At 39.0% G+C, this 60,475-nt stretch overlaps 3 protein-coding genes and 1 long non-coding RNA gene across 10 annotated transcripts; 2 read left to right on the top strand and 2 right to left on the bottom strand.

Annotated features, from left to right (window-relative positions):
• Positions 1–2,314: 2,314 nt before the first annotated feature.
• On the bottom strand, positions 2,315–11,899 carry LOC122682214. The gene is made up of 3 exons (XR_006337266.1): positions 10,905–11,899; positions 9,472–9,567; positions 2,315–2,514 (listed from the first exon to the last, which is right to left on the bottom strand). It is a non-coding gene; the product is annotated as an uncharacterized LOC122682214 (long non-coding RNA).
• A 246-nt stretch (positions 11,900–12,145) lies between these two features.
• On the top strand, positions 12,146–38,570 carry RBM39 (RNA binding motif protein 39). 5 transcript variants are annotated; one of them, XM_043885052.1, is made up of 17 exons: positions 12,146–12,481; positions 13,094–13,157; positions 14,902–14,951; positions 19,305–19,499; positions 22,024–22,089; positions 22,186–22,239; positions 24,430–24,547; positions 24,873–25,025; positions 26,846–26,983; positions 28,752–28,817; positions 29,690–29,894; positions 30,427–30,504; positions 34,190–34,222; positions 36,401–36,482; positions 36,913–37,018; positions 37,446–37,524; positions 37,614–38,570. In XM_043885052.1, the coding sequence occupies exons 2-17, from the start codon at positions 13,107–13,109 to the stop codon at positions 37,712–37,714; spliced, it is 1,575 nt and encodes a 524-aa protein (XP_043740987.1). In that variant the 5' UTR covers positions 12,146–12,481; positions 13,094–13,106; the 3' UTR covers positions 37,715–38,570. The 5 variants fall into 5 exon arrangements, with proteins under 5 accessions (XP_043740987.1, XP_043740986.1, XP_043740990.1 ...); XM_043885051.1 differs by having other exon boundaries at positions 34,172–34,222; XM_043885056.1 differs by lacking the exon at positions 12,146–12,481 and adding an exon at positions 13,384–13,456 and having other exon boundaries at positions 34,172–34,222.
• Positions 38,571–40,305: 1,735 nt separating this feature from the next.
• On the bottom strand, positions 40,306–41,909 carry ROMO1 (reactive oxygen species modulator 1). 2 transcript variants are annotated; one of them, XM_043885060.1, is made up of 3 exons: positions 41,776–41,909; positions 41,456–41,684; positions 40,306–40,503 (listed from the first exon to the last, which is right to left on the bottom strand). In XM_043885060.1, exons 2-3 carry the CDS (start codon positions 41,584–41,586, stop codon positions 40,395–40,397), a joined length of 240 nt encoding a protein of 79 aa, XP_043740995.1. In that variant the 5' UTR covers positions 41,587–41,684; positions 41,776–41,909; the 3' UTR covers positions 40,306–40,394. The 2 variants fall into 2 exon arrangements, with proteins under 2 accessions (XP_043740995.1, XP_043740994.1); XM_043885059.1 differs by having other exon boundaries at positions 41,456–41,586.
• Positions 41,904–60,023, top strand: NFS1 (NFS1 cysteine desulfurase). Of its 2 annotated transcripts, XM_043885057.1 has the most exons (13): positions 41,904–42,034; positions 42,674–42,783; positions 43,473–43,589; positions 44,276–44,359; positions 48,182–48,334; positions 51,608–51,701; positions 53,009–53,143; positions 54,708–54,865; positions 55,466–55,571; positions 55,651–55,732; positions 56,387–56,470; positions 57,071–57,160; positions 59,286–60,023. In XM_043885057.1, exons 1-13 carry the CDS (start codon positions 41,938–41,940, stop codon positions 59,347–59,349), a joined length of 1,374 nt encoding a protein of 457 aa, XP_043740992.1. In that variant the 5' UTR covers positions 41,904–41,937; the 3' UTR covers positions 59,350–60,023. The 2 variants fall into 2 exon arrangements, with proteins under 2 accessions (XP_043740992.1, XP_043740993.1); XM_043885058.1 differs by lacking the exon at positions 56,387–56,470.
• The last annotated feature ends 452 nt before the right edge of the window (positions 60,024–60,475 follow it).

Raw genomic sequence — 60,475 nt, 5'->3', positions numbered from 1 at the left:
TACTAAAATTAAACTATGTGTCAGTCACTGATTTGTGTGCTTTACTTGTATTAACTCATTTAACTTATGCCACAATTTTATAAAACAGGTTCTCTATTTTTTTGACTGTGCTGGGTTTTTGTCGTTGTGTGGGCTTTTCTCTAGTTGCATTGAGCAGGGGCTACTCTCTAGTTGTGGTGTACAGGCTTCTCCATGCAGTGGCTTCTCCTGGTGCACAGCACACGCTCTAGGGTGCGAGGGCTTCAGTAATTGTAGTGTGAGGGCTCAGTAGTTGTGGTTCCCAGGCTTTAGAGCACAGGCTCAATAGCTGTGGGGCATGGGCTTAGTTGCTCAGAGGCGTGGGGGTCTTACCGGATCAGGGATCAAACTCGTGTCTCCTGCATTGGCAGGTGAATTCTTCACCACTGAACCACCAGGGAAGCCCCCAAAACAGGTTCTATTATTACCCCACAGATATTTCACTAGGAAAACAGAACTTCAGACAAGTTAAAAGTAACCCCTTCAGTGTCACAGACATTCAGTGGGTTGCTGGAGTTGGCCTGTACTGTCTTGTAAGAGCTGATTATTATTTACAAATATTCAGTTGGCAGCTTAAAATAGGCCCTAATGAAAATATTTACACTATGAACATTGGCAAACATCAGACCTCTTTTTTTTAAGAGCAAATTTATCAGCACACCATTAGTAGTCTTTGGTAGTATTCCAGGCCCTGGGGATATAACAACAAACGAAATAAACAAAAATCTCTGCTTTCATGAACTTTTAGTTTAATGGTGGGAGATAAATAATGAACAAACAAATAAATAAAATATATGGTATGTCAGATGATGACAAGGGCTATGGAGAAAATTAAGTGAAAAGGGGGTATAAGTATGCCATCCGTTTTTGCTTATTTATTTTTGGCTGAGCTGCATGGCATGCAGGATCCCAGTTCCCTGACCAGGAACTGAACCCATGCTCCCTACATTTGAAGCATGGACTCCTTAACCACTAGACCCCCAGGGAAGTCCCCATGCTCCCACTTTTTAAAAATTATTTTTATTGGAGTACAGTTGCTTTACAGTGTTGCATTAGTTTCTGCTGCACAACAAAATGAATCAGCTATATGTATACACACATACCCTCTTTTTTGGATTTCTTTTCCATTTAGGTCACCACAGAACAATGAATAACATTCCCTGGGCTACAGTGCAGATTCTATTTTATACATACAGTAGTATGTATATGTATACATATATTAATGTATGTATAAAATTGGGTTTGCCATCAATCCCAATCTCCCAATGCATCCCAACCTCAACCCCATGCTATCGTTTTAAATAGGAAGGTCAGGGAAGACCTCATTAAGAAGGTAACATCTGATTACAACCTTAAGGAAATAGGAAGGAGCAAGACATGCATCTGTTTTGGAGCAGGGTGTCCTAGGTAAAGCTTCAGCAAATGCCAAGTCTCTAAGAAGCACAGACATGCCTTGGGTATTTAAGGAATAGCAAAGAGGCCAGTTGACTGGGAACAGACAGGATAAGAGGAAATCTGCAAGGGAGAGTGTGATAAGTGTACCTAGGCATTATTTTTTAACTTAAAAAAAAAAAGACCTTGGAACACATAGCTGGATAAACCATAAACTAATAGCAAAAATAATAACTGTTTATTTTTTTTTCACATTTATTGACTATTTCCTGTGAGTTCAGTTCAGTTCAGTCGCTCAGTCGGGACTCTTTGAGACCCCATAGACTGCAGCACACCAGGCTTCCCTGTCCATCACCAACCCCCAGAGTTTACTCAAACTCAAGTCCATTGAAAAGGTGATGCCATCCAACCATCTCATTCCCTGTCATCCCCTTCTCCTCCTGCCTTCAATCTTTCCCAGCATCAGAATTCTTTTCCAATGTGTCAGTTCTTCACATCAGGTGGCCAAAGTATTGGAGTTTCAGCTTCAGGATCAGTCCTTCCAGTGACTATTCAGGACTGATTTCCTTTAGGACTGACTGGTTGGATCTCCTTACAGTCCAAGGGACTCTCAAGAGTCTTCTCTAACGCCACAGTTTAAATGCACCAATTCTTCGGCACTCAGCTTTCTTTATAGTCCAACTCTCACATCCATACATGACTACTGGAAAAAACACAGTTTTGACTAGACAGACTTCTGTCAGCAAAGTAATGTCTCTGCTTTTTAATATGCTGTCTAGGTTGGTCATAGCTTGTCTTCCAAGGAGCAAGCATCTTTTAATTTCACAGCTGCAATCACCATCTGCAGTGAGATTTTGGAGCCCAAGAAAATAAAGTCTCTCACTGTTTCCATTGTTTTCTCATCTATTGGGCATGAAGTGGTAGGACTGGATGCCATGCTCTTACTTTTCTGAATGTTGAGCTTTAAGCCAACTTTTTCACATCAAGAGGCTCTTTGGCTCTTCCTGTGAGTTAGGCCACTGTAAGCTTCACATACATTATCTTACTAAATCTTCTCTGTATTATTTTACTTAATCCTCAGATCAGTCTGTGAACCTGGGGAAACTGAAACAATTGCGAGTTTAAGTAAATTAACAGAACTGTACTATGTAGGGGAACAGATGAGAGCCCATATCTGTTCTCACTTGCTCTATACCTACCCTTCTCTATTAGAATTGCTGGGTGAATCTATTATATTCCACATGATTAATCTGAGTGAAGGTGCTTCACTGTAATTGTAGAGAAATATTATTATTAGGTATATGGGTGTGACTTGGCATATGATTATGAAAACAAAGCCTATAGACCTTAAGAATGGCACTCAGAATTAAGTGGAGGTATAATTTAAACTGAGGGTAATTGGAAAAGACATACAAAGAAGGTAGCATTTGAGTTGAACCTTGAAGAGCTTCCCTGATAGCTCAGCTGGTAAAAGAATCTGCCTGTAATGCAGGATACCCCAGTTCGATTTCTGGGTCAGGAAGATCTGCTGGAGAAGGGATAGGCTATCCAACCCAGTATTCTTGGGCTTCCCTGGTGGCTCAACTGGTAAAGAATCTTCCCACAATGCAGGAGACCTGGGTTTGATCCCTGGGTTGGGAAGATCCCCTGGAGAAGGGAAAGGCTACCCACTCCAGTATTTTAGCCTGGAGAATTACATGGACTGTGTAGTCCATAGGGCTGCAAAGAGTTGGACACAACTGAAGGACTTTCACTCACTTTCATGTATTAGTCAAGTTCATGGAGGGAGGTAGAGACCACCTGTTATCTGAAGAGAGACAATTTGATATAATGGATTATCAACCATGTAACTGAAGAAGCAAAAGAAGAAATCTAAGCTATTGTGAAGGCAGTAATTGTTAATTGTAGGAACACCTACAACGCTTAGGGCTGAGGGAGCAAAGGGAAGAGGTTGGAATGATTAAAATGTATATACTTAGAGGAAGTGCTAAACAGAACTGAAACAGACCTCTGAAGAGGAGGCCATACTTGGTGTCTGCTTGTGTCTCTGAACTCAGAGGGGTTGGGACCAAGACCTTTGTGAAGGAGTCACTGGGCAGTCAGTGCTAATGAGACTGATCGTGTAAACATTGTAAAATTACAAACCGGTTTCCAGAAGGGAGGGCGATTGGGAGTGGAGAGAAATAAATAAGGAGATTGAGAGACATACAAACTTTCAGTTGCAAAATAGACGAGTCATGGGTATGAAATATAGTGTGAGGAATATAGTCAATAATTATGTAATATCTTTGTAAGGCAACAGGTAATAACTAGACTTATCAAGGTATATATTTTGAAATGTATAGAAATGTTAAATCATTATATTGTGTAACAGTAACTAACATAGCCTTGTAGGTCAATTATACATCAAAAACAAGCAAACATGGGACTTCCTTGGTGGTCTAGTGGTTAAGACTCTGCACTCCCAAAGCAGGTGGCCCAGGTTTGATCCCTGGTCAGGGAACTTGATCCCACATGTCACAACTAAAGATCCTACATGCTGCAAGTAAGACCTGACACAGCCAAATAAATAAACAAATAAAAATATATATTAAAAAAAGAAAAAAAAAACCTAGCAAACATTTCTTTAAAATGGATAACCAGCAAGGACCTACTATATAGCACAGAGAACTCTGCTCAGTGTTTTGTGGTAGCCTGGATGGGAGGGGAGTCTGAGGGAGAATGGATACATGTATCTGTATGGCTGAGTCCCTTTGCTGTCCACCTGAAACTATCACAACATAGTTAATCAGCTATAGCCCAATACAAAATAAAAAGTGAAGAAAACAACAAAAAGCAAACAGACATAGAGAATGAGATCAGATTTGTGGCGAACAGGGGGAAGTAGTTCAGGGGAAAGGGAATGGGGTGAAGGAAGTCAAAAGGTACAAACTTCCAGTTATGAGATAAATAAATGAACTTCTCTGGTGGTCGAGTGGTGAAGAATCTGCCTGTCATTTCAGAAGATATGGGTTCAATCCCTGGTCCAGGAAAATTTCACATGCCTTGAGCTACTTAAGCCCATGTACCAAAACTATTGAACCTGTGCTCTGGAGTCTTTGAGCCACAACCACTGAAACCACATGCTGCAGCTACTGAGCCTGCATGCCTAGAGCCCATGCTCCATTACAAGAGAAGTCACTGCAATGAGAAGCCAGGGCACTGCAACTAGAGAAAGCCCACGTGCAACACTGAAGACCAAGTATAGCCAAAAATAATTTAAAAAAAGAAATTATTTCAATATCCTGAAAATAGGGAAACATGTGATGTGATCTAGAAACCAGGGATTTGGGGGACTTTTATCTCCCTGAAGCATTTTGTTATAGAGTCTGGGGGTCCTTAGATGACCCTTCCCTTTCTTTCCTTCTTTTTTAAATTGAGGTAAAATTCATATAACACAAAAGAAAATTAACAATGAGTCATGCTAAACTATACATTTTTTTGGCATTTCCTACATTCATAATGTTGTGCAACCATCTCCAGTCACTAGTTCCAGAGCAATTTCAACACTCTGAAAGGAAATCTCATACTCATTAAGTAGTTATTCCCCACTCCTCCCTCCTCCTAGCCCCTGGAAACCACTAGTCTGCTGCTTTCTGTCTCTATGAATTTATCTATTTTAAATGCTTCATATACATGGAATTATGTGACTTTTTGTGTCTGGCATTTTTTATTTAGCATAATTGGTAGCATGTGTCAGTACTTCAATCTTTTTCATGGCTGAATAATACTCTCCTGTATGGATATACCACTTTCAGTTTATATAGTTATCACTTGATGGACATTGGTGTTGAGTTCATTTTTGGCTATTATGAATAATACTGTTATGAATATTTGTGTACAGGTATTTGTTTGAAGACAGGCTTTCAATTCTCTTGGGTCTATACTTAGAAGTGAAATTGCTGGGTCATATGATAATTCTATACTTAACTTTTTGAGGAGCTGCCAAACTGTTTTCTACAACAGTTGTACCATTTTACATTCACCCAGCAATGTCTAGAAAGTCCTACTTTCTCCACATTCTTACCAAAATCTTTCTTTTACAGCAACTGCACACAAGTCATGTTCATACTGCCCATATTCCAACTCTGATGCTTCATCTCTACATTGAATTGCTGCTGCTGCTAAGTCACTTCAGTTGTGTCCGACTCTGTGCAACCCCATAGATGGCAGTCCACCGGGCTCCCCCGTCCCTGGGATTCTCCAGGCAAGAACACTGGAGTGGGTTGCCATTTTCTTCTCCAATGCATGAAAGTGAAAAGTGAAAGTGAAGTCGCTCAGTCGTGTCCGACTCTTAGTGACCCCGTGGACCGCAGCCCACCAGGCTCCTCTGTCCATGGGATTTTCCAGGCAAGAGTGCTGGAGTCGGGTACCATTGCCTTCTCTGCTATATTGAGTTAGGACTTGCTTATTTAGAGATGTTTGTGCACTTCATGTCCCTTTGGGTCTCCTCCAGAAAATGACTGTTAAGGACTTTTTTTTTCTTGCTCAAAAACAAACAGAAAAATTGAGTCTATTAGACACACCCTTTCAGAGATGTTGTCTTTCTGGGCTATTCATTTTCATTCACTCATATCATGGAATTACATGCTTTTCATTTAAAATCACTGTGGCTTGATGATTCTTTGGTTTTTCATCCATCACTTTCAAGGTGTATCTCCATCTTGTGATGCCTTGTCAGCAGAATCTTCCTCTCCATTGCTAGATTTGCTTAAATTCCAAATCTTTTGCAATACTATGTTTGATTGAATTTCTTTTTGCTTCTGTTAGCAGATGTTTTCAACAATACTCTGCCTCCTAATTTTCAATGTTTTATCCATTTCTCTGGTTGTTGAATCATAATATTTTGGAATTAAACATATTGCTTTTGTGGTCCTCTAAACTTGCTTCTGCCATTCCTTCATTTTATTTTTTTTCATTCCTTCATTTTAAAGAAAATTAATATTGCCCAATTTATATGCATTTGTGAAAACTCATATATTAGTACAATTAAGATTTTTCATTTCACTGTACGTAAAATTTATCTCACTGAAAACAAACAAACAAAAAAAACCAAAACCAAATGTGAATAACTACTAAACTCTCTGGAGAAGGAAATGGCAACCTACTCCAGTATTCTCAGCTGGAAAATTCCATGGACAGGAGAGCCTGGTGGGCTACAGTCCATGGGGTTGCAAAGAGTTGGACACGACTTAGCAACTGAGCACTGAGCACTAAACTCTAGTTAAAAAATACACAATGCTGAAGAGTTTAGAGATGGTATGCATTAATGTCTGAAATTTTGAAACACATTAAAAAATTAAGCTGGATACCTGGATGGAAAGAGGGATAGGCAAATGATTGGTAAAATATATGGTAAAACAAATATTGAAAAATGTTAAATTCAAAATAATTGTTAAGCATATGTATTATTTTCTCAGCCTGTTTGATAATTCTCATAGTAAAATTAAAAAAAAATCCTTAATTGCTCTGATGACTTACGTCAATCAGTTCTTGAAGATTTTGTGATCATTTCCATCATTGTCTGAACCCATCAATTTATTTAATCCAATTCAAGTAAGTAAACAACATTTAGAGGAATAAATGAGAATGTATAGAAAATGCTTTGTAAACTGTGTAGAACTTTATAACCATGCTATTATTAATTTTATGATGGTCAAGGGATTGAGTCTGTGTAAAATTTTAATATAAACCACTATCCCAAACATATTCCCTGGCAGTCCAGTGGTTACAATTCTGAATTCTCACTGCCAAGGGCCCAGGTTCAACCCCTGACCAGGGAACTAAGATCCTGCAAGCCACATGGTGTGGCAAAAAAAAAAATTAAATTTAAAGAAAAAAAAAGAAGAAGAGTTCTCTAACTGAACTGGAAAGTCTTAAAGGAAAGAGACTGTGTTTTTTATTTATTTGGTCCTCACAAATTGTCCACTGAGTGCCAAAAATTCAAAAGGTACTAAGCACAGAATGAAACAGTAAATGGTACATTTCACAGATAAAACTCTAAAAGAAAAGGGGACAGGGGACATCCTTGGTGGTCCAGTGGTTAAGAATCTGCCTTCCAATGCAGGGGGCCTGGGTTCTATCCCTGGTTGGGGAACTAAGATGCCACATGTGAGGGGGCAACTAAGTTCTCGCACCAGAACCCATGCACCACATCAGGAGAAGCTCATGCAGCTCAAGGAAGACTCAGGGCAGCCAAAAACAAAAGGGGAGGGGCAAAACAGGGCTATTAAGAGGTACTAACTGTTCTCTATAAAATAAATAAGCTATCAAGATATATTGTACAGCACAGTGCATATAGAGAATATTTTATAATAACTATAAATGTAGTATAACCTATAAAAGTTTTGAATCAATATATAGTGAACCTAGAACAACATACTTCAATCAAACAAACCTCTAAAGGAATGTTCTAAATTTGTTATAGCTTATTAAATTTTTGCCATTTTTATGTTTAATCTAAAATAATGTTTGTTTTTTAAATAATTTTTTGAGGGAGTCCCCTCATGGCCTAGTAGTTAGAATTCCAGGTTCAATCTCTGGTCAGGGAACTGAGATCCCACAAGCTGGGTGGTGTGGCCAAGAAATAAATAGTGTCTTGCATAATCTTTATCATCATGGGATGGACAGATGGACAAATAAGTGGCTGGTGATATACCCACGAAACAGCTCTTAAGGACGAATTTATGCAAATTCCTTTTGGATATGTCACTACAATGCTCCTGATATTATGGCCAGTAGACAGGCAAGTATTTGAAATGAATGCCAAATTCAATCTTTAAGTAGATTGATTATACAATCAAGTCCAAATGAGGGTGGAGGGGGATGATTTGATCCTCCCAAATCAGGCAAAAGTCCTAAGGCTGGCAAAATTACCTCCACTAGTATGAAATGGGATTAAGTTTCTCATTGTTACAGAGACTGAGAGGGAAAAAAGAAAGTTCATAGTGTCCCCAGTGGCTCAAGAACTGCTGGAATCTGTCAGGTAAAGTATGCAAACAGTTGCTGGTTTAGGTCAGAAACTCTGGCCAATCAGAAACCTTGGTCCTCTGAGATAATATCTGAATTCTCTTGGAATGTTAATATCAAAATTTTTTGAGATAATAAAACCTTTCTGTTATAAGCATCTTTTTACTCAGAGAAATTTCAATTTAAAGACAAATCTTTTATATTAAGATTAAGAATACTTTGTACATATGTATGTTATATGTTAGTCACTCAGTTGTGTCTGACTCTTTGTGACCCCAAGGACTATAGCCTGCAAGGCTCTTCTGTCCTGGGAATTCTCCAGGCAAGAATATTGGAGTTGGTAGCCAGTCCCTTCTTCAGGGGACCTTCCTGACCCAGAGATCTAACCAGGGTCTCCTGCATTGCAGGTGGATTCTTTACTATCTGAGCCACCAGCAAAACCCACTTTATACATTTCTGTATTTAAATTGTAATGTTTAAAGGAACTTGGGGTACTAGAAATTCAGGTAAAAAATGTGATTAAGTAACGAGATTTGTCATTTTAATTGGAAATGTATGAGACTACATTAGAATATTTTAAGAACGTTTAAAACACTATATTTGTGATTTTAATCTTTTAAGTTTAGAAGAGTTTATAACTTGTAAAAGTTTTAAAGTACTCAAAAATAACACATCAAAAAAAAAACACACCATGTTAAACTGACAAAAGCCACTAAATTTGAGGACATTTATCTAACATAAATGGGACCGACTTTTTGAAGGGAGTTTAGTCCATTCAATTTGAATTCAACTCAATATTAATAGAAAAAGTGAAAGTCATTCTAATATTCTAGTTAGATTTATAAATAAAACAAAATTTCTAAGTCAGTCTTAAGGTCTCAAGGAAACTAGATTAAAACGCACTTATTCTATACGTTGAATGTTAACTTTTAAAATGCAAGTATGAAAAATAGCATCTTCTGTCCAGAAAAGTCATACATGAACGTTAAAAAACTCACATTGGCAAAATATATTTAATTATCAGCCAAATTCTCTAAGCATAATATCTGTTACCTTCTTTATCCCAGGCCCTTAGTTAGCCTGTGGTCTCCTCTTCACAAGTTTTAAGATAGAATGATATTCTTGGTTGCGATGATTTAACCCAATTACCTTCGAGGCAAAAGAATTGAGAACATAATGATGAAAAGGGAAGGAGTACATGAGCCAGACAGAGAGAGGTTTTGCATGGTGAATAAAAAGCATATCATGTTTTTAACATTTCCTTTTAAATACATAAAAATACTTTCATTTTAGAGACTGAGTTTTTCAGTTGGAGTTTCTTGTTTGTGTGCTAAATTTCCAGGTTCACTCTGATCATTCTGGAACAGAAAACAACTTAAGAGTACATATACACCATGGAATATTACTCAGCCGTTAAAAAGAATTCATTTGAACCAGTCCTAATGAGATGGATGAAACTGGAGCCCCTTATACAGAGTGAAGTAAGCCAGAAAGATAAAGAACATTACAGCATACTAACACATATATATGGAATTTAGAAAGATGGTAACGATAACCCTATACGCAAAACAGAAAAAGAGACACAGAAATACAAAACAGACTTTTGAACTCTGTGGGAGAATGTGAGGGTGGGATATTTCAAAAGAACAGCATGTATACTATCTATGGTGAAACAGATCACCAGCCCAGGTGGGATGCATGAGACAAGTGCTCGGGCCTGGTGCACTGGGAAGACCCAGAGGAATCGGGTGGAGAGGGAGGTGGGAGGGGGGATCGGGATGGGGAATACGTGTAACTCTATGGCTGATTCATATCAATGTATGACAAAACCCACTGAAATGTTGTGAAGTAATTAGCCTCCAACTAATAAAAAAAATAAATAAATAAAAAATAAAATAAAATGAGAATAAACAACAACAACAACAACAACAAAAAAAAGAGATATTGAATACTCAAGTAACTTAGAGTTTAAAATATTTCTTTTCTCAAATAAGAAGTCTAGAGGTTAAAGTCAGATTCTGTGCAGTCATATTCCCAAACAAAATTAAGTAGGGGCCACCATCTATGTTTTAATATTTTCACAATTAACAAGTCACAACACTAGAATTAAAGGGAAAAACAAAGGCAAAGGTTAGCTTGTCTTCTCTAAAATAATTGTGTTTCAATATAATGTGATGATTTTCAACATTCAAAAAATGAAGAGTGAGTTTTCAGGAAAAGAAGTTAAGGGAGTATTACTAATTATACAAAATCTATTCATTCTCTAAAAGAAACACCTAAGTGCAAAGTTAATCTGAAATGCAAAGCCTCTTTACACCAAGATTTCCTCTAAATATTTTATTTAGAGATAATAGAAGTTAACTTTTTTGAGGATTAAATATTTGCCAGGCATTTTACATGGCAAAAGAGGCTATTACCTCATTCAATCCTTTCTATACTCCTATTAGGCCTTCATTCATCCATTCATTGATTTAATGAGTTTATACCTGCGCATCTGGCTAAGTGCTTAGAATTCACTAGCGAGCATTACTGGTCTCCCCCACTAAAAAGAAGTTTAGTAATTGCACTCTTCTTCACAGGAAGAAACGGGAGGGTAGGTTCATGTACTTGCCCAAGGTCACAGTATTGGAGCAGCTACACAAACTCATCTCAAATCTTTGCAGTCAATCATTAAGCTGTCAACAGACTTCGAGATTTTCTCTTCAAGATTTTTTTGCTTTGAATTTTTTTCTAAATTTTTCAACCATTTTTATCTTAGAATTTAAAGTCTTGTAGACAATGACCTCTCTGCTCTCCGCTTTTTCACCGCGTAGACGTGGTGACTGTACATTCTAACTGCCACGCATCTGGGAGACTTCAGGAACTAGGAGTCAAACCCCAGGGGGATTATTATTCACTCGCTAAGGCACGTCCAACTTTTTGCGAGCCCATAGAATGCAGATTTCCTTGTCCTTCACTTTGCTCAGTTTCATGTCCATTGAGTACATACCAAGGGGGATGGGGTACATTTCTGAAGAAACAATAGCAACCCCCACACAAGGTCAGATTATAAATTCGAGGGGCACAGAGCTGGACCACTGCCAAGGGATGCAGTGTTTTTTCACCTTGTCTTTGCCTTTGCCCACTACTTCCAAGGGTATTTTGAAGCTAGGCAGTCAACGCAGTGCCTGGTCCACTGGCTCCACAGGCCGAGAAATCTTTTTGTTTCACACTCTTAGCCCCCTACCCCTAAACGTCTCTTTTCATCTTCTCTCTTGGTTGCTTTTCACTCCGTCTTCACCCTTCGCAGATAATCTGTATAACAGCGTTTCTTTTTATTCTAGAGCCATATGGACGAGATTGGTTTACAGCGACCTTGACAGACACCTGGGTGGGAGGCCCGGGGGAGGGGGCAACCGTCAACTCAGAAACCTTCTGATAGCTCTAGGGCGGTGCCACGAGGAGGCGGCGACCACTGAACTCCACTCAGTGATGAGTTTTCTGAAAGATTGACGGTACGGGTACCAACTGTCTTTGCGCTAGCAACTTGCGCGGTCTCGCGAGATGTGGACGCCGATCGGGAGAAGGGACTCAAAGGCGCCTGTCTGAGTGGGGGATGGGAATATCTGTGGCGCAATCATTGCGCGAGATTGGGCCATGGTCGCTGGGGGCCGATGCTTAAATCTCGCGATATTTCCGCTGCTCCGGACTGGAATTAAGAGCTGCTTCTCGCGAGAGCCCGTGCTGAGGACTCTGTGAGGCCCCGTGTGTTTGTGTGTGTGTATGTGTGTTGGTGAATGTGAGTACGGGGAAGCTGCGGCCGCCATTTCAGAGAGCTTGCCGACACTGTCGCAGGGGTGGATCCTGAGCTGCCGAAGCCGCCGTCCTGAACTCCCGCGCGGGCTCCTCTAATCCCATTGTCTCTTTTAGATTCGCTTGGGCCTGTCCGCCCTCTGAGCCTGAAATTCGGGCTGGGTGGTACCGCGGCCTGGGCCTAGCGGCTTAACAGTAGCAACAGCGGCGGCAGCCACAGCCCCCCTCTTTTCGAATACGAGCACCGCAGGGACCCGGAAAGCCCGCACAGGTGAGGAGGCATCGCGGACCCGCGTATTTTCAGGGCTTTTTTGAGGTTTGGTTCTTTTCTGGGTTGAGGAGGCACTCCTTAGGCGATTTTAAGCGACCGGATTGGGGGCGGGGGTGGGGGGGGGAGGTTTTCTAGAAATCGTCTTTTCGACGACCGCACCCTTTTCCGGTCGAATATTTTTCAGGGTTTTCGGGTGGCGTGGGCTCTAGAGAGGTTTCGGGCAGATGGCGACCTGTCCCTTCGAGGCCCGGGCCGACCGCGACCTCCCAACATGGCGCCAGCCGAACGCTGCCATGGCACACAACCCCTCCCAGCCGAGGGAGTTTCCCTTTGCCCCTAAAATGGCAGCGCGGGTTTTTGCGCGAAAACGGCGCTGTGGCTCGAAATTCTCGGGTTCTGTTTTTTGAGGAGCTGTAGGCTTTTTAAAAAAAGAGTACTTAATTTGTCTAGCATTGGGGACATTTTAGATTTAATCCAAGCCTACTAAAGTGGTCCCGCTTTAGTCATTCTGTGGGACCTCTCTGAAGTTTTTGAATATGTCCGGTAAAAAGGAAATTTAGTACAATTTAAAATTGTTTACTCACCTAATTTTCATTCTCGCTTTTTACCTAGTCGTTTAGAGAAAATGGCAGACGATATTGATATTGAAGCAATGCTTGAGGCTCCTTACAAGAAGGTGAGAAAAAACAAGTCGGTGAGGTTTATCTATTTCTTAATTTAGCATTATTCACGAAACTACTGCTGAAATGTAAACTAACCTCCCCGGAGCCCTCTTGATTTACCTTATCAGAGATGCATTACGTGTAACTTACAAAAGTAAATATATGCTATTGATGTAATAATATTGTGCAGTAGTTTCACTTCAGCGTGATGAATAAATGCCCATCTATCTCTCTTTGTAGACTTGCCTAACGATATCTCACCTCTACTCCCATGAATTCACCTTTGATTCCAGTGTGAACTGTCAATCATAAGGTAGTAATTGAGTGACTTATCGCTGTACCGTGGTCCCCTAGGTAAAATGACTCAACTAAGAATTACCAGCTCCAGTTTGGTATAGCAAAAAGGTGAATGTAGTGGTTTGGGAAAACAGCAGGGGTCCAAGAATAACAAAGCATAACCAGTCTGTGGCAAGCAAATCTTTAAATAAGACAAGTCTTACAAGAAGAAATGGGTGAGATTTAAAATTTATCCTATACATAAGACTGGTGATAGTAAATATTAAAACAGGCAGGTGATGATCTGCTGCTCAGTTAAAAATTACTAAAATTCTTGGATCCCTGAACAGAAAAAATTTCTTAAAGCAAAAGAGGCAATATCACAACTTAGAGTCACTTGATGACTGTTTAGCTGTTCTCCATATTGTTTTATTTTTAATTCGTCCCTGCCATAATATTTCACACTAAAAACTACAAAGGAGTTATTTTGGCTAATAACGTAGATCCATTTCAGTATCACAGTAAAAGTAAAGTGTCTTTTCATTCTTTCACCACCAGTTGGTGGTGAAAATAACAGTATGCATGCGTTATCACTGATGTCACAAACTGTAAGCTTTGTAAGTTAGCACTTATACTCCTATAGCTGATGTGATCAAACTTGAAAATAAACATTTCGCTAAACCTTTTAAAAATAATACATCTGTTTTGGAGTGTATAGCTCGACCATGTGGTACCAATTTGGATGAATTCTTTAAAGCTTTGAATAGTGTACTTAGTTTGTAATACTTAGACTCTTGAAGCTCTACTTTCTATTTTAATGTTAAGATTCTGTCTTAGTTTAACATGGATGTAATTCCATGTAAACAGGTATGGAAGTAGGACTGGTGGATTATTAATTGACTTTCTTGGGTTCTTGGGAGTCAACATTACTAAAGCAGTGTGAATCCCTGTTTGCTTCAGGGCGAGATGTGTGACAGAGGTGGCATCAAGCTCTTACAGTCCCAACCCTCCAACGGAAATGGGCGAAGATCTCAGGAATGGCATCGGTCACAGGAAATCGATAGTGGCTGGCTGCTAGCATGGCCACTTGGGGCTTAGGCAGAAATAGAGCCATGGTACTGATCAAAGGGGCCATAGCACATGGAATAAAACTGAAAACAGGACTTCATTCATGTTTTATAGAAATTCTATTTAACCACTTCAACACTGTAAATCTGGATAACTTAATATCTAACTATATAAGAAAATTTACCATGTTAATATGCATTTTTACTTTTGTATCTTGATGACTTAATTTGTAAGCAACAAAGTGGTTAAACATACATCCATCTAAATTTTTTTATAGCCTTCCATGTTAAACTATAAATAAGTAATTAGTTTTAAAATTGTTTTGTATTTTCTTATTCCTATTCCCTTTACCCTTTGACAACTTGAAATGTTACCACTTCGTCCTCATGATGTTCTTCTATCAACCCTGCTTAGGATGAGAACAAGTTGAGCAGTGCTAACGGCCATGAAGAACGTAGCAAAAAGTAAGTTTCAAGAAGGGACCTGGGTTGGGGGGTAGGTGCTGTACATGATTGAGACTTTAAGTTGTACCCCTATGGTTAAAGCATCACACCTAGTTTCTCTCCTGAAGCTTTTCTTTGCCTGTTTTAGAAAAGTGGGTTCTTTTGGGAAGATACACTATTTGAGGATGTAAAACTATGGACTCTCCTTAGATTGCAGGAATGGGTGTCATTGGACACCTTCCCCTCCAAGTCCATCCATGACAATCTGGATGAGTTCTTATATTCAAGCTTGTCTAAAATTTGTTAACTTTGGCTTAATATTTATTACTTAATGTCATCAATAAAGCTGTTATGTCCACTGAAGATGGGTTAGAAAGAAGGTGATAACTGTGGGAAATGTGTTTTGCCCTAAATTACTGAAGAAGTCAGAGCTGTGAATTATTCATGCTCCTTGATGCTTTAAGATTCTTTTTGTAATAATGTTACAGCATACTTCAGTATTTCTTAATGTTCTTACATGGCTTTCATTGTCTTAAGCTTTTTAAACTCTGATAGAGTTAATAGAATGGAATTCCAGAAAATTATGCATGTTACTTGTGCAAATAACTAACCGTTAATAGGAACTCAGTGACAGATGAGTACAGAATACAGTATGAAAGAAGTCTAAATAATAGTATAAACCAAATGCACTTTATAAGATTTGATCCTGTTGAGTTTTCTTTAGCTCTAAAGTAAATGATAGCATCGCATGTTCTATATCATAAGCATTAAGATGTTTTATTAGCTTTTGTGATGTCATATTCAAATGTTTTGTTACATTCATGACCTCATAATACATTACAAAAAATGATGGTAATGAGAGTCAGTCACTTGATTTCTTTTTGGCTCTTCCAAGAGCTCAAAGTGTTTCATAATATACTACCTCAATATCTCACAAGAAGTTTGTAAGGTAGGTTAATAAAATTTCATGAAATAGTTGAGATTGTCTAGACTGGATTGTTCAGGCTTTGCTGCACCAGTATTCTTACCCCCTAGAGTATTGTAGGAATTGATCAAAATGGTAAAATTTGTAGGATATTTCCTATATTTTTTCTGCATGGTTGGGAGTCTGTTATCGCTCTTCACTAATCACTTTAATGGGTATTGAGTTGGGTTTAGTTTTGAATTGTTATAGTTTGAGGCAGTCAGCCAACCAATCATTGCATGGTTTAGTGTCCTTTGATTTTATACCTTTTACCAAAGTATGTTTCCTAATTAACAGTTCTGGTTTGCAATTTTGCAATTAAAAGGTAGGAAGGGGTATCCATATAAATTGAAATTATCCAGTCTCTAGATACCATGCCTAGTGGACCAATAAAGATCTCATCTGTAATGAAGACATTGGTAGTGCACATGCTTTCTTTGTTGTACCATTCTTCAGATGTCTTGCTACTAATACCGTCTTTACTTGTTACCTTCCTGGAACTAAAGACTACCAAACTTTTACAAGGCAATTGAGCATCAAGCTCTCAATGACTGGTGCTTAGTGGCTTTTATATAAAGTGTGAAGTCTTAAAAGACTAAACAGAAGAATGGACAATTTCTTTAATTGGCCATAGGAGTCTTTGTTTAAGGGAAGAATATTCACAAAACTTCCAACTGTCATCTGGTTTCTTTTTGAATGTACAAATTTCTGTCAGACTTCTCATGCTCAGTTGAAGCTGACTCCCTTGTTTTGCCTAAAGGGAATTAATCTTTCAAATGAATTTGAAAGTTATGTAGGAGAAAATTTTTGTTATAAATTATAAAACAGAATGACCTGTGCATTAGTCTTTAGTATGAATGAATTAAGTCTCTTAATCAGAGGAAGGTGCCACATTGCCAAATTTTTCATTCTGAAACTTCATTGTTCTTTAAAAGCCATTAGGTATTGGGATGTAGTTTTAAGATAGTAAGAAAATGCACATTCTGAGAAATTGGAGAGTTGACTGACTAGTAAATGTTTTCTTTTAAAAAACAGTATAATTCTCAGTACATACACTCAACTGATTTCAGGTAATAAGCTTAACACAAATTGTTTATCTATTAGCCTTTCTGAAAAGCTATATCCCTGAACTTGGCAAGACCTCAAAGTATGCCTTTTTAAGTACCTGAGCTTGCCTTCGTGGGAGTATCATTAGTATAACCAGTTTTGCAAAGTCTCAACCAGCATCCATTCAGTTCTTCTGGAATTACTCAAAAAGGATTAAAAGAAAAATGACACAGTTGAAATATATTGGCTACTGTGGTGTGGATTATCTATAAATTTTGGAATAAATGACTTTTCTATTTTTTTTCTTATTTTCCAGAGTACTTTGCATTTAATATTTAGATCTTCTTACATGGAAGAGGTCAAATCCAGTTATAGCAAAACACCTTTACAGCAGAGACCATATAACCAAAAAGTCCAAAGGCCCAGCCCAGTGGACCATTTACTTCAATGATGTTCAGTACAAAATTCCACTGCCACTAAAGACTTTGGAAAGTCCCTTTTAAGTTGTAACAGGATTTGACTATTAGTGTGGATTTTGATAACCCTTCTTTAGTTAACTTAATAAATGTTCTTTGAAGCTTCTTCATTTTATTGTAGAGAAGTATTCTGCTTTCTTGCACCCTTAAATTTTTGTCTGGGCTTTCATAAAGAGGATTATATTTCTGAATGTCTTAGTATGTTGCTGTCTTTTTACCTGTCTGGGGTTGCCTTCAGATGTGCGTGGGGGCTCATTTATGAAAAGTCCTAGGAAGACCTTAAGTTGAAATTAGCTCTTCAACTTTTGAGTCCTTTTCCTTTGGCACAATAAATTTTGGGCCTAAAAAGAGGTAAATTGGAAGGTTGGCTGCCTCTCTGCAATGGGCCATCTGTGAGCAGAGCAAATCTTTGTCCTTTTTGTGAGGGATGGAGTGTTAACTTTGTCCCCTACTTGATAATATTTAGGATTTTTGATAGCTATCTCACAGAATTCTTCAGTCTAAGAGATAGTTTCAGGTTTTTAGGCAACAAAGTTGGAATGTTATCTGTTGCCCTTCTGGGCATTGCTTTGATAACGTCTGTAAAAGTAATGAGTGTAGCCTAATTTTCTGTCATGTGCTACCTAGCATATACATTTCTGACAGTCAGGTGGATTATCTTGAAATTTTAGACAAAGTTTCTGCCTCCTTGGAAAGCTCTACATCTCCTTGTGATTGGAGTGTGGGTTTCAAGATTCCAGAAGGTGGGTGTCTTCATTTTCTATTTTCAATGCACTCTAAGATGACCTGCTTTACAGGTTCTCTGAGGCAGACTTCAGTTGCTCGTTGTGCTAAGCTTGCTTTGCTAAGGACTAAACAGTTAAATTTCCAAATGATGTAGTTGTCACCATGTTTAATCTTTTTGCCACTACAAAATGACCTTTAAGTGGATAAGTTTAATTTGAAATGTCTTTCAATTTATATTGGAATATCTGAAGGCACCTCTAAAATTTAGGTGATGACAGAGGTATGAAATAGATGGGTGGTATGCTGTGAGGAATACAGAAATGAACAGGAAGAGATAATGCTGACTGGCTTTTTTACCTTTCAGAGTTTGAAAATTTATAAAGATTTATAAAGGTGTTGATTCTTACTGATTGTATCCCACAGGCTTGTATAAACTGGCATAAAAATGGCATGCTCCAGTATCTGGTGTATTCACTGTAACCTTAAATTATTTGAAATGTTCACGTTAAAGTCCAGGAGTGAAAAAAATAAAGTCCAGGAGTGTCAGAGTGCATTTTACTGTGTTAGTTTGTCATTTATCGTTATATGTAACAATTTTGCCCATGAACTCCAAAATAGTGATGCTTGTATGGCCCCTTTGAAAGTATAAAATACTCATATGTGCAAATTGGGTCAAAATAGGCTTTACTTGAGAAATCAGTGGGTTAATGACAATTTTTATGGTTGATCCAGCACTAATACTTGATGAAAAAGTATTCTGTTGTTAACTTTGACTTCATATTTTGTGGATTACAGTAATACTTGGTTGGCCAGTTACGTGATTGGACTTTCTGTTTAAAAGTTCAGATTTTGATCTATACCTACCAGCAAGTCCTCTCCTTGTTAAAGCTATAGCTGACTCTCAAGAAATATCATCATAGTATCTTTCTCTCTCTCAAATGATTCATTAGCAGCTGACTGCTGATTTTCAGTAGTAGAAGGCAAAGGTGGGGTGTTGTTTACCTTACCTTGGAATTATTTTTCCATAAGTGATTATTATGTATCATTGTATGATAGTAAAAATAGCAAAATAATTTTACAAAAATGTTTCTGACCGTAAAGGGAAATATATTTTGGCAGATTCTTAAATCAGCAAGATGACAGTGACTTTTTTCTTCTCAGGAGGAAAAAAAGCAAGAGCAGAAGTCGTAGTCATGAACGAAAAAGAAGCAAAAGTAAGGAACGGAAGCGAAGTAGAGATAGAGAAAGGAAAAAGAGCAAAAGCCGTGAAAGGAAGCGAAGTAGAAGCAAAGAAAGGAGACGGAGCCGTTCAAGAAGTCGAGATCGCAGATTCAGAGGCCGCTACAGAAGTCCTTAGTATGTAACTATAATTATGATGATACTGGTTTGAGAGATTTCTCTGGGTATCCAGATAGCAATGTAACCAGAGTGATTTGAATTGTGGAATTTTATTTTTCACTATTATATAAGGATTTTGGCATCAAAAAATCCAGTAGAAAATACAGTGTGTGGACAGATAATACTGGTTTTACTAGGCATACAGAACATTTTCTGTTACTGCCATCTAAAAAGTACTTTAACTGTGTGCCATTCCAAACTAGATTAAAGCACTAAAGTGCTTTTAAAAAAAGATTGGATATTGTAGCTCCAAATATGTGAAAGCATAAAGTCTGTGAGTTATTAACAGTATTCTTTACTGAACATAAGTTATTTAAAAATTTAAAACTCAGTTGGATTCAAATTATAAATATATATATAATTAGTCACATACGTAATTAGTTAACAATCTTGTCTGGCTGTTTTCAGCTGAAATGACACACTAATTGTGAATTTTGTGTATGCTTTTTTATATTATTGGGGGGGGTGCTCATCACACATCTTAAAGGTATTTTAATAGCAAGAATGCAGTAAAAGTGCTCTTGAAGGTTAAAGCACTGTGGAAATTTGGATGTGGTTATTTGAACCAGTTGGAAATAACTATGAGTTATTTTTAAAAAGCTAAACTGTACAAATGACTTTGGAAAGAGCCTTACAACTCTTAAGCAGGGATTGAATCTAACAGTCCCTAGTGCCTTATGATGTTCTTTCTTATTAATAAATATATTGTTGTAAGCAATGGACTATTAAAATTAAGTTTTAATTGAATTTGATTGAATTCAAAGAGAGATTGAATTCAAAGAGAGTCTGGGATCAGAGCCTTGGCTTTTTCACTTGATTAAGAAGGATTCTTAAGCTTTAGTTTTCTCATCTTTTAAGAAGGAGGTGTAACTACTGATACAAGCTTTGAATGAGAAGAGGATTAAATTAAAGCACCCACAATACTTAGTGCTATTGATGAAATGTTTTGGTATTACTTGAAGCAGATAAAGTTAGTAACACTTAGAGTTCTGATTCTAGTTTTTCAATGAAAGGATTCCATTCCTTGTTCTCCAAGGTCCTCTTAGCTGATTATTTTACAAACTTTGTAACAGTTTAAAAAGGACCACAATGTTTAATTTTAAGTGCTCTTTTGGGAAAATACTTTGATTTTGTCCAGTTTATCAAAATTTACTTGATTCTTTTTTACTAGAATGAACTTAATATTGGGGAAGATTACTTTAATAATTCTGAATACTGTTATTTCTCATCAATGATGGATACTAAAAGTCAGCCTGTGATTCTGGTCTGACTTAAAATTGACTTGGTTCTTACGTTTGGTTTCAGGTGATCTTTAACTACCAAGGCAGTAATTGGAACTTTTACAATTAAAGGGGAAAGAAATAAAATAGCTTATAGACTTATCCAATAAATGTATATTCTTAATTGTCACTTTTAGTGTGATTTGCAAAGGACCTGTTTAGTACAGTTTTATTTAGGCCTTGTTGGGTGTAATAGGTACATGTAGAGTCCATGACAACAAATCTCAGTGTGAATTGAGGACCACTATATATTTTCATTTTGCTACCCATCTGGTAAAGGATAGCAGGATGAGCACTAAGAGACATCTGACCTGACCTTTTAAGTTAGTTTGGTCTTTCAAAATAAAAGGGCCATAAAATACTGGGCTTTTTTAGAGTGTTGTAAATTACAGAGTAAAGCTTTGAAAACACACTTCTAATATAATCGAGTCCTGAAAAGAAATTTTCCTGAGGGGTTGATGAACTTCCTTCACATCTTTAGTACTGTTTTGTCCCCAAGAACTGAAGTGTATGACATGCTTAAATATGCTTATATGCAGTTTCGGAGACTTAACTGTTAAGTGGAAAAATTGGAATTGAATGTAAAGAATAAGTCCCCTATTTTTAAAAAGAATCTTCTCAAGGGAATTCCCTGACAGTCCAGTAGTTAGGACTGTGCACTTTCACTGCCTATGGCCTGGGTTCAATCCCTGGACGGGGAACTATGATCCCACAAACCATGCAGCATGGCCATAAAAAGTTACTCAAAACATATGAATATTGTATATGTATGTATATATAAACATGTATATTCCTGAGGAGGGATCTGCAGAGATGCACACCAAGTTGTTAATTATACTTATTCCTGGTGTGAGGGAAGTTCAGGATAATTTTCACTACATGTGCTTCCCCCAACCCCCAAACCTCAGGAGTGTACTCATAAATATGTAATCAAAGAAAACGAGACTGAAAATTTAAGCATTTTCAGAATATTAAAAATTTTGAGGCTGTAACCTTTGGTCTTGGCACCTCTCAGTGGTCCAGGATGGATAACTGTAAGAACAGTTTGCCTGGGATAGAGTTGAAAGTCTTTTATTTCCTCTTCATAATTGAGGTGGAAAACAAACAGCCTAAACAATGTTAAACTTGCTGGAGAGCGCATGAACGCGATCTTAGCAAGACCCTAACCCTGTAACTAGTGTAATTTTGTGTTTCCTTTTTAGCTCCGGACCAAAATTTAACAGTGCCATCCGAGGAAAGATTGGGTTGCCTCATAGCATCAAATTAAGGTTTTTAAACATACTTCTGAATTGTTTAAATTGTTTTTCAAGGAACTAATGTGGTGTACTTGTTTGGGTAACTTTTGAAATTTCTTAACTTTGCAGCAGACGACGTTCTCGAAGCAAAAGTCCATTCAGAAAAGACAAGAGCCCTGTGAGGTAATCATTGTCTCCATTTCTTTTGCAATGTTAGCTTTTGTAAAGTTTTTACAATTTATGCTACTGCAAAATTTAATGACATTCACTAACTTGGATTATATTAAATCTTTATTCCGTTTGCAGTCCTATTGTTATTAATGTGAATTGCAAAGTTTTCAGTAACTTGTATCCAAGAAGAATGGAGCAAAAATGGCCACTTTAATTGTAGATATTCTATGTGCTTTTATTGCTCTTTATAGTAACTAAAAAAAATTTAATGGTAGCTATTGGAAACTTCAGACTATATTTACCTTCAGAAATAATGAGTTTTTGAAATAACTTCCTGTGGGAAAATAGTGAAAATAGTCAGGAGTTTTATCATTTGGCTCCCTTAGTTGAGAGAAGTGTTTAATCTCCAAACTCTTAACTGAATTGACTTGTGCTTTTTACTCTTCTTGGCTGTTTCTGGGAGGTATTTTTCTCTTAAATGAATATAAGACTGACCTAATCCAATCTACAATTTTGGTTCAAGGAACATTTTGTTGCATGATAGCATTGTTTTTTACTTCTGGTTTCCCTTAAAGGGTGTCTTTTAACTAAGTATCTTGTTATTTGGCATATTCTAATTCTAGGATTTAAGTGACAGCCTTAATGATTTTAAAGGGTTTCTGTAACAAATACTGAGTTTTTACTCTTTTATTACTTAGTTTTCTATTCTGAGAAGGCTCATTTTTAGTTCTCCTTCTTTGGATCTAGTTGGCTTTGTATCTCTGTTCTATAGTAATAGGTTTAAAATAACTGTGGATTTCCCAAGGGATGTACCTGAGGTTTGTAGGTGGAGTGTTTCAAAAATACTTCCTGAGAATGTCAGAACATGGTTAAGAAAGAGCGTATTTATGCTTACATTTTTTAAGGATTAAAACCTTAATCATAGTGAAATTTTATAATAGATAATTTTAGTAGTGGACATTGTTCTTTTTCTTTGACTTTCATGATGTTAAGTTTCATCTACAGTGTTCTTTTACTTTTCTCACTTATTGGGCATTTAAGTTTGCTCAGTAAATTTAGAAGTGTAAACATTTGTAAACATGAGTAAATTAAATCCCACTGTTACTTGTCTCCATACCTCCTCCTTTTTACTTTTGATTTTGCTCGTTGTTAGTGTCTCTATGCTATAAGAAGTATCAAGTATTTTTTTCAGGTATTGAATTTGTAGTCTTAGACCAATCTAATTCTAGTAAACAGTTACCCCACTATTCTTTATGACTATCTGAATTTATGAAATAAAGTTCTTAAGAGTCCAAATCAGTTCAGTTCAGCCGCTCAGCTGTGTTCAACTCTTTTTTTTGCGACCCCATGGACTGCAGCACACCAGGCTTCCCTGTACATCAGCAACTGGTGGAGCTTGCTCAAACTCATGTCCATCGAGTCGCTGGTGCCATCCAACCATCTCATCCTCTGTCATCCCCTTCTCCCGCCTTCAGTCTCTCCCAGAATCAGGGTCTTTTCCAGTGAATCAGTTGTTTGCATCAGGTGGCCAAAGTGTTGGAGCTTCAGTGTCAGTCCTTCTAATGAATATTCAGGACTGATTTCCATTAGGATTGAATCTTTGATCTTGTAGTCCAAGGGACTTTCAAGAGTCTTCTCCAACACTACAGTTCAAAAGCATCGATTCTTTTTTTTTTTTTCAAAAGCATCGATTCTTAAGCGCACAGCTTTCTTTATAGTCCAACTCACAAAGAGTCAAAATAGTTTCAGTCATTTGTGGTTTACTTTCAAGTTATTGTTTGTGATTATGAAACTGAGTTTTACTCTGGTTTCTTTTTGGGAAAACATCCTTTCTGCTAGTTTGGACCAGTTCAACATTTGTGTCTAGTCAGGGGTTATTACTTGTGAACGTCAAACTCTTGGGCTTCTGATTAGCCGTTTATTATCCTGGAGAGAATAACATTTGTAAGATTGAGAAACCAGTGGACTTTGGTCCTGATAATGTAAGATAATATCAGAAGAAACATTAGAAACTCATTATGTTGAAGGCATTTGGGTCATATTGAATTATTTTATGAGCATTTTATATATATCATAGTGAAAATGGGCTTGGGAGTAGTGACAGACTGGTTTCAGGAAAGTTTATCCTGTTTACTAAAAATATGTATTAAATGTTACTTTGAAAGAAGTTATGAAGTTAATTCTATACTCTACTCCTGTTAGGGAACCTATTGATAATCTCACTCCTGAGGAAAGAGATGCAAGGACTGTTTTCTGCATGCAGCTGGCAGCAAGAATTCGGCCAAGGGATTTGGAAGAGTTTTTCTCTACAGTTGGAAAGGTAATCTAAGCTTACCTGTGGAGCTAATTTAAGTAGAAGTTTAATAATTTAATAAGTTTAAGCCGCAGTTTAATAATTGTCAGTGTGACAAATGAGAAAAAAATCTAAACCAAATTATTTGGTGGAATTTAGTTAGGGAATTTATTTTTATTTTTGGAAATTGATGTATTTTGATAAATGAATTGAGCCTACAAATTTGCCTATTTTAAGAAATCTTCATTGCTTGTTTCATAATATTGTTTATGTGCCTCTTTTGAAATGATTATACTTATTGTGAATGGTTGCATAAACAGAACCCTGTGTTAAGTGTATGTTTTCTTTTTAGGTTCGTGATGTGAGGATGATTTCTGACAGAAATTCAAGACGTTCCAAAGGAATTGCTTATGTGGAGTTTGTTGATGTTAGCTCAGTGCCTCTAGCAATAGGATTAACTGGTCAGCGGGTTTTAGGAGTGCCGATCATAGTACAAGCATCACAGGTAACTTCCTAGTTAAGAATTTGAGCATTGATAGTGCTAGAAACCTGCTGTTGCTTAGTGTTGTAGTGCCTTGAGCCTTACAAAATCACCTCTTACTGCCTTGAGTTAGATGTTCTTAGGACAGCTTTTAAAAACCAAAAAAACCTGATTCCTTTGATATATTTGTATTCTCAAAATTCTCTTCTGTCTTAGTATAAGTTGGAAATACTTGTTTCATGCTGAAGAATTGAATTTGTTTTAGAATTTTATTGATTTGTGATGACTTACTTGGGGATAGAAGCATCTAAGAACATGTTTTCCCCTTTCTTTCAAATGGAATGTTTTTCACATTTTTTAATATATTTTCACAATTTTTATGAAAATGTCTTTTAAGATAACCCAAATTTAATTTCTCTTTGCTGATTTTTCACGATAATTGACTTGCGTTTGGAAAAATGAAATTAGGGTTAATATTGTAGTTCATTTAGATCTGGAAAAACCAGAATACATCACTACTGAGTATCTAATATGAAAATATTTTTAGGATTTATCATCAGTACTTATTTATACTAGAAAGACAAGTTACTTTCTGTGACTACCAGATAACTTAGCTTTTTAAAATGGAGAATATAGATCTTAAAGATCTTTTTTTGGCCTCATTGCATGGTTTGTGGAATCTGTGTTCCTCAGCCCTGGATTGAACCTGGGCCCTGGCGATGAAAACACCCAAATCCTAACTACTGGACCGCCAGGGAATTCCCAAGGATTTAAAGAATATTTTCTGAGCAATATGAGGTAACGGTATAGTTGCAATATGAGATAACAGTATAGTTATTCTCATTTCTTTTCAGACCCCTGAAATAAGTACTTCACATAACTTCTGAGCAATCTGGTTGCTCATCAAAAGCTTTTAATATTTTATGGTTAGGCACAGGATTTAACCAACTCTGAAGGGAAATTTCGGTTTTCACTGTTAACAAACTCAAAATTTGGTCAAATTACTACCATCTATCTAATGTTTTAGGAGTATGTAACATTGTTGAGTACCCTTTGATTATAGGTAAACAGTAGGAGCCCAGGACTTCCCTGGTGGCTCAGATGGTAAATAATTGTTAAGGTGCAGGCTGTGGGTATCATTGTTCAATTCATTTCATGTGACAGAGGACAAACCTTATAATAGTGTGTACTTTGTCCTGGCAAAGGGCTGAGAAGAATCAAGTTTATAAATGAGATTTTGAATGCATTTAATTTTAACCTCCTACGGTGCCCCAATTTGTTAAAGGAGTTTGTGTTGGAATGTAAATTGAGAACCGTTTCATTTGAGGAGGACTTGATAGGAGAAAAATGACTGCTGAACCTGAATGGTTTACTTAGTTTGATTTATATTGCATAAGTTCTTTAAGATGGGTAGCCAGTTGGTATACTGTATATTAACAGTGATCTTGAGAACACATTTTAGTGAATGAGTAAGTTTAGTTCTAGGAAGTAATCTTAAACATTTCTACATTTAGTACATCTGATACCAGGATGCTGCTTTATCAGTTTTGTATATGCTCTTAAATCTAAAAATTTTTTTTTACTGAAAAATACAGTAAAATCTAAAATTTTAATTTAAAAATTTGGCTTTGGAACCATTTTAGGTGTACCATTCAGTGTCAGTACTGACAAGCATATGAGGTGGAATCATACAGTATTTGTCCTTTTATGTATGACTTAACACTTAGCATAATTTGGTATCATTTGTCATTAAGCAAACCTAAGATGTGAGTGGGATTTACTGTGTTCAAAATGGTACTTATTCACTGTAAATTGATGGGCATTTTGTCTTATCTAACTTGTAGGCAGAGAAAAACAGAGCTGCAGCAATGGCAAACAATCTACAAAAGGGAAGTGCTGGACCTATGAGGCTTTATGTGGGCTCGTTACACTTTAACATCACTGAAGATATGCTTCGAGGGATTTTTGAGCCATTTGGAAGGGTAAGTCTCAAGTTTTTCAGTGGATCCTAAATAGGTTCTTGAAACAAATGTAGCTGCATAATTTATCTGCTTTGTGATGTTTCTAAGATATTAATGTTAAGATGGGAGGGAGTGGTTCTATTAGAATTTTTTTTAAAGTCAACCTGAATGATAAAATGTACTGTACATTGGAACAAGAGATTTTTTTCCCCGCCTTGGTTTATTTTGGGATACTTTTCTTGCTGAAAATTTAGGAGTGTGTAATTGCAGCATAGCACTATATAAGCTTCAGCTGTACAGTGCAATAATTTGACTTACATCATAAAATTAGTACTGTAATAGGTGCAGTGAACATCTATCATCTCATCCAGATAACAACATTAAAGAAATAGATAACATTTTTTCTTTTGTGATGAGAACTCTTAAGTCTTAACTTACTCTAAGCTTTACTCTTGAGCCTTAGTTTATGACATACAACTGTGTAAATAATCAGACATTGCATTTCTGGATCAGTAGGCTGTGGTGTGGTGGTGGTGGTGGATTAGTCGCTAAGTCGCGTCTGCCTCTTTGCGACCCCATAGACTGTAGCCTACCAGGCTCTTCTCTGTGCGTGGAATTTCCCAGACAGAAATACTGGAGTGGGTTGCCATTTCCTTCTCCAGGGGCTCCTCGCAACCCAGGAGTTGAACCCACCTCTCCTATTTGGCAGGCGGATTCTTTACCACTGAACTACCTGCTCTGTATTAAACTTTTTGTGTGGTCATGAATAAAAATCTCGGTTCCTGCTGTACTTTATCTGCTACTTAATCTTTATTGCTTTTGGATATACATTTCATTGTTCTCTTTTGCTATCCCACTCAACTCCTTTGTTAAATTGTTTTGAAAAAAAAATAGTGAAAATGTTAAGTCACTCAGTTGTGTCTTAACTCTTCGCAACTCCATGGACTGTAGCCTGCCAGGCTACTCTGGCCATGGGATTCTCCAGGCAAGAATACTGGAGTACGGGTAGCCATTCCCTTCTCCAGGAGATCTTCCTGACCCAGGTGGAGCCCTGGTCTCCTGCGTTGCAGGCACATTTTTTGCCACCTGAGACCAGGTAAAGCCTAAACTGGGAAATTCTAAATTATTTTAAGTGTTAATAATGAGAACGTTTGGCTGTTGATTTTTGTGGGTAGTTTCTAGTTATTGGAAATTATGCATAAGTCATAATTACATCAATCATTACAAAATAATATGTTCTTGAAACAACAGATACATAAAGAAATACATGGATGCTGTATTTTAATTTTTCATGCTTCTGTGTGGCTTGCTTTGTTGTAATATTGTGATGTAACTACAATTCCTTCCTTTGTAATAACACAGTTCCCTCATTTAAGGTGAATAGTCACTGCTTTGTAGCAGATTCACAGAGTTGTACAAACTATCAACCACATCCAGTTGTTATTTTTAATTACTCCAACATTTTGGGCAGTTTATGTCTGGCATAATTGCATATTAATGTTTGGTGTGTTTTAGCATAATGTGAAGGAAACATGTTGATTTGGTTTTTTAACATATTCTACAAATAATTTCAGATTGTGTTTTTTCTTGCAAAAGATTAAACTTACATGTTAAGTTTAAGGCCTGCTTGTATGTTCCCAGGCCTTTAGAAAGAAGTTATTCTGGGCATGAGGGATTTTTAAATGTTTTCAATTTCTTTCAGGGAGAGACATTTTAAAATTGTACTTGAAGAAATTTTTTGCCCCTCCTTTTCACTTGCATAAATAATAATCGTGGTTTTCATTTTTAGATTGAAAGTATCCAGCTCATGATGGATAGTGAAACAGGTCGATCCAAGGGATATGGATTTATTACGGTAAGCAGTTAACCATGATTAATATAATGAGTTGAACTTTTTTTTTCAATCTGTGTAGCATAGTGTAAAACTTGAGTAGTTATTCATAGTGGGGAAGGGATAAAGTTAATATTTTCAAGTGGTTTAAATTAGTTTGCTGTTAGTGGCCAATTTTTAGTAGCTGTGAAAATATCCTCCCAAATGCAAAACTTCCAAGTACTTTGCTATCTTCTTCTTTATGGACAATTTGTTTAGCCAGCTCCTCATGTAATTGAAGGCAATCACTTCTTAAGTTTAACTCGTGTGACCCAAGATGTTAGTTGCATTAAAGTCTTTTGGAATACATTTTTACTTTTTATTATGGACATAATATGGTTTGACATACCATGACCAGGATTGCCTTAAGTAGCTGACCATGGAAACCCAGTCCTTGATAGGGTATGAAGTGACAGCTGGAATAATTGTGAATGGAGGTACCCTTTTAAAAGTAAACTCTTACTTTTAGCTTAGTTCATGATGCAATCCAATTACATGATAACAATATTTCAAATTATCGTTTATCCCTAGAAAGTACTGGAAACACATTTTTAAACACTTGTCACCATTGCCACCTTTATAGACAAAATTTTAAAAGAGGTCCCAAGTTTTGTCAAGAAATTACAATTGGATCTTATGTCCAAATTCAAGTAAAATTTAAACCTATTCTGTACTGAGCAGTGTTCCATTGATTGCTTTAGTTTACATTTAGGTTACATTGATTACATTATGTAAAGCTTGCGCTTGTTACTCTTATCCTTCCAGATGTAGTTATTGAATATACTAGCGTTAATAAGTTGAGGTTTCTTTGCCTTGCATATAAGTAATTACCTTTTATCCCCATCTCAATTATATAGTTTTCTGATTCAGAATGTGCCAAGAAAGCTTTGGAACAACTTAATGGATTTGAGCTAGCGGGAAGGCCCATGAAAGTTGGTCATGTTACTGAACGTACTGATGCTTCCAGTGCTAGCTCATTTTTGGACAGTGATGAACTGGAAAGGACTGGAATTGACTTGGGAACAACTGGTCGTCTCCAGTTAATGGCAAGACTTGCAGAGGGTGAGTTTATCCTACTGTTGTGAATATGGTAATGAGAAACATAACTCTGCAAACAACTGGAAAAGCGTGGAAAATGATATTTTCTTATTTTGAGGTTGACTGTTTTCCTTGAGCAGCACACATGGTTTCATAGGCAAAATCCTTTGCCTTTAAGTTTTAGTGGAATCTACTTTATGATGGTGCTTTTTGAATGCCACAGCACATGTTACAGGATTCCTTTTGTTTTCTATAATAATTAATATCCTCATACTTTAGTTGCAGCGTTTACTCTATGTCTTCCTTGTACAGTTGGCTTTCTGTATCTGTAGGTTCAGTATCCTTTGAGTACGGAGGGCAAACTGTACCACACCTCTTCATATATGGGACTTCAGCCTTTGTGGAGTTTGACAACCAAGGGGATCCTGGAAACATTCTTACCCACCTGGCTACCAAAGGGCCACTGTAATTCTTAAAAATTGACTTTGGTATTAAGCAATCAAAAAATTTTCCCACTCTTAACAAAGCAGGGACATTAAGACCTATTCTTTTACAGGTACAGGTTTGCAGATCCCGCCAGCAGCACAGCAAGCTTTGCAAATGAGTGGCTCTTTGGCATTTGGTGCTGTGGCAGGTAGGAATTGAATCTTTTCTATTTGAAATCATTGTTTTTTTCACCTAATTCGAAAATTTTCCAAATTTTTGCATTTAAAAGGACTTACTGAGAATTCAATTCATCAAGTACTTTTTTAACTTACAAATTTCAGGAGTTAATGTACTGAAATGGTGATATAGGACAGACTTAGCTACTGATCATAATAAACTGTCAGGGTATTATTGAACCCTGCATACCAGTTTCTTTAGTTGAAAGTGATGTAAATTGTTAAATGTTTAAATGTATCACTTTTATTGAAGACCAGAAAGCTCCTATTGTTTCAAAGGAAAAATCTTTTGTAATGTTTGAGATTAGAAAGTTTTATTTTAAAGTCCTTTAAATGAAGCTTTGAGTGCAGAGAAAACTGCTTTTCTAATTAGAACATAACTACAATTGACCCTTGAACAACACAGGTTTGAACTTCAAGGGTTATTTAGACATGTGCCTTTATTTTCAATAGCAAATACTACTGCACCATATGGTTTGTGGTCATTAAATCCACAATTTTGGAAGGTCCAAGGATATGGAGAGCCAAATAAAAGTCACATATGTATCTTAAGTTACTCAGATGGTTGGTGTCCCTAATTCCTTAAATTTGAAGGCCAACTGTATTTTGAGATTTTGACTTACAGAATGAAGTTCCTGGAGAGGTGAGGGGAAGGAAGAGGGAGTTGCATTGATAGTTTGTTACAGTTATATAACAATGGGCTTAGTTTATGAACACTTTGTTTTTTCTCTTTTTGTGGCTCAGTTACTTGAAATTACCCAAATCTATTAGCTAAGATAGCATTAAATTTCAATCTTAGAAGATTTGTTTGCAGAATATATGAGAGTAAACCACTGTATTTTGGACTTGAGATGACAAACACTAATTTAAGAAAGTATGGTGATTTTCAGTTATATATTGGTCCCATGATCTTATAAAGCTATAAAGTGAGACTCTGTCAATATGTAAAATATATAGGATTGTGGTACCACATCTGAATATAGGAAAAGTTCATGTGGTTGCTTCATGATTTCCTTTTCAACTGAGAACCCATTAATTAAAGGAGACAATCATTTCTGCTTCTATATTATTTATTGTGGGCGCTTCTGTGTTTTCCTTTTTCTAGTTGAATATTTGAGAGCTTGTTTTTTTCTTTAGCATCTCATGGTTCCTTTCAAACTGACTTAAATTTTGAAATCTGATAGGTAAAGTTCTTTAAACAACCATGCTAGTGTATCCATATAAGAAAAATTGCAACTATTAAGCATTTCTGTAATTACGAGTCATTTGGTGACTCCACGTTTTCCTATATTGTTTTGTTTTGACTTTTTGAACAAGTATTAGTCATTTCATTTCTTTACTGTGAACACATAGTCCCTGAATGCCACCTAGTGTAACTGAAGATACTAAAGAAACCCATCACTGCAGAAATAACATCATAGTTTCTGGTTTTCAGAGTTACTGTTTTCTGAAAACGTGTGTCCTCCTATTGCTTCCCATTGTTAGGTCATTCTTTCAATAATTTAGCAAAATGCTTGATTATTTACCATATTTTGGTTTTTTGGTAGAGGCTGGTACTTTAGGGATTTAATACAAAGACACAATTAATTTTTAAACAATCTTACCTTATACCCTGGGTGCTGTGTCAAGTATATTGATTTGGTTTGTTAACAGTATTTTTGCCTAATTATAGATTTTCTGTGTTGTGGACATTGTTAGTTCCCTCAGTTTTTTGTCCTGGTGAATGAAGAATGATTACACTTGCCTGAGCACATTTATTGTGTAGTTTACATTAAGGCTGATAATGCTGAACATACGTGTGAGTTGCTTAAAATAGCCACGTAGTTACCTATTTGTTATATTTACACTCCCCCCCTCCCACTTTTTATTGTTAATTGATGTGCTATGCTTAGTTGCTCAGTCGTGTCCAACTGTTTGTGACCCCATGGACTGTATGTAGCCTGCCAGGCTCCTCTGTCCATGAGATTTTCCAGGCAAGAATATTGGAGTGGGTTGCCATGCCCTCCTCCAGGGGATCTTCCCAGTCTGGGGATTGAACCCAGGTCTCCCGCATTGCAGGTGGATTCTTTACTGGCTGAGCCACCAGGGAAGCCCATTGTTTATTGATAGATGATTCTGTTTTCTTAAAACTTCCCATAAATTGCTATTCTGAATTAGTAATCACATATTTGCATAACTGGGTATATTTCTCCTGTCAGTAAAATCTTACACATTCGGTATTAAAATGCTGAATGTTAATGTATTTGAGGGCCTTGGCCTCCTAAGTTCTTTAAAGCTGTTTTTTGAAACCAAGAGTGGCCCATCACTATATCAACATGTCTTTGTTCTGAAAGTTTAATAGCTGTTTTCTTAGATAAGTTCTTATTTTTATGAAACCCATGCTTTGTTTCCTAACTGATTCCAAATGACCTGAAGAATAATTTTTGAAATTTTTATTATATACACTTAATATAGCATGGATTTCTGATGCTTATACATTTTTTCCCATTTTAGGAAAAAAAACAAATTGTGTTAAAATTTAAAGTTTATTGACAATGTTCCTATGGTCATATCTTCAAGTTCCTTCAGTATACACCAGTTACATTTCTTCAACTCCCTGAGATGCCAATTTTGAGCACCTAGGACCCAGGTATTCTTACATCCGTGTATGACTTGGGCTGCTGATCCCTTTTCATTTTTGCCCATGTTTTATGATTTTCTATACTCAGCAAGAAACCCCAATAGTAATAAAGTATGCAATTGAATCACGTTATTGAAAATTAGGTAACTGAATCCAATTTCTTTGTTGTATTATTTTAAACTTAAAAAGATAGCTTTAGATACTATGACATTTTGTTTACTATTTATACTTCTGTTTTCATTTGAAATTAAGAAAGCTGCAGCTTTCTCCTCATTTGCCTTCTCATGTAGAATTTTAATGATTATATATGAGAAACTGTATTAGTAGAAATCACTACTCTGTTCATTTTTAAGAGAGACTAGATGCTTAAATTTTTCTAGTAATACATAGATTATAGTAAATCTAGCTAGATTTCATTCATGCCTCATTAAATTTCCAACATAGGCTAAGAAACCAGACCTAATAAAACTATCACTTTCTGGGCTGGACATGACCATTTAAAACTTAAAAGGACTTAAAAAATAGTATATACATATGGTTAGAGTAGTGTCACTACTTATTGACAGTGTTTGACATTTACTGTTGGCAGTATTCTTTTACTAGTAACTTCTAAAGGTAAAATGCTTACCAACACTGATAGAATAATAAAAAGTTGAATAACCCAAGTACTTGGAATTGAATTCTCAAGATCAGGGTTTTCATACATTTTCTGACCGGTGTGCTTCCCTTTCCCCATTTCCCATTATTCCCAAATGAATAGTAGTATAGTGGAATCCATTGAGATGTGAAAGAGTTACAGGACTAGGAAGAGAAAGGCATAAGTAAGTTACCTAGGATAGGAGGAAAAGAAAAAGGCCCCAAAGCCTTGTCAATGAGGAATGGGGAAGGAGGTTTGGCTGCCAGGTTTTACTATAAGTTCGTTTTGATAAACCCTGCTACCATAGTCCTCTTTTATTAATGCTCTCCTGACATTTACCCTGTTAGTTGAGGCTCTTCATTGTTCCTGCACTGAGCTGTAGAATTCTCTTTTGTTATAGATTTGCAAACAAGACTTTCCCAACAGACTGAAGGTGAGTTGAGTTTTTTATTTGTTTGTTTTTTAAGTGGATATAAATGTAGTATAAGACATAGTTGTGCGTGTATATATATCATTATTATTGTAGTTTGTCTTTTTGGCCCGATTTTGTCAGAATGACATACAGTGTCATTAACCATAAGCTATCTGATAATTTATACAAATAAGGCCTAATATGCATCATTATAGTTAACCTGAATAAAGATGGTAAATGTCCGTGCCTTTTTTTTTTTTTTTGACTGTAGTTTGCTTAGAGTTTTTTTCAGCTTTGTATGCTTATCTTTGTATTCTGATTATAAGCTTTATATAGATATCAGACAAAGAAACTTGTCATTTAAGTAGGCAAGGGAGTCTGAATTTATTAAGGTCAGGAAAAATTTAACTCCAGTGATTTGCATTAACAAATCACTGACAGGATGCAACTTCCTATTGACTCCCAATTTTGAATGTAATCTTTAGAATTATCTGGTATCATTTTAAAGAATGAGAGTTAATTTTGTTGCATCATTTGTTGTTATTCCATTACTATAAACAGTACCAAGCAATGAGAAGATTATCCAGAACTAAGTTGCATGCAGATTTCAGAGATTGAAACAGTTTATAAAATAATCTGTTTTTTTCTTGGTCTTAATTATCAAGTAAATTCTGCCATTTTATAGAGCATTCTGTTGCAGTAATTTGGTATCTTACAGGATATACTTTAAAGTCTATTGAGTAAATCTGTATGATAAAGGTCTGTCCTTATTACTTGACAGTCAGGAATTGAATGTGTATCTTTATTTTTTTGGCAAATGAGACAATTGTATTCAATCTTATTTTTTCCTAACAGATTTTTGAAAGTAAAACTGGTGGATTTTCCTTAGCTATATATTTCTATGCTGAATTCGTTGTGTTCTGCATTCATCTAGGCTGAGCTGGAATATTTGCATCATACATTTTCTAATATTTTTCAGTATTGATAGTCTATAATGACCTTGTAGTATTTTTTCCAAGCATACTACTTTGGTTTATAAGGTACACAGTGGGCTTCATTTTTTTTTTTTTTTTTAATTATAATACAGGCACACTTGCATCTTTAAATTTCTCCAGTAGAATATGACGTTAGTTATTTCAGCGTTTTTATTTTCATAGTTTTATGAAAGACTAATACTTGTTTATCAAAATAAACTATAAAGAAGCAAAAAAGCACTTGTTATTCTACCAGAAATCTTTTTTATGATGTATTCATGCACAGCCCTAATTTTTATTCAATGGAATATTTCTGATACTTTTCAGGTTATTGTTCATTTTAAGTACCATAATTTCTAATGTACTGTTTTATCCGTAGCTTTGTTTATTGTTGTTATGTATTGGAATGAAATTTGATCAAATATTATGATTACGGTGAGTTCTGTATCAGCTACTGGTAATGCTTTTTAAATCACATAAAAGCAATGGAGCAAATGTCGTGGAAAATGCTGTCGTTTCAAAATTAAAACCAATATTGGTTTAAATTTGCTCCTAAGTATCAGTTTTTAAATTTTCAACAGTGACTATTATAGATACATGTTACTCTTTTTACTGTTTCAAGTATTTTAAAAATTAGACTGTGAGACTTTGTTGTGGTAGGTTTTATAGTCCTAGGATATTAAATCTTTAATAATCTTTAAATACTTGGATGATTTTTATGTATATTATTTTTAAAACATCATCCTTTTTTATAATGGTTGTATATTTATAAGAAAATATGTGACTGTATGTTCATGGGCAGATAATCTAACAAGATTTTTATTTAGAGTCAGGATTTTAAAGATTGTGTTTTCATCACCCCCTGAGTATGAACTCTTAGTAATCCTACAAAATCAGTACTATTTCCTTGAACTGTATTGATATTTGTCTAACTGAATGAATATTCGCTACACTTGAGGTTTAATTTGCCTTATAGAGATAAATCTCCCAATTTATTCAAGATCAATTATCTCAAATACTAAGTTGCCTCTGCTTTCTGGCAACTAAAATAGAATATTGTTACATATGTTATTTGATAGCATTATCAAATATGGGGAATTAGTAAATGAACTGATGGCCCTATTTTCACTTGGGCCCAGTGGTTATATTTGTTTTTTATTCATAGGGATATACTCTGATGCATTTTCCATGAAACTAATTTCTGTTTTTTGGGTTTTTTTTTTAGCTTCAGCGTTAGCTGCAGCTGCCTCTGTTCAACCTCTGGCAACACAGTGTTTCCAACTCTCTAACATGTTTAATCCTCAAACGTAAGTAATTTACTTTGGTCGAGTTCAAAGGGTCTTAAATTATCTTTAATTTGTCTACGTTAATACTTAGGATGTTTCAACATATTTCATAGTTCAAGTATTGCTACAATTCTGACCATTTTACTGTTGTTATTTTTATGCACATTACTAATTATTTCCCTTGACTGTGTTAGTAAGGTTGGAATTCAGCTGAAAACTTTGCATTTTGTTTTCCATTTATACCTAGTAGTTTTTCTGTGAAGTTTCTATCAGTATTTATTTGTATTAACAGGATAGTGTTCCTAATCCTATGAAATGATGATAAGCTTGGTATAAGTATCTTTCGAAAGATGTTAGTTAACCATTTCAAAAGGCCCATGATTTTTAAAATAGATTATTGTATCATTTCATGAGTTTGAGTTCTTCTAATGGACTTAATACTTTGTTACAGAGAAGAAGAAGTTGGATGGGATACAGAGATTAAAGACGATGTGATTGAAGAATGTAACAAACATGGAGGAGTTATTCATATTTATGTTGACAAAAATTCAGCTCAGGTATTTTGACTGTTACTTTCTGTGTCTTAATTTTCAAACATACTTGGGTCATGGTTTTTCCTTAAAGAAGCTCACTAGTATCCTGATACTCACTCCACAATAAAAAGTTTTCAAATAGTTGAAGATTAGATCAGGTCATCACGTAATGTTGCTGGTTCGTATTCAAAGCTTGCCATGAAATCTGGTACCTGGCTTTCCTTCAGCTGCTTTCAAATCATAGAAGATATAACACGGCTAGTTTTGTGGATAATGAACTATTTTCAGTAAATTTCTAGGTACATATTAGCTAGTGGAGCAATTATATGGTTATCGAGCAGTTTTTGTACAGTCAATTTGAATAATCCTGTTGGTATCCATGTTGTATAGATCACAGCACGTTAAATTTTTTTTTTTTTTTTTACGGTAAATATTTTTTGTTGTATTTTAGGGCAATGTGTATGTGAAGTGCCCATCGATTGCTGCAGCCATTGCTGCTGTCAATGCGTTGCATGGCAGGTGGTTTGCGGGTGAGTTTGACCTTTTTTCTGAGTAATTTTTTTTTTTTTTTGACGGTCTGAGTGAAGATGCTAACCATCGTATCTGTTTCTTTCAACAGGTAAAATGATAACAGCAGCATATGTACCTCTTCCAACTTATCACAACCTCTTCCCTGACTCTATGACAGCAACACAACTACTGGTTCCAAGTAGACGATGAAGGAAAATATAGTCCTTTATGTACATAGCTTTTTTTCTTTCTTGAGAATTCATCTTGAGTTATCTTTTATTTAGATAAAAAATAAAGAGGCAAGGGTCTACTGTCATTTGTATACAATTCCTGTTACCTTGGAAAAATAAAAATGTTAACAGGAATGCAGTGTGCTCATTCTCCCTAACTAGCAAATCCCACTGTATACAAAGCTGTTCTCTTGTTCTGCCTTTTAAATGTACATGTAGAAAATTACATTAAGGATCTATAGGAATAGTTGTAGGGGAACAAATGTGCTTAACATAAAAAGGCAGACAGGGATGTAATATTTTTAATGTTTCAGAAGCCTAACTTTTTAACACAGCAGTTACATTTCACTAATGTTGATATTTGGTTAATGGTTTAGCAGAGGTTTCTGGAATACCTAGTTTATGGACATTAAGACAGCTAAACGGGCTGTTTAACATGTCATCTTGCATTCTGATCAATTGGCAAGAAAAGGTTTCAAAAGTACATTTCTGGATGGTATCTTTTCAATTAATGTATCTGTAAAAGTTTCTTTGTAAATATTATGTGTTCTGGTGTGTCTTAAGATTCCAAACAAAATGATCCCTGCATTTCCTCAAGATGTTTAGTGACAGTCTGGTAAGCAAAGCAGTCTGAGCAAGAAATAGGAAATGCAGAAATAGGTTTTGTCTGGTTGCATATAATCTTTGCTCTTTTTAAGCTCTGTGAGCTCTGAAATATATTTTTGGGTTACTTCAGTGTGTTTGACAAGACAGCTTGATATTTCTATCAAACAAATGACTTTCATATTGCAACAATCTTTGTAAGAACCACTCAAATAAAATTCTCTTAAAAAGGCCACAAGAAATCTTCATTTTTGAGACATTTTAAAGTCATAGAAACTTGGAAATTACAATAGACTATTAGTTTCTTTGACTTTTTTAGTTGATTCTTCAGAACTTAAGTGAAACTGTTGTCCTTGAGTTGACCCGCTACATTCCTCTGTATTAGTTTTGGTACACTTGTTATTTAGGATATTATATAAAAATTGAGGGGATTTATGATAGAAAGAAAACCCAAACAGGTTTGTCCAGGCCTCAAACCTGGGCATTTAAGTTTCTCCTGTGTTGCCTGGGCATCTTTGGCCAGGTGGGCTTCATTATTTAAAAGTAAATAATTGGGTAAATTCAAACTGGTTTCCCAAATTAACTGTAGTTTTGAGCTTTAATTTCACTTGGGCAGCAACCCTCCCCAATTAATACTCAGAATTCTGCTTCAAGTTTTTGTATCTAAATTGAATCTTTGAGTAGGGGATGCTACTCCTACTGATTACTCCTTCCAGTATGGATTTCCTCACCTGATTTCTAAACCCTTAAAATTGTTAGGGATGAAGGACAAGTATTAAAAAAATTTAGTCAGGTATCAAGATAATTGGTTTGACTTTGGAGGCATCACAGTTTTCTACCAACCCTTTTGAGGGATGTTTCTAATTTCAATTTAACCTGGAGAAAAAATTCAAGATTTACCTTTATTTTTTAACATGGAGCAGTTTTTGGGTGGCAGAGACTTATATGACAGCTTACTTTTTTCCCCCAAACTATCTCCCAGTATCTTTGTAATTGATTTTATACTTGAATCAAGTACTGGCAGGATTGCTTCTAGGGAACTGGGCCAGCAAAGGTAACTTCAGGTATTTATTTAATCAAAACAGTTAACTACCATATTTTATTGGGTTTTTAATTTCTGGTTTTTTTGGCTGTGCAGTGAGGCATCTTAGTTCTGGACCAGGGATTGAGCCTCTGCCCTGAGTACTGGGAGTGTGGAGTCTTAACCGGAGACACCCAGGGTAGTTCCACCATTTTCTTAATGAAAACACTTGAGGGGCAACTCAGAACAGTGTCAAGGAGTATGTTGCCTATACGGGTGAAGAGCACTTCTCATGATGGAGAAACTACCTTAAGCCAGTTAAAAGGAGGGAGAGTCAGCTTATAAGTTTACATCCTCATTGATGGCTGGTTAGAAAATCATCTGAGACCAGCTGTGAGCTGCGCGAGTTGCTTAAGTCGTGGCCGGCTGCAAACGCGGGCTTTTCTGTCCATGGGATTCTCCAGGCAAGAGTAGGGTAGTGAGTTGCCAGGCCCTCCTCCAAGGGGTCTTCCCAACCCAGGAACCCATCTCATGTCTCCTGCATCAGCAGGTGGATTCTTGACCACTAGTGCCATCTGAAGTTTTGAGGCTACAAAAGTGGTTTGAATTTGTTTTTTCTGATCAAGTCATCTGAAAAACAATATTTGGGTATACAACGTAATAGCACTGGAAATACAGCTGGTTAATCTTGTAGTGTGACCTTGAGGAAATCGAGACTTAGCATTTTAAAGGTGAGAAACTAATAGCATCAACCTTCAAGGGCTAAATAATAAGGATTTACAAGAATCTATGAAAAGTCTTAATGCATGATAAATCATTACAAGTTTGGATTAACAGAACGCTCTTAACAAGACTTAACAAGAAACGAAATCTCAGCCCACCTCCGAAGATCTTTAAGCAAGCTGGGTAATAGGCTGTGAGAGGAAAAAATGCTTCTAAACAGAAACTCTGAATACTCAAAGACTTGCTTTATTATAGTACACATGGGATGGAACTGATGGGAGGGGGTGCATGTTGTGGGCAACCACTGCCCTGATTAGCATCGGATGCCCATCCCGATGGCCATGAATGTGCCAAAGGTGCCGCCGCTCTGCATCATGGTTTTTCCGATGCCGCCCATCAGCTCCCGACCCCGCATTCCGATCCTGAGGGAGGAGGAAACCAAGATGCGGCCACTTGGTAACAATACAGGGAAGAGTATTAACTGCCCCTTTCCAACTTATAATCAAGCACTGCTGAAGTCTGGCAGGACATTATCTCTTGCCACATGGAGTGAGTAATACTAAGGAGAAAGATCCATTAGGATCTCTAGGCAACGGACGGGTTTGTGGGAGGCAACAGAAGCAATATCAAGTACAGAAACAGGGAAATCATTTTTGGGTGCTGGTTTTGCCTTCAGGGTGTACATGATCCAATACAACGTTTTTTAGATGGTCTCCTAGTGTTAAAACAATGATTGGGGGGGGTCAGACCTGGGGTCAAGAACTAAGTGTAGTTTACAGGCTGTGTCGTGTATAATGAGGCTCTTAATATTCACAGCAGTGTTGTGATAACAGGGCATTCAGCACTGTGACTGACAGTAAACGCTCAGTAAACGATAATTTATCAGGAACAATAGCGTCTTTTATGTGTGAAAATTAGAGTGTAGAGTTTATCGGCTTAATTTCTACATCCTATTCCCAGTGCAGTAAAATTAATCAAGTTTGTTTCGCCATGCGCCTAACGGGAGTTAAAACAGAACAGCCATTTATTGAGCACTTAATATGTGCCAGGTTCTCTGTTTAGTGTGGTCTGAATTGAGCTTAGAATTCTACATGATGTAGAGGTTTACCGACCTCATTTCTACTTGAAACCCAGGCTCCAACTTGCCTAAGGTTACAGAATAAGGGTCAGAAAGCAGTCCGAATCAGAGCTCGTATTCTCAACCATTTAGATTATCATCAGTCCTCCCAGACTGAAGGTGATTAGGAAAACAGTCTCCTTCGTTCCAGGGCAGCGACAGAATTGCAAAGTAGTAGGCTCTATTCGGGCTGTAGGCAGAGAGCTGTGGGCTGGGAAAATAGGTAGTCTCTAGAGATCACCGCCAGCGCCCCTCACCTGAGACAGGAAAAGGTGCCGAAGAGCGCCCCCGCCGCCATGCCCACGGCGCAACCCATCACGAAGCCCATCTTCACGCGGTCGAAGCAGCTTGGCTGGGACTGTCCATAGGGACCCACGGCCACCGGCATCTGCGGGGTTCGAAGGTTAGGGAAGTGCGGGCCTAGCCGCCAGCCCGAGACTCCAGCAGGGGCCAGAGGAGGTGGGATAGGGAGCCGGCCCAGGGGTTCTGGGAAATCCGAGAAAGAAAATAAGGGTGTAGCCCGACTCCATCACCCTCTGTGCGTTCGAGTCCCCGCGCCACGGTGCCCCCACCTCACCTCGCTCGTGGCTTCGGTCGCTCAGATCTACGTCTTACACGGAACGCGAGCTGGAGCGCACTCGAGATCCGAGGAAGTGCTTCCGGGGCGCGGAGTAGCACTTCCGGGATCCTGTAGCTGAGGACTGTAGCCACTTCGGGCGGGGGGTCTGCCACCGGGACCATGCTGCTGCGAACCGCTTGGAGGCGGGTGGCCACGGCAGCGCCTGCGGCTCCGGGGCCGAGGGCCAAGGCGCCCACTCGGGGGCTGCGCCTGCGCGGTACGCTCGGGGGCCTGCTCACTGCCACCTCCCTGGAGGCGCGGAACTTTCTCCTGGGCTAGGCGACTTACCTGCATATTCAGGAGCCTCCCTCTTCCGCTACTCAGACCCTCTGACCCTTCCTCTTGACTGCTCCCCTCAGATTTTCTCTTACCGGCGCTCTGAACCGTTGACTTCGCCGCAACCCCCGCTCCCGCACTTCACATCCAGCCCCGCAGGCCCTCAGAGCCCTAAAATTCGGCCATCGGATTTCTCCTGACCCAATTGTAGAGATTCTAGTGGTCCAGCCAGTAACCTTTGAAGGAAATCTTTTTGTTTGTTTGTTTTGAAGGAGATCTTACCTACCGTCTCCACGTTCCTTCTCAGGGGCTTTGCCCTTTCGGAGATTTCCGCACTCCAACGACGCAATTTGAATGTTGTCCCAGCACCCTACCTTAAGAACCCTGTCTCTCTCCCTTACCTCTTTTTTACAGTTTGCTTGACTTTTTTGATGTTCTGTTTCCTTTTGCGTTGAGATTCGCTCAGAATCTCTTAAACTTATGTTATCTCCGTCCAGCCTTTCCTTTCTGTTGTCTGGGTTGCCCGGTGTGCAGAGTTGCATCCTCCCTCACCTGGCCCTTCCGTTCCATTTTTTGTCAGGTATAGACCTTACTCCCCAGTCTGCTGTTCCCTCTGATGCAGCCACTGCTCTGGAGGCGGAGCCAGTGCTGCGACCTCTGTACATGGATGTGCAAGCTACAACTCCTCTGGTAAGGATGGAGGGGCAGCTTTCCCTGAGCTGTTTAGTGGAGTTATAGTGTAGAAGTGGCAATGCACAGAAATGGCTGAATCCCTGCAGAAGTGAGAGCCATTGAGAAGTGTGTGCTGGGAGAGCAATGACCCAGGAGACTGGAGGCTTACGTTGTAGTTCACCAGAAGTGTCTTTATTGCTTACTAGCTATTGATCTTGGTCAAATCACTTCATTGCTGGCACTCTCCTAGTAGTTAAAAGCATAGACTCTGGAATTACCAGACCACTGCTTACTGTATGCATTTGGGCAAGAATTAAATAGGTTAAAAGATATAAAGCAGCCCTTAAAATAGTGCCTGGCGCATGATGAGCTCTGGAATATTAATGCACGTTTTCCTCAACATCCTCTCCTAGATATCACATTGCTTGGCAGTGAAAACACCTACAGACACAACTGTAAGGAAAAAGTAGTGTTTGTAGATTATCTGACGAGATGGTAGAATAATCTGATTTAAGCGGATTGGGAGGAGAGTGTATTAAGCTAACATTTGGTTAGCACCTGGGGGGATGGAAGAATGTTTGAGGCCTAATCTAGGCAGGGTCTGAAGGATTGGGGGTCTGTTGAGGCAGGTTGGTTACGTCAGGGGATGGAGTGCGGTCCGAGTTAACTGTGGGCTCAAGGAGAATGATCTGTTCTGTTTTGTCCAGGACCCTCGGGTGCTTGATGCCATGCTCCCTTACCTGGTCAACTACTATGGAAACCCACACTCCCGGACACATGCGTATGGCTGGGAGAGTGAGGCTGCCATGGAATGTGCTCGCCAGGTTAGTACAGAGGACTCTAGGAAGTTCTGATGTCAGAGGTTTCAGTGACCTGTGGGTGGCATTTTTTTTTTTTTTTGCTGTGGGTGAAGGTGGAAATGGTTTGGGACTCTCTCCGCAAGAGATTCAAAGAACATGCCTTTGGAGTCCCTCTGAAGGCATTCAATTTGTTTCCACATTTCCTGGCTAACTGACCTTTGTTATCTCATTATCTGACTTCTCGAAGCTTTAGTTTCCTCATGTTGAAGATGGAGGTTGAGGGGAGTCCAGTGGTTAGAATTCCAGGCTTTTGCTCCTGGGGGTCTGGATTTGATCCCTGTTTGGGGAACTAAGATCCAGCAAGCTGGGTGGCATGTCCAGAAGAAAATGGAGATTATAGTAGTTCCTACTCCTTAAGGTTTTGGGGTGGATTAAATCAGACAATACTAGTGATATGTTTGTTGACATGATGCCTGTGCGCTCAGTAAATGCTTTTTCAAAAACACCAAAGTTGTTATTAATTGGATCTGGGATGTAGTTGAATATATCCCTTTGTCTGATCCTAGTGGGTACAGAACTGCTTCTTGAGCAGTTGACAGATTGCAGTGGAGCTCTTCTTGCTCCAGACCGCTGTCTTAGTTGTCACCACAGCCCCATTCTTGCTGAGGAAACTGATGCTCCTTATTTCTGCTTCTCGTCTTGACTTGCAGCAAGTAGCATCTCTGATTGGGGCTGATCCTCGTGAGATCATTTTCACTAGTGGTGCTACTGAATCCAACAACATAGCAATTAAGGTAAGAGAACCAGAGGGCATATCTGGGCTTTCCTGACCTGGGAGATGGTTTCCTGCCATCAGTTAGGCTCATGGGTCTTTCCCAGCCACCCACTTTCATCATATCATGAAAAAAGACACAGACACACCACGCTCTTTCTAATTTGTGGCTACCTTCAGCCCTGTGTAGTTGACTCTATCTAAAGTTTGCTCCTGGTGAACTGAATTCAGTCATGTAGTTGGATAGGAAAGGAGGTGACTCTTGGGTCATCAACCATGTGGTGTTTTGGATGACAGCTACTTCAGAGGATAAATAATGGTGACTCAATCCTTTTCCCCATCCTTTAGATCTAGTCACAATGAAATCCAGAATATACTCATGACTGAATAGATTTCTCTGCTTCTTGTTACCAAGTTCACCCTTATATCTATGATTTCAGGGCTGCCTTTTTCTCAGCCTTCCTTTTCTCTCCTGTGAGATCTGTTTGCAGCAAGTTCCTCCTATTTCTTTAGATGTCCCTGTTTTTAAGTCCTGGTTGCTATGGTGCTGTCTGCAGACATTTACTTAATCACCCGTTCTGAGGTTAGTTACTCTGTCCTTGGAACATCTTTGGTGCTAACGAAAGTAAAATTCCACTCTCAGTAATCATGTTAGTGTTTCACAGAACATAGTCATGCCTGACTGGGGCCTGGTTGCCAGGGTCACTTGTGTAAATACCAAGGCTCTGATAAATTGTGGGCTGCTGTAGGTTCAGTGCTGGCTCTATCCCCTCTCATCATAGTCTTTCACCTGTGTTGCCAGTATTGTTTTTTCTGACCTTGGACTCAGTGTAGGAGGCCCAGGCCTGGGCCAGGTTCCAGAGTCATCAGCACTCGCCGGATCCTGTTAACAGGAAAGTGTCCTTCCTTGGGACTGCAGAGACTGCAGAGCCCTGCGTGTGGTCTCTTCAAAGATGCGGATGGTTTCTGGAATGGGGAGTGTTTTCAAAACTTTGAAAATATTTGCTTTGAAAGTTTCCGCAGATTCCCAGACCTCAAGGTCAAGGAGTGGTTGTGACCGTTTTCCTCTTAGACAACTGGATGGGTAGAGTAAATATCTGTCTGCTGGTAGAGGATTCAACACTCTGGGTAACTAAAATAGGAGGAAGGGGAGGGAACTTTTACATGTTTTCATTTGTATGTTCCTTGTCCCCAAGAACATTTTTATGTAGTTATAATTTTGGCCTAATTAGTTTCATATTCTGCTTTTAGCATAGTCCCCTGGGAGGGGTGGGGTTGCACATTTTATTTAATTTTTTTAAGGAATTCATGCATATGCAGTGAAAATTTTTTTTAACCCTATGGAAAGGTTTATTTGTTAATTTTTTTTAGAGTACAGTTGCTTTACAATATTGTGTTAGTTTATATTGTACAGGGAACAGAGAAGTGAATCAGCTGTAAGTACACATATATCCCCTCTTTTTTGGATTTCCTTCCCATTAGGTGACCACGGAGTACTCAGTAGAGTTCCCTGAGCTATACAGTAGGTTCTCATTATATGGAAAGGTTTAAACTCAAGTGTAGATCTTCCATTTCCTCCTCCCCTACTAAACAGACCTCAAGTCTGTTTAGTATTGTTCCAGAAAACAAATTGTACAAACACATGCATTTGCTTTTAATAGTTTCACATATTGTAGCATCCACATTTATTTTTCCATAGCCATTAATAACATATGCTATATTTTTCCATTTCAAACTCCATAATTTTTAATATACCTACATTCTTTTTCATGGAGTTGTATTGTTACAGTTTACTATTTATTCCTCTATTGTTGGATGTGTTTAATCTCTCCATTTGTTTAAGGATTGTGAATACAGTGAAAGCATATTTTGTCTCTATAACGTCATCTATGCTTTGAAATATTTCCCTAGAGTAAATACCCAAAAGAGGAGTCACAGAAAAGAGTGTGAATACTGCTTTTTAAAAAAAATTATTTACTTTTTAATTGAAGAATAGTTGCTTTGCAGAATTTTGTTAATACAGCTTTTAAGACATCTTTATAAAAATTCTCTGAAGAGTTTGTAGTGTTAAGTACTGCCATCAGCAAGGAATGAGTGTATGAGTTTCACTTCTACACTGCCAGCTTTGGGTATCAGTATCACCATATTTGTATGTTTTGTTGTTTACATAGAAATAAAACATATGTACCCTACCATGTGTAAAATAGATAGCTAGTTGGAAGCTGCTATTATAGCAGAAGGAGCTCAGCTCTGTGCTCTGTGATGACCTAGGGGGTGTAGGGGGTGCGTTGGGGGTGGAGTGGGAGGGCGGCTCTAGAGAGAGGGAATATATGTATGTTGTTGTTTAGTCTCTAAATCGTGTCTGACTCTATGCAACCCCATGGACTGTAGTCTGCCAGACTCCTCTGTCCATGGGATTTTCCAGGCAAGATACTGGAGTGGGTTGCCATTTCCTTCTACAGGGGATCTTCTTGACCCAGGGATCAAACCCACTTCTCTTACATTGGCAGGCGGGTTCTTTATCACCGAGCCACCAATTCCCTGCTGATTCATTTGTGGTACAGCAGAAACTATTACTAATACAACATTGTAAAACAGTTATCCTCCAATTAAAAAAAAAAGAAGTAAATGCGAAACACTTTTCCTGGGATACAAGGATAGGAATGTTTTCCATTTTCCATCTATGATATAATAAAAAATATATTTGGTCTTTGTTCTCTGTTCCTAGTACAGAGGTTCAAAAACCTTTGTAGTTTCCTGAATACTAGGAATGTCTTTGTTATTCATAATAAGCCCCCTTGGACCATAATGTATTTCTGGTGATGAAGTGACCCTTGGTGGGCCCTTAGATACTTTTAAGATGCAGGCTGGTCACTCCAGAAGGACCAAGAATGTGATTAGAGGGTTGTAACTTTGATCTGGAGAGGAAAGGGGGTTGGAGATTGAGTCTAGTCATATGGCCAGTGATTTAATCAGTCATGCCTGTGTTATGAAACCCCTGTAAAAACTGGAAAACAAGGGGGAATTCCCTGGTGGTCCAGTGGCTGGGACTCTGTGCTCCCAATGCAGGGGGCCCGAGTTTGATCCCTGATCAGCGAACTAGGTCCCACATGCCACAACTAAGACCCAGTACAGCCAAATAAATAAATAAAAATAAATATTAAAAAACAAAACAAAACTGGAAAACAAGAGTCAAAGGAGCTTCCAGGTTAGCTAACACATGGATGTGCTGGAAGGTGGCATGCTTGATGCTCTGTGCCCTTCCCTGTCTCAGACCTCATCCTGTGCGTCTCTTCCATTTGGCCATTCATGGGTTTTATCTTCTGTGATAAAGCTATGATAGTAAATGTAGTGTTTTCAGTGAATTCTGTGAATCATAGGGGATTACTGAATCTTAGGGGGCTATGCATCACCAACTCAATTGACATGAGTTTGAACAAACTCCGTGAGATAGCGAAGGACAGGAAAGCCTGGAGTTTTGCAGTCCATGGTGTCACAAAGAGTCAGACTTGACTTAGTGATTAAACAACAACAAGGGGGCTGTGGTAAGTCTTTTATTTGTAGCCATCTGGGGAAATATGGATGGGGGGCTTGTGACAGTTAGGCCTCATAGCTGGCATCTGAAGTGGAGGCAGTCCTGTGACACTGAGGCACTTAACCTGAGGGATTTTCACTATTTGGGATAGTTAGTGTCAGAATTAAGTTAAATTGTAAGACACACAGTTGTCAGAGAATTGATGTTGGACCATACCGCCCTTATCCAGTTACTCCTTGCAAGTAGGTTGGAAGTCACTGCTGTCTCTCTCAGTATATTCTTCTTTTTTCCACCATCACCAACTTCTAGGGAGTGGCCAGGTTCTATAGGTCCCGGAAAAAGCACTTGATCACCACGCAGACAGAACACAAATGTGTCTTGGACTCCTGCCGTTCACTGGAAGCTGAGGGCTTTAAAGTCACCTACCTTCCAGTGAAGAAGAGTGGGATCATTGACCTGAAGGTAAGAGGGACATGATAGGGGGAGCCTGGCTTCAACAGATGAAACTGTCTCTTTAGCCTCAGCTGGAGTTTGAAAGACTAGATCTAACGGTGAAGGAGGGCTTTAGAGAAATAGGTCTCTCAGTGGGACCCAGAGTATGTTCCCCTTGAGTGTGCACCATCTTCCTTTTGTCTGGAGGATTTGTTTCTCAGCTTAGTTGGTGCTTCCTGGTCTATTTGAGAGCCACTGACCATGTATGCAGGATGCCAGAGACTCACACTCACCACAGGAAAGCTCTGGCCTCCTCCACCCTTCACTGATGCTTCTCATCCTTCAAAAGGGTAGGTGTAGTTTTGTGAAGAATATTTCCCTTTGGGACCTACATGTATATTTTTAAATTTTATTTACTGATTTATTAATTTTTGGTTGTGCTGGGTCTTTGTTGCCTTGTGTGTGTTCTCTGTAGTTGCGGTGCACAGGCTTCTCATTGTGGTGGCTTCTCTTGTTGTGGACTATGGGCTCTAGGTGCATGGACTCAGTAGTTGCAGTACATGGGCTCAGTAGCTGCGGCTCAGAGGCTCTAGAATGTGGGCTTAGAAGTTGTGATGCACAGCTTAGTTGCTCTGCAGCACGTGGGATCTTCCCGGACCAGGGATTGAATCCTTATCCCCTGCATTGGCGGGCAGATTCATATCCACTGTGCCACCAGGGAAGTCTGATTCACAATTTTCGAAAGGTATATTCCACTTATAGTTATTATAAAATATTGGCTATATTCCCTGTGTTGTACGATATATCCTTATAACTTATTTTATACAGTTTTTGCTTATTTTTTATACAGTTTTTTTATACATTTAACATTTTTATGTGTACATAAAATGTGTATACATTTACGTAAATGTGTGTACATTTAACATTTTTTATACAGTTTTTGCTTTTTTTTTTTTCTTTTTCGAGTTTTTGCTTATTTTTATTTTATTATTTTAAAATTTTTGGCTGCACCCCGTAGTACGTAGGATCTTAGTTCCCCGACCAGGGATCAAACCCACACCCCCTGCATTGGAATTTTTTAACCACTGGACTGCCTGGATAGTCCCTTTTTATTTTTATTCCAACAGGTTTTTTTTTTTTTTTTTTTTGGCTGCACCTTGAGGTATGTAGGTTCTCAGTTCCCTGATCAGGGGTCGAGCCACTCCCTTTATTTTTTTTAATGGCTTTTTACTTCTTTGCTCTGTTGTATGCCTATGCCTATTTTTTCCACTAGGCTTAGCTTCTTGAACTTGAGGAGTGCATGTTTTCTATATCATCATTTCTCGTAATACTTAACGTAATGTCTTTCTTTCACTCTGTACTATTTATTGTGTTATAGTTCCAGGCACTGGGGATAAAGGGATGAACAAGACAAGCCTAGTCTGTGCCTTCAAGGAGCTTATATTCTAGTGAAAGGACAGTTAACATGTAAACAAATGTATAAATAATTATGAATTGGGATATATACTATAAAGAAAGTAAAGAAGAAGCTGAGAGAAATGAAACGTTGAGAACCTCCATTAGACCAGTGTCAGGGAAAGCATCATAGATATTGGGAGGTTGATTACTAGTTTCTTTAGGATAAATGTTTTCGTCAGATGTGGTCCCTATGTCAGTGTTAATAGTAGCCTTGTTTTTTACTACTTGCTAAGTCGTTTCAGCCATGTCCAACTCTGTGCGACCCCCATAGACGGCAGCCCATCAGGCTCCCCCGTCCCTGGGATTCTCCAGGCAAGAACACTGGAGTGGGTTGCCATTTCCTTCTCCAATACGTGAAAGTGAAAAGTGAAAGTGAAGTCGTGGAGTCGTGTCCGACTCCTAGTGACCCCATGGACTGCAGCCCACCAGGCTCCTCTGTCCATGGGATTTTCCAGGCAAGAGTACTGGAGTGGGGTGCCATTGCCTTCTGTGTTTTTACTACTTATTTTGTTCTTTGCCACTTACTCTGACAACCTTATGTAGGAAAGGCTCCCCCTCTTTTTTTTTTAAGTTTTTAATTTTCAAATTGTAGATTCTCATGTAGTTGTCAGAAGTAATACAGAGAGATCTCATGTATCCTTTATTCATATCCCTTAATGATAACATCTAGAAAAAGTACAGTATAATATTACAACCAGGATATTGATGTTGATACAATCTCCTGGTCTTGTTCTGATTTCCCCGGTTTTACTTGTACTCACTGTGTGTGTGTGTTTAGTTCTATGCATTCTAGTTTCATCACATGTGTAGGTTTATGTAATCACCACAGTGATGCTTTATTGTGTTTTGTTTTGTTTTTTTTGTCTAAATATGTATTTAGTTTTGGCTGCGCTGGGTCTTCATTGCTGCTTGCAGGCTTTCTCTAGTGGTGAGCAGGGGCTACTTTAGTTGTGTTACATAGTCGTCTCGTTGCAGTGGCTTCTCTTGTTGCAGAGCACAGACTCTGTGGTGTGCAGGCTTCAGTAGTTGAGACATGTGGGCTCAGTATTTGCGGCTCAAGGACTCCAGAGAACAGACTCAGTAGTTGTGGGGCGTGGGTTAGTTGCTTCATGGCCTGTGTGATCCTCCTGGACCAGGGATTGAACCAGCGTCCCCTGCGTTGCCAGGTGGATTCTTAACCACTGGACTACCAGGGAAGTCCCATGGTATTCTTTTAAAACCACTCATTTGATCACCATTTCTTTAATTTTGTCATTTCAGTAATGTTATGTAAGTGAAATATTAGTAATATAGTATGTACTCTTTTGGGATTGGCTGTTTTCACTTAGCGTAAGTCTTAGGCGAATCATTTAAGTTGTTGGCTGTCTCAGTAGTCTGTTCCTTTTGTTGCCAAGCAGTATTCCACATAATGGAAGTACCACAGATTCTTTAACCATTTACCTATTGAAGGACCTCTGGGTGGTTTTTAGATTTTGGCTATTAAGAATAAAGCAATCATGATCATTTATAGGTTTCCTATGTGAATTTAAGTTTACATTTCCCTGAGTTACTGCCCAAGAGTGCAGTTACTGGGTCATACGGTAATTTCATGTTCAGTTTTAGAAGAAACCAAAGCTGCCAGACTATTTTCCAGTGTGGTTGTACCATTTTATATTCCCGTCAATAGTGTATGAGTGATTCAGTTTCTTTGCATCCTAGCCAGCATTTTGTCATTGCTATTTTAATTTTACCCACTCTTGTAGGTGTGTAGTGAAAGGCCCCTTTTCACAACTAAGCTTGCTTACATTCTGAGTTAGAGAGGACTCTGTTCGTAGTATTTGGTCTCTTTACTCCTGATATTCTTAGGAACTAGAGGCTGCCATCCAGCCAGATACCAGCCTGGTCTCAGTCATGACTGTGAACAATGAGATTGGAGTGAAGCAGCCCATTAAGGAAATAGGTAAGTACCATGGGTGGACCCTGACGCTTGCCCACCACTGGGATCCATCTGAGGAGCAGGACTGGACTAGGAGCTGAAACACGATATAGAATGCAGTAAGGAAGCCAAGGGAAAGAGGGCTTCAGTTCCTTGTTCAAGACATATTGTAAATGGCACAACTAGTATTTGAACCCAGGTCTAGTACCACTTGAGCTTCCCAGATGGTGCAGTGGTAAAGAATTTGCCTGCCAGTGCAAGAGACACAAGAGCCTTGGGATCGATCTCTGGATTGAGAAGATCCCCTGGAGGAAGAAATGGCAACTCATTCCAATATTCTTGCCAGAAAAATCCCATGGACAGAGATGCTTGTGGGCTGCAGTTCATGTGGTCATAAAAGAGTTGGACATGACTGAGCACACATGCATTGCACTACACTAGTATCCTTTTCATTTTACTGCAGTTGGTGCAGAAAGCAAAACGAAAAACCTCCACCTTTTTTTCTCTTCCTCTTTTACCTTTTTCGTTTTAGAACGTCTGTTTACTGTGCTCATTTGGAGCCAGAGACACGTACCCTGTAACTTCTTAGGTACATTAGCAACTAGATCTATTAATTTTTGCTTCTTTTAAATCAATACGGATCTAAAAGTTAATCTGATATATTGAAAGACCAGTGTTAATGAGGTAGGAAGAGTCTTATGAATCAGAATGTCGGGTGTGTTTTGATTTGATGCTTTGTGCTTTTTTTTTTGACCACTATAACTTTATTTTATTATTTATATAAGTTGGACTATAATCGCTTTACAATGTTGTATTCGTTTCTGCTGTACAATGAAGTGAATCAGTTGTATGTATACATATGATCCCCTCTTTCTTGGGCCTCCCTCCCACGCCCCTCCCCCCCAACCATCCCACCCATCTAGGTCATCACAGAGCACCAAGCTGAGCTTCTTGTACTTTACATTGGTTCCCACTAGCCATCTGTTTTACACATGGTAGTGTATATGTGTCCATCCTAACCTCTCAATTAATGCACATTGTGTGGAATCTAGGAAAATGGTACAGGGGAACCTATTTCCAGGCTAGGAGTAGAGATGCCGGCATAGAGAATGGATGTGTGCACTTGCCCTTATTTATTCTAGTCAAGGACACTAGAGCTGAGAATGAGAGAGAGACAGAGAAAGAGAGATATATATGGAGAGAAGTGATTTACTATGTGGCTAGGGCCAATACCAGATGTAATTTTGCCTCAGAACTCATATATTATAGGACCACTGCCAGGTTACTTCCTAACATTGTGCTCTGGTTCTTCCTCTCTCTTGTTTTCTCAGGGCAGATTTGCAGTTCCAGAAAGGTGTATTTCCATACCGATGCAGCCCAGGCTGTTGGAAAAATCCCACTTGACGTCAATGACATGAAAATTGATCTCATGAGCATCAGTGGTCACAAAATCTATGGTCCCAAAGGTACTAGCCCCTCCTAGATTTCCTTCTCTCTGCACCACCCAACAAACCCTTTGACAGGTGTTCCTGGGACTCATTTGGGACTGTCATTGCTCTTAGAGGAAGAGTGCTCTGCAGAATGCAGGTGTCATTTAATAATAGCCAGGAACACTTGCCTGTTTGCAAATTCTAGCATTTAACTATAAGCAGACCATCCTTCACTGATCTCTTTAGAAAATCCTTTCATGTAGATGTTAATTTGGTTGAGGAACAAAGTTTTCATATCAAATTAGCTTGATAAGTCTAGTTATCTTGTCTACTCAACTATGATTTGCAGATCATTATTCTTTTTTTTTTTTTTTTTGACTGTGTGGCATGTGGGATTATAGTTCCCTGACCAGGGATTGAACCCATGGCCCCTGAAGTGGAAGCCTGGAGTCCTAACCACGGAACCGCCTGGGAAGTCTCAGATCAATATTCTTTGAGTCCTTTATTCCCTCATGTTTTGCTTTAGCCTTAGGGGAAGATTATATGGGCTTTTATGTGTTTTGGTGTTTGTCCCTAGCTTTATTAGTCTTTGCTCCTGTTAATCTCTCAAGGATACTTGTCTGTGTCCTGTGGTCCTATTGGCCTAGGAATATTTTCCAGCTGGAATTCTGCCTTTGCACGCCAGCCTTTGGGAAGAGACTGTTGTCCTCTGTTTTACGGAGTTAGCCATCCAAAATGAACAACTCTTCCTCTCTTTCTTGGGTGAGGGCCTGTGGTGGTTGGTTATGCCGGTATACTTTCTGTGTCTGCAGGGTGTGTCTTCCAGATGGACACCCTGTGGGAAAAGGTGTGATAATTCCTGAAAGTATATAAGATGGCTTCTAAAGCAGCAGTCCCCAACCTTTTTGGCATCAGGGACCAGTGTCATGGAAGACAATTTTTCCATGGACCAGGGATGTGGGTAGGATGCTTTCAGGATCCAAGTGCATTACATTTAATCTGCACTTTGTTTCTGTTATTATTACATCAGTTCCACCTCAGATCATCAGACATTAGATCCTGAAGGATGTGCTTCGAGAGGTTGTAAAGAGTGTGTTTTTAAGTTAATTGTTTTTAAAAGCCCAACAGTCATCCTTTCTTTAACTAAAATTGGCTTATTGGCTTTTATTGTAGATAAATCTGTTTTGATAAAACTAATTAACTCATATTGAGCAGAAGCTCTGTTCAGCACTTAAATGTATGCAGGTATCCCTCACTATCCAAACTCTTGCTTTTTGAACTCAGAAGCTAATGACATGGTAGTCTTTACTCTCCAGATGTAGTGTCTGAGCCCTTACTCTCTGAACTTGGGAACTGCAGAGATTCAGATAGTGTCAGATACTTGAATATGATTTTATTTTAATGGGGAAATGGAATATGTCTTAATAAAAGAAGTTTGGTACATCCTGCATTAGTCTCCCCCCGCCCCAACATTTTTTATTTTGAAAATTTGGGAACTTACAGAAAGGTTGAAAGAATTTTTTGACCCCTTTGGAAAGTGATATTTTGTTTCATCTGCCTTTTCCTTTTTCTCTTTTTTGTAACAAACTTTGTTTCCCAGGGGTTGGTGCCATCTACATTCGCCGGCGGCCCCGTGTGCGTGTGGAGGCCCTGCAGAGTGGAGGGGGGCAGGAGCGGGGTATGCGGTCTGGGACAGTCCCCACACCCCTGGTGGTGGGGCTGGGGGCTGCGTGTGAGGTGGCACAGCAAGAGATGGAGGTATGGGGAGAGCAGTTCCCTCCTACAAATTCTTCCCCTGTGCTGGGTCTCCTGTTTAGCAGCTTCTTGGCATGACTGGGTCAGATCTTTGCCAGAAGAGGTGGTTTAAGAAAACCATCTCTCTCTGAGTGCTGCTGGCGTCCTGTTCTGAGGGAGGTGGTGGTGTTGTTTAGTCACTCAGTTGTGTCCGACTCTTTGCGATCCCTTGAACTGTAGCCCACCAGGTTCCTCTGTCCATGGGATTTTCCAGGCAGGCATATTGGAGTGGCTTGCCATTTCCTTCTCTAGGGGATCTTCCTGACCCAGGATCAAACCTGGGTTTCCTGCATTGTAGGTGGATTCTTTATCGCTGGGCCACCTGGGAAGCCCTGAGGGAGGTCTTATGGGCTCCAAATTCCAGGTCCTTTACTGGAACCATGTGTCCAGTTATTGAGCACCTGTGTGCTCAGTGCTGTGGATACAGTGGTCTCCATGAGTAACACAAGACCATAGGTAGTTAAATGCACAGTCACTTCTGGGCACAGAGTAGGGTTCCTCATCCTTTATGTCTCTGAGCTGTTAATGGTCACTATGCTTAGTGTTCCCTTGCCTGCTCCTCAGTATGACCACAGGCGAATCTCAAAGTTAGCTGAGCGACTGATACAGAAGATAATGAAGAGCCTTCCAGATGTGGTGATGAATGGGGACCCTGAGCACCATTACCCAGGTATGGTCGTGCCCATTCTGTCCCCGCCTGGAAGAGCCCGAGACTCTGAGCCTCCTCTCATAGTAATTCTCTCTTTCAGGCTGTATCAACCTCTCCTTTGCGTATGTGGAAGGGGAGAGTCTGTTGATGGCACTTAAGGATGTTGCCTTATCCTCAGGGAGGTGAGTTGGACTGGATAGGCAGGGTCTGTGGCAGGACCAGTTAGTCTGGCTTTAAGTGTCGGGTTAATAAGCTTCCCATTGTGGAGATGACAAGCACAGGAGCTTTTGGTTGAGAATAAAAGTCATTTTGTAAGCACCTATTTTTAGGCAGTTGAGCACAGGCAAAAGTTTGCCACCTTCGGAGGGCTTCCTATGGTAGAGTTTTGTGCCTTTTGTGGTCCCAGGAGATGCCTGTATCTGTTCTAATGTTATTCTGGTAGTTCTGTTATAGCCCTCTAGAATTCAAGGATGTTCCAGAAGATAACAAGTGTTTAGCTGCTGTCTAGGCTGCTACAGATGATGCATTTGGTTGTAGGGAAGTGATCCCATGGTTCTCTGCCACTTCTTGTTACACTTAGCTCATGTGGTATCACACTCTCTCATGCTTTGGCTGTGTACTTGCTCACGGAGGATATCCTCCACAGGGGCCAGAGGAGCTCAATCCACATACTAGAAGGTGCAGGCCACATCTGTCTCTTTAGCTCTGTCAGATGAGAATGTCTCTTTTGTTGTGATATGACTTCAGGGGCCTGGGGGTAGGAGCAAGACTGGGGGTTTGTGGCCGGAAGCAGATTGGATGCTGAACTGAGCAAGGCTCTGTGTCTTTCTCCTCAGTGCCTGCACCTCTGCATCCCTGGAGCCCTCTTATGTCCTTCGAGCAATTGGCACTGATGAGGATTTAGCACACTCTTCTATCAGGTTAGTCAACTGAACTGCAGCATTTATGAAAGGCGTGCCCTTTTGTATTATTCATCTCCTGTTAGAGTCTTCCTCAGTCTAGTTTTTTGTTTTTAAACAACAAAGTACCTATTTTTCATTTGGCTGCTCAGGGTCTCAGTTGTGGAATGCAGGATCTTAATTATGACATGTGGGATCTAGTTCCCTGACCAGGGATAGAGCCCAGGCCCCCTGCATTGGGAGTGCAAAGTCTTAGCTGCTGGACCAATCTAGGGAAGTACCCAATTTAGTTTTTCTTATCCCTTCTTCATTCTTCACAAGTTTCTCGAGCAGTGGTTCTCAGACTTCACTGACTGTCACCTGGGAAGTTTGTGAATGATGAAGAGGTCTGAGTGCTGCACTCAGAGATTCTGATTTGCTAGGTTTGGAGAAGTAGGAAACTTCTTCTTGGATGATTCTCAGGTGACCCACAGACCATGTCTGGAGAAACTCTGTCCTCCAGGGGAAGGACTGTGTTCCCTCCATGTCTTTTCTGGAGTAGAGCCTCATTGGGTATTTGCTGAATGAATTCACCCTGGTGCCACAGGTCTGATGTAGAGTTCCTCTCTGTGTCTTTCTCAGGTTTGGCATTGGCCGTTTTACTACAGAGGAGGAAGTGGACTACACAGTGGAGAAGTGCATTCACCATGTGAAGCGTCTTCGAGAAATGAGGTTTGCACTCTTGTTCCAGAGATTCTTCGGAAGAAACTGCAATGCTAGCTCCTTTCTTGTCCTCAAGCTGTGTATTTACCCTGCCAGAAACCAAAGTTTGAAAATCCTTGGATTTCAGGATTTAGAGGAAGTTCTAAGGCAGGAAAGTGGATTTTCTTGGCTACTTGTCAGAAAATGAAAAGGTGTCTTTAAAAACTAAAGAACCACATAAATTCAGATTTTTTTCATTATTTTATTTTATTAATTTATTTATTTGGCCTTGAGGCTTGCAGGATCTTAGTTCCCTGACCAGAATCGAACCTGTTCCCCCCCTTCAGTTGAAGCATGGAGTCCTAACCACTGGACCTCCAGGGAATTCCCCATCATTTTATTGATAATATTAATCGTTGTCTTGCAGCCGTATCAATACAGAATTCATGATTTGTAGACTAAGTTTAGGAAAACCCTCTTTAAGATAGGGATTCTTAATTTGGGTTCTATGGCTGAACTTCAGGATAACCCTGAAATTGTATGCTAAGTGTTTTACAGTTGTGCATTTTCTTTGGAAGAAAGTCCATAGTTTTCATCAGATACTCAAAAGGTTAAGAACTTTTACTCAGAGTTTTCTTTGTAAAAATGCTTACAAAGATCAAGAGATCCTTTACCAGCCAGCTGCTACTAGGGGTTCTCCTAATAGTCATAGAGCTCTATGTTCATGGGAACATAAAGGCCTTGGGAATTCTTCAGAACTCTGTTCTGGTTCAGTTTGACTTTCAAGATTTTCTTGTTCTAGTTGGCAAGAGTGAGGTAGTTCAGGTATATACTGCTTTCCTTTGTGAGCTCCCCAGCCATTTCTGGGCTCTGAATTTTCCTTCACAGAGTCTGGTTGTATTGCTTAAATATCTATAGCTTGCTTAGCTTTGTCAGGCTCAGGATTCCTCCTTGGCTTGGCCCTCTCATACTCTCTGGCACACTCAGGGGGCATTTCTACTGACTATGCTGCCAAGTAAGAAGTTCCTCATAACTGTGTGACTTCAGCATCTTCACCCTATTCCTTCTGATGCCTTGCAAACAATTTCAACTTTGTCCCGTTAGCCCTCAGCCAGAGTTTTTATTTTGTGAGCCTGCGATTTTTTTTTTTTTTTTTTTTTGAGCCTGCGATCTTAAGTCACCTTCCCTAAAGAGAAGGCTAACTTCAAAGAGTCTTGGAAAATGTCAAATAGAAAGGTGCTGGGGGACTTCCCTGACGGTCCAGTGGTTAAGACTCTGTGCTTCCACTGCAGGGGGCACAGATTTGGTACCTGGCCGGGAAATGAAGATCCCAGCATGCCATGTGGTACAGCCAAAAATAAAGTAAAAAAAAAAAAAAAGTGTGCTTGGAATGCATAGTGTAATGGAGAGAGATAAACCAAGAATAGAACGAAATTGGGTAGAATAAAGTTAACTGGAGAACTCCAAATCAAAATCTTATGGTAGTAACACACTGAAGTAATATCTGGTCTGGAAACATTATCTAAGGCATTCAAACTGAAGGGGAATCAGCTTAGCAGAGATCTCTCAGCAGCTGTTCTTGTATGAAATGGGATGCCCAAGTCTAAGACTCAGAAGATCCTTTTGAATTGGAGCTGGGGATGTTGGAAGTAGAGTCACCTCTGGGGAGATGAATCTTGTGGGAATTGGATAATGGTGATACATACCCAGGTGATTTAGGGCCAAGTTCTGTTTCTGAGAACTAGAGCAAAACCAAGAAGCAGGTGCTGAAAAGTCCATTTGTGTTGGTGGTTAGTAGAGAGGCCGAAACTTGCTGCTTACACTTGTTCCAAGGGTCTTGGTTCTCCCAAGGAAACTGTGTCCATAGCCTCATGAGTGGCTTGAGGGCTTCATGAATATAACCACACTTGACACTCTTGGAGTGGCCTCATTGAAGCTGAGCCTGGGTTACCTAGTTATTAATGTTGGCAGCTGGGGAGAGGCTAGAGCTGACAAGGACTTTCTCAGACATCTGAGAAAGACTTGATAACCTCTTGTTTTGGGGTTATCAGGGTAGGAAGCAGAGGAGAGACAAGAACAGATGGAGGCAAGTTAGGGCTCAGTGCTATCTGCTTCCTAAGTCTTCACTCATCCAAATACCTCTTCTCTTTGGCAGCCCTCTCTGGGAGATGGTACAGGATGGCATTGACCTCAAGAGCATCAAGTGGACCCAACACTAGAAGAGTGGGCCTCTAAGTTTGTGCTGGCCTGGCTCCTCCTGCCTCAACTCATGCACAGCGAGGCATTTCGTTACCCCCAGTGGCTGTTCCATGTTCAAACCAGAACTCGTGTAGCCCACTTGACTTCAGCATTGGCCTGCCTCTGAGACAGAAACATGAGAAAGCTGTCTTTCTCCGGCCTGAGCTCCTTTGGTGGGGAACATTCCCCATTTCTTTCCAGGAATTCTCTGGTCTTATAGTGAGTGGATGTTCTCATCCTGAACCAGGAGGGACATTTGCTATGAGTTGCTGCTGGACACATCTGTATCCTTGGTGGAGAGAGCCAGAGGAACTGTAAATACGCTCTTTGTTCAGGGACCCTGATGCTCTAGGTGGACATTTGAGTTGTTGCTCACCGCTGCTTCGAGAGACTGACTTCTTCAGATAGAAGCATAATCATCTATGACTTCATCTTTTGTGTTGCTCCAAAGGCTACCTCTTCATATCATCTATAGACTGAACTGCAAGTTTCTTAGAAGGCTTGTCTCCTCTGTGTTCTTGTCCTTCTTTTCTTTTGACCTAATGGAGCTAGAAATATCTGTATGACTGACTCTACCTAGTCTTGTAGTAATTTATGTTTCTTTTTAAAAAAATTGTTAATTTGCAGATTAGAGAAATAAAATCATCTTCCTGTATTTATTGTATGACTTTATGAGAGGCTCAAGGAGAATTCCAAGCTTGGGAATCATGGGGCAGACTACTACTTGACTTGATGTCAACAGATGGGTCTGCTTGCTTATTTCTTTAGTCAGCAAATATTTGGGTGCCTCTCAGGTGCCTGACCAGAGAAGGCAATGGCACCCCACTCCAGTACTCTTGCCTGGAAAATCCCATAGATGGAGGAGCCTGGTAGGCTGCAGTCCATGCGGTCGCTAAGAGTCGGACACGACTCCACAACTTCACTTTGACTTTTCACTTTCATGCACTGGAGAAGGAAATGGCAACCCACTCCAGTGTTCCTGCCTGGAGAATCCCAGGGACAGGGGAGCCTGGTGGGCTGCTGTCTATGGGGTCGCACAGAGTCGGACACGACTGAAGCGACTTAGCAGCAGCAGCAGCAGCAGGTGCCTGACATTATTCTGGGTAT

Source organism: Cervus elaphus, chromosome 23, assembly GCF_910594005.1.
Source record: "Cervus elaphus chromosome 23, mCerEla1.1, whole genome shotgun sequence".
Taxonomy (NCBI): Eukaryota; Metazoa; Chordata; class Mammalia; order Artiodactyla; family Cervidae; genus Cervus; species Cervus elaphus.
Note: the sequence above shows the minus strand (reverse complement) of the source record. Positions and strands in the feature narration are given on the sequence as shown.

Bases quoted from the DNA above. Each gene is read 5' to 3' on its own strand.
- RBM39 (XM_043885051.1), top strand. From the start codon at position 13,107: ATGGCAGACGATATTGATATTGAAGCAATGCTTGAGGCTCCTTACAAG. The intron at 13,158-14,901 runs GTGAGAAAAAAC...AACCCTGCTTAG, and splicing joins TTGAGGCTCCTTACAAGAAG to GATGAGAACAAGTTGAGCAG. The intron at 26,984-28,751 runs GTAAGTCTCAAG...TTTCATTTTTAG, and splicing joins TTTTTGAGCCATTTGGAAGG to ATTGAAAGTATCCAGCTCAT.
- ROMO1 (XM_043885060.1), bottom strand. From the start codon at position 41,586: ATGCCGGTGGCCGTGGGTCCCTATGGACAGTCCCAGCCAAGCTGCTTC. The intron at 40,504-41,455 runs GTGAGGGGCGCT...CTCCTCCCTCAG, and splicing joins GGCACCTTTTCCTGTCTCAG to GATCGGAATGCGGGGTCGGG.
- NFS1 (XM_043885057.1), top strand. From the start codon at position 41,938: ATGCTGCTGCGAACCGCTTGGAGGCGGGTGGCCACGGCAGCGCCTGCG. The intron at 54,866-55,465 runs GTATGGGGAGAG...CCTGCTCCTCAG, and splicing joins TGGCACAGCAAGAGATGGAG to TATGACCACAGGCGAATCTC. The intron at 57,161-59,285 runs GTTTGCACTCTT...TCTCTTTGGCAG, and splicing joins AAGCGTCTTCGAGAAATGAG to CCCTCTCTGGGAGATGGTAC.